The sequence below is a fragment of the Juglans microcarpa x Juglans regia genome, chromosome 7S (assembly GCF_004785595.1).
Source record: "Juglans microcarpa x Juglans regia isolate MS1-56 chromosome 7S, Jm3101_v1.0, whole genome shotgun sequence".
Taxonomy (NCBI): domain Eukaryota; kingdom Viridiplantae; phylum Streptophyta; class Magnoliopsida; order Fagales; family Juglandaceae; genus Juglans; species Juglans microcarpa x Juglans regia.
Window position 1 is genome coordinate 13,784,508 of NC_054607.1, and position 54,907 is coordinate 13,839,414.

Genomic DNA, 54,907 nt, shown 5'->3' on the forward strand with positions numbered 1-54,907 from the left:
AATGCTAAGTGTTCAAAGGTATACGTATGTACGGCCCTCCTCGGCAGCCCCTTTTTACGCAACGAAATTATTAATTGCACACATGTGAATTGATGACTATACGCTGTATCTATTGTATGTATTTTCTAAGAAAATTCACAAACTGAACGAAAGACATGGAAACGAATGCTTTTATGGATCTCACGAACCGAGGCTTTCCTGTGCGCCATGAGGTGATGCTCATGGATGCCGTGAAAGAGGACGTTTAAGGTGACGCTTATGGATGCCATGAAAGCCGACGTTTAAGCTCATGTATGTTTTCAAACGACGTTTTCCATGAACGAACTGTTAAACGAAAGATAGAACTAAAATGAACTGAAAAATGAAAGACGATTTTCGAGCTTCCGCCCCAAATGATGTTTTCTCATGAAAAGATGTTTTCCCATGAAAAGGATTGTTAAATGAAAGAAAAAAACTGAATGAAAGCTCCAGGTCTTTAGAACTGGCATGAATGAATGAAAAGTAAAGAAATGACATGAAAGCATGAAATGTATGAAGACACGTAACGGCCACATGATTGAATGAAAGGGTATCAATGAATGGGTAGATTGCAATGCCAGGTAAGTAGTACTGGAAGTGCACCCAGTGCTACCCCTATGAAAGGGATTCCTAACCCGTGGCCACGGGCGGAGTCCGGGTCCAAAGGAAGACTGCTAACCCCAACACACGGGGTGTAACAGTGTGTACTGGCCTATGAAAGTGATAAGAAAGAATGTATGAGCGCATGTATGCATGAACGCACGAACGCACAAACGCACAAACTTTTAAGAAATGAAGGCACTGACGGGGGAAACGTTTTACGAAAAGAAAGCCCTTTTCAAAAGAAAACCCCGTCCAGTGATGTTTTCGAATGAACGTACATATGTATGAATGCACCGCATTCTTGCATAAATGAAGGCACTGACGGGAGACACGTTTTATGAAAAGAAAGTCCCTTTTCAAAAGAAAACCCCGTCCAATGAAGTTTTCAAACGAACGCACCTATGGTATGAATGATGAATGCATGAATGAAAACCTATGTTGTTATATTTTAACTGTATGAAGTAATGCTTACGAATCATTGACTCATTTTAGTTTTTATACATGTCCCTCCCCTCACAGGAACTGAATGATCAGGACGGACAAGGCCTATGGGGAAGAGCACGGAAGTCTAGGCACAAGTTTTAATCGTACGAGGGACCCTTTTATTGTAAGATTAATATTTTCCACTGTAAACCTCTTTTATTCTAAAAACACATTTTATGATATAAACGTAGAGTCTTGCACCCTATGTATGCAAGTAAAAAGTTTTAAATTGAACGGTAATTCCCGTCGTCCTTTCTAAAAATATTTTATAAAAAGCCTCACCACAAGGACAGACGTTACAAAGGACACACTCTATGGACAAAAATCTAAGAGATTATGTGGTTTATTTTTAACCTAAAATAAAAGAAATGACAGAAAATGTAAAGGATACATGGGAAAATAGTGAATTACAGCTTGAAAAGTTGTAAATCCGCATTTTCAACCTTAGAGGAAATAAAAAATAGAAACATCAAGACTATGGTGGTGCGTGAGGGACACGCGACACCCTAGAAGTATGGTGGAATGTCAAGTCTGAAGAAATCGATGACCTTGGTTCTAGAAAAGTCGCATGTGGCGACAATAGACCTCCCCTTGCAGTAGTGCATGGATGCCAAGCGTGCACTTTAGGCTACACTTGTGGCTCACGCACCGCTCTGTTCAACGAGTTTCTTCGTTCGTCTGAATGATCGGCGCCTTGGGAATCTTTCGGTGGGGCGTGTGGTGGTCATTTGGCTCCAGAGAACAATATATCTGCATTTCACCCTACTATGAATGAAAGAAATAAAGAAACCAGAAAAATTAAAAAAAAAAACTAGAGAGAAGAAGGAGGAGGGAGGGGGGTACGAGTTTTTCGAGGGGAAGGGGGGCTGTTGTGAACTTGTGTAGAGAGAAAAGGGAGAGAGTGAGAGGTATGGTTTTACACAATCTAGTTTTCATCTAATACCTCAAGTAGGAGTGATGCTTGGTTGTGGAATTCCATTGATTAAGAGTGAATATGAAACTGTGGTTACACACTTAAGAATGAGATCAATCCATCTTCTATGAAAATCCATCATTTCCATCACAACTTCAGTAAAACTGCATTCCAATCTGTCATAAGTTTTGCTCATATCCAACTTAAGAGCCACACACCCATTAATCCCTTTCATTTTACACTGCATAGTGTGCAAAGCTTCAAATGCAACTTTAACATTGTCTACTATAAGTCTCCCTAGAACAAATGCACTTTGAGTTGGGGATATGATGTGAGGCAAAAAAAAATTCAATCTGTTGGCCAGCACCTTAGCCATTACTTTGTGTAAAACATTACACAAATTAATGGGTCGAAATTCTGTGACAGTTTTTGGATCTTTTGTTTTTGGTATTAAGACTATGAAAGTCTCATTAATGACATTGTCCTAACTTTTTGTATTTAATGCCATTGTAATAGCTTCACAAAGATCCTTACCTACTATATCCCAATGCTGTTGAAAGAAACCAGCTGAGAATCCATCTAGTTCTAGAGAACTCATGGGGTTCATTTGTAGAGTAGCTTCTTGTACTTATGAAAAAACAAATTCTTTATAAGGTTGTTGTTGATCTCTTCTGAAATCATTGATGGCATTGATTCCACACATTGTTGTTGACCCAAGGGATTAGAAGTAGCATACAAATGAGTGAAAAAATTCTGAAATGTCTGATTTATACATTGTGAAGAAGTATGGATATGACCCTCTCCATCACTTATCCTGTTGATAAAATTATTTTTTCTCCTTTGAGAAGCACTAGTGTGAAAGTATTTAGTATTCCTATCCCCCCTCTTTAAGCCATCTTTGTTTTTATCTTTGTTTCCATTTTAATTCCTCTTGCTCCAATATGAAATTAACTTGTTTATGAATTTGTTTTATTTCATCTTGAGCTATCCCGCGTTCATTTCTTGAAGTTGTTTGACATTGCCTAACTGATTCTCAATGTCTTCTCTAGTATCCTTCTCTTGGCTATTGTTCCAATTGATTAAACAGGTTTTACAGTTGTTAACATTGTGTGAGAGTGCTGCCATAGTCCTGTCAGCTCTGTCATTGCCATTCCATGCTTCATTTATCATAGCTTTGCAGTCATTATTTAGACCCCAACTAAGCTCATATCTAAAAAGTCTTGGTCTCCTTCTAGCAGGTTGTAGCTGAGTACCCAGATTTATTAAAAGAAGGTTGTGATCTAATGAACATCCTACTAAATTGGAGACTGAAATGACTTGAAACAAACTTGTTCATTGAGTATTTGCAAATATCCTATCTAACCTTTCCTTAGTAAAGTCAGGTCCTCTGTTGTTTGACCAAGTGTATTTAGTGCCAACATAGCCCATATCACTTAAATCACTATCTTGCAAAGCTTGTCTAAAACCCTCCATCTGACAAAAGGTTGATGTGGTCCCCCATATTTCTCATTTCGATTGATTATTTCATTAAAATCTCTCATGCATAGCCATGGTCTATTGTCTAGAGGTTGTAAAACCCTTAGAAGCGGCCAACTTCCTTCTCTTTTTGCAGTCACTGGATTTCCATAAAACCCTGTTAGTGTCCAAGGCTTCCCAAGTTGTGGATCAGAAACTTTGATAGAAATGTACGTGAGAGTAAGTATAGGTTTCAACTTCTATACCAAAATTAAAGCTCCACATCATTGCCAACCCCCCACTACTTCCTCTACTATTTATAGTCTTCTATCAAAACCTATTTTGTTCTTAATTCTCTCAATCCTCTCCCTTGAGCTTTCGGTTTCAATGAGGAAGAGGATTTGTGGGCACTTTTGCTTCACCATAACTGTTCGAGGGTTCCCAAGCCCTCGACAATTCCAGCTAATACATCTCATTGTTGCTGGTGGGGCCGCACGACAGTCTCCACCTCATTTTCCTGAGTTATGTTCCTTCCAGGATTAAGCCCCCCTTTTGATTTTTTAAGTAACCTTTGTTGGTCACCATTGCCTTCCATATTAATCTCTCTTTCTTCCACATGTGTAACCTCTGCTAGTGTCCCCACAATCCATCTCAACTGATCTTGACAAGTCAACTGCTCTTGCCCTTCTTTTCCATCCCATTGGCACCTTCTCTAGAGGATTATAGTTTGAGAATTCTATGTTGCTTGCTAAAGAGGTGCTAAGTAATTGATTTGCTTGAATACTCTTAGTTTTGTGCCCCTCCTCTTGTGAATTCTTCCTCTGAACTTTAACATAATTTGCTTTTGATGTAGACTCCATCTCTAGACTTTGTTTCCCCTTCTCAGCTACATCAGTAGATAGAATAAGTGTCTCAATTTGTAGCTTAATAAACGAATCAAGAGGAACCTCATCATGAGGTATTTGGTCAAGTTGTTGAGAGATTAAGCCCCTATTAAGTTGGCTCTCATCATAGCCTTGCTGAGCAATCTGTTGTCTGTTTCCCCTCCCCCTACTCTTTTATCACCATTTCCCATTAAATTAAAAGTAGTAGCCCTTAACCATTGACCATATTGGATGTTGCAGCACCCTTAGTAATTAATCTACCTTTTTTCCACAGTACACACCCTATCTACATGCTGAACTACCCCACACTGAAAACAAAAGAGAGGCAGTCTCATATTTGAAGTCAATTCAACTTTGTTTACCATCTATTCGAATCAACTTCCCTCGAGGAAGAGGCTTTGTTATATCCATGTTCACCCTAATTCTGAGGTATTTTCGCCATCCACATCTGTTGTTAGTACTTCCCCTATTGAAGATCCAATTCTTTCCCCACCTTCAATTGTCATGGCTGCCAACGGCATACCATGTAGTTGGATCCAAAAGGGTTCATGAGTAAAAACCACCTCACTAGGAGGAGTACTGCTGTCAAAAGCTTGTATACAGATTAAGTGCTTATCAAAAGACCATGGCCTTCCATTTATCACATGTTCTATATCCACAGATTTTTGAAATTCAACTAAGTATCTATGATGCCCCACCTCCTTGAAAATTATACAACCTTCAGGATTCCAAATTTTGGTCATAGTAGCTTTGGAAGCTTTTTTGTTAAGATTTTTGTCCATCAAGATAAACAACAGAAGGCATCTTTGTGCTCTCACATCAGCACGTTTGGTTTCATCTTCTGTGAAGGCTACCTCTTCTTTCTCTATATTTGTTAGGTTGAAACTTTCGCATGAGCTAGTTAGTTCATCTACCATACCTGCTTGTATTCTGTTTGTTGAACAATTCTATGTTAACTAAGCAAACCCTACTCCATTGCCTCGCCCTTCAAGAGGAAAGGACCCCTAATAGCATATGATTTTAATGGTTGGGCTTAAGCCTTTTAAGGTCAACTATAGGTTATTGTAACGCCCGTCTTTGTGGTGGGTCTTTTTTATAAAATATTTTGAGAAATGACGACGGGAATTATCGTCCGATTTAAAACTTTTTGCTTCTTCCCAGGGTGCAAAACTCTACATTTATAAAATAAAAATGTGCTTTTACAATAAAAGAGGTTTACAGCAGAAAACATCATTTTTAATAATAAAAAAGCCTCTCTTACATTTAAATGCTCGTGCCTAGACTTTCGTGCTCTTCCCCATGGGCCGTGTCTGTCCCGGTGCGTACTTCATTTCCTTCCCTGTGGGGGGAGGGACATGCATAAAAACTAAAATGAGTCGAAGAGTAGTAAGCATTACTTCATGCAGTTAAAATATAACAACGTAGGTTTTTATTCATGCATTCATCATTCGTACATATTATACATACATGCATGCGTGCATACGTGCGTTCATTTGAAAACGTCACTGGACGGGGTTTTCCTTTCTTTTCGTAAAACGTTTCACCCGTCAGTGCCTTCATTTCTACAAGAGTGCAATGCCTTCATTTCTTAAAGTGCGTTCGTGCATGCGTACATACGTACATACATATATTCTTTCTTTTCACTTTCATAGGCTGGTACACACTGTTAAGCCCCGTGTGTTAGGGTTAGCAGCCCTTTGACCTAGATTCCGCCCGTGGTCACAGGTTGGGAATCCCTTTTCATAGGGGGTAGCACTGGGTGCACTACCAGTACTACTTACCCGGCATTGCAATCTGCCCATTCATTGGTACCCTTTCATTCATTCATGTGGCCGTTACGTATCTTCATACATTTCATGCTTTCATTCATTCTTTCATTCGTTCATTCATGCCAGCTCTGAAGAGCTGGAGCTTCATTCATTCATGCCAGCTCTAAAGAGCTGGAGCTTTCATTCATTCAGTTCTTTTTTTCATTTAACATGAGAAAACATTTCTTTTCATGAGAAAACGTCGTTTCTTGAGCATGGGCTCGAACGTCCTCTTTCATGACGTCCAAGAGCATCACCTCGCGGCCTTCACAAAAGTGTTAGTTCGCACCGTCCATAAAACATAAAGCACGGGCTCAAACTTCGCCTTTCGCGGCATTCGTAAGCATCACCTTGAACGTCGGCCTTCGCGGCGTCCGTGAGCATCTTTGTTTTCTTTGAAAATATGTACAATAGATACATCTTATAGTCATCCATTCGCATGCGTACAATTAATAACTTTGGGTGCGTAAAAAGGGGCTTTCACTGAGGGGCCGTACGTACATATACGTTTGAAAGCATAGCATCTTCTTTCGTGAACATTTTCTTAAAGAGAGAGCTTTTCGTTTTCTTTTCGTAATTTCTAGAAAACTCTAGAAGGGCATAAACGTAATACTTACCTGGACTCCATGCTACTTTCATACCATGCAGTCCATTCATGCGCGTGTCAGCTGGCAACCTACATGCATACATCACCTTAACGTCATTCTCTATCTAATGCATAAGCAACTGAACTTGAAATAGAACTACACTATACTTGAAACACTCTCCTTCTATCTCGTGCACTTTTGTGCCCTTTACGATGCTAAACCCTTCAGGATCTACTTATGATCACCACATCTTCCAACTCAACATCTTGCCTCGAGTGCTCATTCACTAAAGTGAATCCATGATTCACCTTAGGATTAAGACACTAAGACATTCATCTTATCCTCCTTTATTGAACTCATCTTGATGCATGATTCAGACCAACTAAGTCACGCATCTCAATCCTAGACAATACACCCATCACTACCTCCATACATCCTAGCTCATACTAATCCTCATTCCCATCCATACAAGCCACACGGCTCTAAGCCAACTCTGAGGCTTAATCACCGCGCAACTCTACTGGGGACAGATTACCCATTACATATGGTGAATCCGTTTGGTACACGTGTCTCACCAGACTACACATGTACCTTACTCCTTTTATCACCTAAGATCAACATATAACATGTTGATCACCTGCTCGTAGGGATGAGAGCCATACTCCGATACCAACATTCTCTTAACTCGGCTAGCATGACTCTTCATGCTATCCGTCCCTTCTTACAGTTCATCCCAACACTTAACGCGACAAGACTCCGTTCACAACTACGCCTTGCGTCACGTCACATAGTTCGAGACTACTCTCAAGCTACATCGTGACCTTGTCACGTCACCTGATATCCTGTTAAGTCACTTCTACGCCAACTTCTTACTCATCACGAGTACGGTTCCTCACGTACTCCAGTAACATCGTGACATCTCGTCACGTTACCGTTACGCCATTCCAAAGCTAACTCTTCACCCATCATAAACACGACTGTCAGTAACCACGTCACTTCGTGACGTTGCCCAGTCATGCTTCCGCTGCGTACTCTTATACTTATTCTGCTACTACACCCATACTTCTGGCCGTAAGTCAATTACAGTGACACTTGTCACCTCAGATTACAGGCTACGCCATAACTAATTTGGGACATTGTTCCACAATTCCCGACACTATTCACCACGTTATACACCCATCAACTGCACAACCATCCTTATCTCTACAACACGTCACACGGAGTGTCGCTGCCTCGTGGAGTACACTCCACGTATACTCCATTTCCACACGCTACAACCTATCATCAATATGGCATACCCGCCATACGATGCATCATTCCACCACATGGAGTACACTCCGCGTATACTCCATACACGTTACGCCACATCACCATTACGGCATACCCGCCGTATGGTGCATCGCTCCACCATACGGAGTACATTCTACATGTACTCCCTTCATACACACCACGCCACATCACCATTATGGCGTACCCGCCATATGGTGCGTCACTCCATTAATGGAGTACACTCCACGTGTACTCAAATCACACACCACGCCATACAGAGTACACTCTACGTGTACTCTTCCCATTCCACAATACGCCAGGAGAGTATATTCTACATACACTCTCTTTATGTCACACTACGCCACACACAAAATACACTCAGCGTGTACTGTTCCCACTCCACATGCCACGACATCCATACAACACATGCCCCACAACTACACTGCACAGCACAACCACACCATCATTACAACACAAACTGTGGCGCCCACAACCCCCATGTAAGGAGACACGGGAATCGAGACGCCGGGATGACGACAACAGGGTCACACATCCCAACGTTAATGCCAAGTGTGTGTACATGCAACAGTGTACAAAAACAACGCAGCGGATAATTAATACAACTAAGTACCATAATTGTTAATACAATTTAAAAAATCAGTAAAAAGGTTTAAATATTATACAGTCATCCGAAATAAATATTTTACAAGTCTCAAACCAGAATGCGAGTGATCCAATCACTCCTCGGGCGGAGCCGACTCCTCAGGCTCACCCTCATCCTCCTCTGCATCAAAATCTGTGTTACCATAAGACAGTACCGCAGGTAAGTATAACCCAAATAACCATGAGATAAAAATACATTAATGCGACCAACATGCATGTATATGATGAAATATGCATTAAATCCAAAAATACTATTTTTCCCGAAAATATATATTTTCCAACACACGCCAAAATCCCATTTTGGCCCAAAAAGAATACTCCATCATTTTCCCAGAAAATGAATCACATAAATTCTTTTAATCAACACACGCTATTTTTCCAGAAAACAGCCCATTATTCCATTAACCAATGCACCATGATCTCCCCTAGGGATCATCCGCAAGGCCTGGTTTCGTAGCGATGCTCAGTTCCGCGCCCAGCGCGTTTGTGGCCAAGCACCCACTACGCAACGAGCGATGCGCAGTTCCACGCCCAGTGCGTTCATGGCCAAGCATCCTCTAGCCCCCACCAGCAGAGGAGCCACGGAGTTGGCACGGGACCATCTCGTCCGACCCCGTTGTCGCCCAGCGACAACCCAGGGGACGTCACTCAGTATATTCCGCTCCCGAGTGACCAGAGGAGCTCCACCGAGATAATGCCCCATCTCGGCTTGGGGTCGTGATACACACGCACCCAAAATTCTTTAACACATGAAAACCCAGTTTTCATGAAACACATGAACATGAATGCATGTACACGAAAACCCAGTTTCCTTTACAAACATGATCATGCGTGCAATATGCCATGTACATGAACAGCACCATACCAACAACCAACATTTCACAATACCAACCAAATACACAACTCCATCCACAATCAATCCGACCCCCAAACTCCTCGGACTCAGTCCGGCATGCCAACCAGATCACAATAATATGGGTTAGTACAAAAATATATTTAAATCACAATAGTTATTTGGAAAAATACTTACAGTGCTATATAATAATTTTTGAAGGATCATGGAGCTGCAAAAGGTGGCGACACAACAATTTAACAGTGTAAAATACACTATGACCGTGGGTCTCAAATACCCACTTTTGAATGGGGACAAACTAAGACCCGAAATTGATAGGGTAGGGCTTAGAGAGGTCGGTGAAGCCAATGGTGGTGATGGTTTGCCGTGGGTGGTGGCGCAAATGGTGGTTTTAGGCCAAAGATGTCCAAATCGGAAATGGAGATAGATAGGCTTCACCGGTGAAAGATCGGAGCTGGGGTTGGGTCCATTGGATTGTTAGGAGGTCGAGAATGAAGTAGTGAAGAAATAGTGGCCGGAGGTGGCGCGACGGCGGCACTGGAACGAAGAGAGTGCCGCGGCTTGGTGTTGGGCGTGAGGGCTATCGGCGGCGAGATAGAGGCTGGGATTTATGGGGAAGGGTCGCCGGCCGGTGGGGGAGCGAACAGGAGGGGCGGTGTCGTGCACGGCGGCGCGACGGTAGTGGGTTGGGTGAGGGAGACGCGGACGCACGGGAAGAGAGGGAGAGAAGGCTGTCGCGCAAGGGGGGAATGCAGCGGAAAAGGAAAGAAAAAAAGAAAGAAAAGTGGGAAAAAGAAATGAGGTCCAATCCTCACCTCTTGGGTCACAAAAATGATCCAACGAAGATGATTTCAAAATAGCAAATCAATTAAAATAAATTAAACGTATTGATACAATGAAAATAAAATAATTAAATCCCACAATCAATTAATTTAAAAAAGAAGAATAATTTAAATGTACAACAATAAATAAATATTAAGAAAACATAACAATTTAATTTTCACAATTTAAAGATCATAAAATAACCTATTTAAAATATCCGATAATTATAAAATAAGAGAATAAATTTTTGAATTATTAAAAATAATCATTCAGTGAAAAAACACTAAAATACGGGGTGTTACACAAACTCCACAATCATACTTCACCGCACACTTCACAACACAAAATGCCCAACACTTCACAGTGCACTACACAATAAGCCCAACACTTCACATACACGACACATCACATCACCACACTACACAGATATGCCCAACATTTCATAGCGCACTACATAGCGCATCTCAATACAACCCAGTCATTCTCCTAATACTAACAGCACAGTCCACAACCTAATCAATTAATCAATATCTAACATGATTAAAAGGGATAGAGAGTTATACCATCGACGGGATAACCCATACGTTGCTCGCTGATTGTCACAGCCGATGACGTCGGAGAGGTCGTACGTGGCGGCTAACCCACGTACATTGACTGTTTGGGCGTTTGGATAGCTAAGTGTGGTCTTGGAAGGGCTCGTGAAGGCCTTATGATGGTGGTGAGGGGCATAACATGGCGGCTCTAGCCGTGTACAGTGGCGGTCAGTCACGCGTAGTGACTGTCCATTACGTGCAGTGATTACCCACCACATAAAGTGGTGGTTTGGACCTTGGGCTTGGCCAAGGGAAATGCGATGGATCTCGTGGTGGCATCGGGGTGGCGCCACAGTGGCTCACGGCGGCGGATCTGGCCGTACAGTGGGTGAGAGGCCGTGGGAGAGTTAGAGAGAGTGTGCGTGCATGGGTGATAGATCGGGGCTATGGGTGGTTGATATAGCTTGGTGGTGGACTGAGGAGGCTGATGACGGTGGTTACCCACCATGGGTGGCGGTGCACGGCAGTGCACGGTGTGCAACCTGTGAGTTAAAGAGAGAGGGATGCCGTGCGATGGAGGAGGGCTACTGGCCTCAGGTCACATGGAGGAGGAAGGGGGAGGTAAGGGGAGGTCCATGGTGGTGCCTGGCGGCCGTGGGAGCTGCGCACGGCGGCGCAAGGTGAGGAAATGGGTTAGAGACCCATTTCAGGTTCTTGCCGTGGAAGGAGAGGGAGGGCTGTGCAACAGGGGCTGGCTTCGGTGGAGGATGATGGCTGGTGGGAGGGGAGGTCGCCGTGGGAGCGGTGGCGTCGGAGGACGGCGCACGGCGGCGCTACGTGCATCAAGCCCATTCGGGCTTTGCACTTCCAAGGGAGAGGAAGAGAGAGCGTGAGGGAGAGATACCGGGATGGGGGAGCTCGCCGGAGGGAGAGGAGTGCGATGGTGCCAGCGGTGAGAGCTGCCGACGCACGGCGGCGCCGGGCTAAGGCATGGAGGCTTCGGCGTGGGAGGAGCTGCTTACAATGTACGCTTAAGGGAGAGGGAGGAGAGAGAGAGAGAGAGGGCTGAGGAAAAGTGAAGGGAAAGAGAGGGGTCTGGGTATTTAACCCAGTCCTTTCGTCTTGAGGGTCCAAGTAATGATCTAACGTTAAGATATTAAAATACCGTTTTGAAAATGCGTAAACGTTAACTTAATTAAAAGCACTTAGAGGAATTAAGATAAATATTATTTTAAACTAACTTTAGTTTATAAAATAATATTTTTTCATCATTAATAAAATGATGAAGTCTTATTTAATATCTTTAAGAGAATAAAACCATTAAATTAATTAAAGCTTTCAACATAATTTAAATCTCTTAATATTTCAAATAACTAGAATTATTTTAATAATTAATATTAAAATGATCTCCGACAATTATAATATTTTAGAGCTCTTCAAAATATTATAATTGTCTCATTTAAAAACAAGTTTAACTCAACGATACTGGAAATACCTCATATAAATATTTCCAGTACATTTAAACACTGGGCGTACTTTAGAAGTCACCTAATATCTCGAGAGGCACGTCGTCATGGTTCGGCGCACATAACGATGCTCACAGTCGCCAGAAAGAATGACAGACTGTTGTATAATTCCGTCATCGGAATTTGCTTACGTCAGAAAGGATGAATCTTACGTAAGAAAGAAAGAAGCTTACGTAAGAAGAAAGAAGCGGGAGTTACAGTTATAAATTAGAGGGCCTATGCATTGCCTCTAGTGTATAGATTCTTTTATTTAGGTGGTGAAGAATATGAGTGTTCCTCTTCTCTTTATGACGTAATACACTTTACTATTGATAACGACATAATTGGAGTAACAAAATGCTTTTGAAACAATCGCATCCAATCTAAAATTTACTACTAGAGATAACATCGCAAGTTCGCTACCACTATTGCTCTAATTTAAAATTTCTAACGTTGGTGAATCTCATTTTTATGAAATTTCTGTCAACCAAACGGTTTAGCTTATGATGTATTTTTTTTCTCGGGAGCTTGGGCCACTAAGAGGTGGTCCCGAGACAATTTCCCGATTAATTTTTTTCTTTTCTTAATTAGTGATTAAATAAATATTTTTTAATAATTTTATGAATTTTTTTATAAATTTTTAAGAATATAAAAAAAAATGTATGAAAAGAAAATAATAATAATAAAAAAAATAAAAGAAAAAAAAGAAGAAGAAGTTAGAAATGCCTTAACGGGAGGATTCGGGTAGCTGGTAGTGCTAGCACTCCTATTTTCCTGGAGTTCGCAGCAGGAAGAAAAGTGTGCCTTTCCTTTCCAAGGAACAATAAGTTGTTAAAATGGGGCCCAATCGAATACAACAATGCATTACATAGGCAATAAGAAAGAAATAGTGGGAATTATTAGAATTCCCATGTTTACTAAGAAAAACTGTACAAATTCTATTACTTTGCGAGCAACCCTGTGTGTAGCCACCGGCCCTCGTAATCACAGCTTTCACCAAGAATTACAACACCATTTATTACATCTCCATGTTAAATTCTTTTGACCAGTTCCTTTATTTTCAGTTGAAACAAAAACCCTTTTATTCTTCTCACATATACAAATGCCATGTCCGATTGAACTACCAGGACTTCTTCAGGTTTCTTACATCTAAAAACCCCAGTTTATTGGACCTCCGAGGGGTGTTGGGATTCTTCTGTCGTCTCTGTAACCTTGCTCTCCAAAACTTGAGATCGTGACATCAATCTATCATAGCCACTCTTAGCATCTTCGATCTCCTGTTGAAGTTCGACATACATCTCCATCGAACGCTTTGCAAAGTTATTTAACTGGCCAATAAATGCCTCCAAGCTTGACCAGAATCTATCAAAACCTGAAATCCAGTCACGCACACCTTCTTCACCTCCCAGCAGATTTTCTGAAGCCCTTTCTTTTTCAGCCTCCCAGGATGGTAAATATGAACGGTTCATGTCCTTCCCCTGATTCTTTTCTTGATGCGGTACAAAGTGAGCAGTCGCACCCCCTAAATCCTTTATAGCATCGACAACTTGCTTGATAGACGAGGATTCTCGCTTTTCTAGGTCTTCTAGCTTTCCCAACCAAGCACCACAGGTCGCATATATAGGAGGGCCAATGTTTCTCAAGGATCTGGGTTCTGGCTTTCTTTTTCTTTTGGAAGATTTTTGTGGAACAGGTGCACATTTGGAAAGCCATCCATTTATAGCCTGCAGATAGAACTTCTGAGCAGCAAACCACTTCAGAAAACTTTGTGACAGCGAACTCAGTTCATCCTCGAGATGGATAGTGACCTGCCGGTGTGATTCTGACTGTATTGATAGCTTTGTGTTGCCATTTCTCTGTGCTGCTTTGATGATGTCAGACTGAAGCTTGTGGCACTCAGACATAACTTTCCACATCCTACGTAACCTGAAAATGGTGAAAATGGTGCAGACGAAGCACAATGCTGAAGCACTTAGAATAATCCAAACCAAGAGGAGACGTGAAAGTAAATGGGAGAAATATAAGCTTCAACACGAAGACATTTTGACTGTTTAACCAATAAATGAGAAGATGAATACTGTCTTATGATTTGTTTGAGGGCTAGACACAAATATATTTGTAAAATCCCAGAAAAAAGAATAGAACATGTCAGCATATGATGGTCAAAAGTTGGTGTTAGGGTATTCAACATAACAATGCTTAAATAAGACACCATTATAACATTGGCTGTAAAACTTCAATCTTCTCTTGGAAGCTTATAAACTCATAGCATGACATTATGTTTTCTTAACAAAGAATATAAGTTGTGCAAAAAATATGCACAAAGATTATAAAATTTAGGTTTTAACGTAACAAAATATACATAAATACATGAATTTAGGGATTTGATAGTATATTATACCATATAATTTTTTTTATAAGTAAATATGAAACTATAGAATGGGGTGAGATTCGGTTGTGTTATTAAGTGGAGTCAATTTTCATAATATATGTAGTTACAAAAAAAAAAAAAAATCATAATAAATGTTCCCTAATGCACTCAAACTATACCCTGACTTCTGAAGATCCACCTAATTTCTTAAATCTCATTGTAAATGCTTCTTTTTAGAAACTTTAATATATTCTTAAAAATCCAGAAAAATGAAAAGCACATTGTTAATATGAAAATTAAGTATCTAACATTTGAATTGAATTTAGATCAGTGCATCAATTTATTATTTCAGCATTTTGAGTATATATTCCCTTGCGTTGTTATTATATTTGAATCATTGATATTAGGAAAATGTGATACAAGATTTTTTTATATAAATACTTCACAAAAACAGAATTGCACAAAAAGAAGGCCAACGATGGTACATGGGAAGTGTACAAGATAAATGCTCAAAAAGGAAATGCACAAAACATCAGGCCAGTACATGCAAATACCACATATTGCCAAACATAAATATTCTATTCATGAAATATTTTATGTATAGTGAGTTGATAAACATTCAAAAAGGAAATGCACAAAACATCAGGCAAGTACATGAACACCACATATCTATTCGTGAAATATTTTATAGTGAGTGACTTCCCACCACAAACAAAATAATAGTTTGATACAGGCAGGCTTATGGAAATCAGGGGCATGGTATGGCGGAGTCATAAGTACAGAAGAAAAGACGAACTGAGGAAATCTCCCCATCCGTTCCTTAGTGGTAAAGGTTGAGGGCATGGATTCAATTCCATATGGTTGCATGAGTTGTGCAATAAACTACAGAAGAATAAAACAAAACCAACAAGCAGATGAAACTTGGGTGATCACACCTAGGGATTCCATTCAGGAAAAATTTGACCACTGTAGTGAACCTGCAATGAACTAGTGAGTCCTTGCCAACTGAAGTCAAAGATCCAACCTATCTCATATTGATTTTCATAAATGTCATGGAATAAAGTATAATGGTAAAAGAGTATCTACACAAATGAAGAAAGAGAAAAGGTAAAAAGTAAAAAATGAGGTGAAGTATAATATGAACAGAACTTAAGTGAAAACCATCCTATAGGCAACTAAGGACATGGGCATAAAGAAGGCCATGTCAAAAGAGATCTATGCAGCCAACCCATTTTCCTAAATAAAGGCTCAGTTGATTTGAGTTTAATCATGAATTATGGTTGAATTAATAAACATTTCATAGCTGCATTTTCCACATGCCCAATGATATACGGTTCCCTAGTTGACACATAAATCAAGTATGACGAGAGAACAAGGCGTACCCTTCTATCAACTCCTCAAGTTGTGGCTGGAGCTCTTTGTCCCTTAATTCCTCAATCCTCTTTGATATAGAATCAATTCTGTGAATTGCAACTCTGATTCTTGAATGTAGATCCTTGACAACTGCACGAGTTTTATCAATTTTATTGGTACTTTCCCCATTTGTTTCCAGTTGTCTTAGAGTTTTACACTTCAAGTCATACTCCCTTCTGACCATTCCACTAGCCTGAAATTAAGAGAACCTGTCAAAGTGCTGAAAAAATTGCCAGGGAAAACCCATATCCTACAACATTTTGAAAGATAGCAACATGACATGTGGCACCTAAGCTTAGAAATCATAAATTAAGGATCTTACAAGATAATTACACAAAGATTTATGAATGATTTTCAGATAAGACAAGCTGATGAAATCAATTGTAAGAGTTCTACACTTATGTATTTCTGTAATTTCTTATGTTTTATAATACTTTTTGACTAGAAGTCCACTAGATTTTAAAATGGTCCTAGCAATATTCGGGATATCTTTGCCCCATGTCCTTAATAGGGTATTTGGATCCACACTATTATTAGTACCAGTACATCAGTAGGTGCAGCCTTGCAGGGTTAACAGGCCTGAGCAATTCCCAACTCCGACTCCATTCTGCTTTCCACTCTGATTCCGCTCTGATCGGATTTCAATTTGGAAAAGTCAGTCTCGGAGTTCAATAAAACACCGCAACACAGACTCCGAATTTTATTTCATGTGCATATTCTAAAGAATGCCATAATAATAAACGATTCCTTAAACCATCCAGTTTGCTATTGTGTAAATATTATTATACCCAATCTTGGTCACCACAGAAATTAGCCTTCAACATTGTTTTTCCATTTAAACGGCTCCATTTAGTAACCCTGAACCTGATTTCTACATAACCTATCTCGGCCTCTCTCATTTGGCACCTACCATAGTTCCCAAAGTTCCATATCACCAAGGTGAACTGGCGAAGAGTGCAAATATGTCTTTGTCATTGTTGGACAATGGAATAGGGTTCTTGTGCTTGGGTCTTTTTCATACACAACGGTAATTCCATGAATCCCTATTATCTCTTTCTGGAATTAACTGATTTAGATTTGATTTGTTGTTTGTTACTGAGAAAGTGAGAGGAAAGACCAAACCCTATCATCTATATCAATATTTTTTAAGATTTTAACCTATAATAAAACCAATATTACAAACCCAACAATAACAAATATAAGCATAGGTCCAAAATTACAATCCCAACAATAAAACATAAGCATATTGAGAAATACCAAGCTTGCAGCCCAACAATCATAAAATTGTAATTTTGAAATAAAATTTAAATGGGTTGTTGCAGGTTGATTTCGGGTCGACCTGTTACTGACGCATTTATTAATCGTGTCTAAACGGGTAAACCTTTTTTTACCCAAACCCATTTATATCAAACCCAAACCCGCTAATCTCATGTCATGTTTATGTTCATGTTGGGTTCACAGGTCATGTCACATATTGTCAACCCTATTGACAACATATGCCAATTGAAGTGTAATATATAGAAATTAAGAAAAATATTGATGAGAAAAGGGGATAATTAAATTTTTTAAAAATAACTGTCTTTTATTGTTATACTTTTGGAAAAAATAACTTTTCACCCCTTAACTGTCACTTGTTTTTCAATGTGGTACCCAAATTTGCCACTTTTAAGGCACTCTCAAGCAAGATTTTCAATGTTGATGGGGTTTCTGTTGCTAGTTCCCAGGAAGTTGAGATTGCAGAATGGGCTTGCTTCTCCAGCATCCTGTCAGGGGGGTCAGGCTTTGACAGAAAATGGATGCGAAGCGTATCATTAAAACCAGTGTGGTGGTGTTATTGGTAGTGTTGAGGGACCCCAAACTCGGGAGTTAATGTCATACATGGGAGGATTCGAGCCTTGGTGAACAAGTTGTAGTCCCCCCACAATTATTTAAAGAAAGCAAAACAGATTCTCGCTCTCCAGATCTGAATCAGATCTTGTTCTATAAAAAAGAAGTGACTGTCATTATTTTCATAAAGAGCTGGTGGTTTTGCTGACTCATCAAAAGACCTCAGTGGTTTCTCCCAGTTCAATTTTTTTTAACCTGTTCTGCCAATCATGATCATAAGGGAGGACAATCTTTTACTTACCCAAAAAGAAGAGGAGGACAATGCAGTAGAAGAAGAGATGACGGGAGGGGGTCAACTTTTTCTCCATAAAGCAGAAGATACCCTATGGAACATGACGGGGGAGGGAGAAACAATTGAGGATTTGGAACCTAATTAGTGAATGAAAGGAAGATGTGTGTGTGAAAAAGGACAAGCTATGTCAAATTCTCTGAATTTATTTTTGAACAGAACCTTTGAAGTTTGGATATTCCTCTTGTAAGAGGAAACTTTACTTGGTCTAACAACCAAGATACCCCAATGTGACCAAGAATTGATAGATTCCTCCTCTCTCCTGATTGGCCAAGCCAGATTTCCAGTAGTTATCCATAAAAGACTGCATAGACTTTTATCAGACCACTTCGCATTATTGCTTGATTGTTGTGGCATCCTTGCACTAACGGTACTTTAAGTTTGAGAACAAGTGGTTCAATCTGGAGGGCTTTGTGGAAAAATGTAACACTTCAACGGAAGGCCCAAACCACATGGCCTATACTCTAAAAAGACTAATCAATGATACAATTGGAGTCCCATTGGAACCTTATAAAGAGCAAGAACTTTTCCTTCCCAAGTAATGTGGGATCCCATTCACTACCAACCCTTATCCATATCATATGGGGTATCACAATCTACCCCCTTTAAATTCCCGACGTCCCGTCGGGCCTGTCCATTGTAGGTGGCACGGCTCAAGTCCCACATTTCTGGTTGGGATAGTCTCAAATACCATTTGTAACGCCCCAATGGAAGGTCCAAACCACATGGTCTATACTCCAAAAGAACTAGTTAATGATACAATTGGAGTCTCATTGGAACCTTATAAAGAGCAATAACTTTTCCTTCCCCAGCAATGTGAGATCCCATACACCACCAACCCTTATCCATATCATATGGGATATCACAAAAAGGTAAAATGATACAACTATCAAGGATATCCTTGCAAGCTGAAAGCTCTAAAGCTAGATCTGAAAGCTCATATAGCAATTTAAGTTGAAAGATATATATATATATATATATATATATATTAAATGATAATTTAAGTTAACAAATAATGAAATGGAAGACACGAAAAAAAAAATTAACAATTAAATTCTTTAACACCTAAAAACGAGATAGGCCAGAATACATTTTGATCTCTTCAAGTTTAGGTTTCAATTTGATCCCTAGGGTACCCATTTTGGCAGCTTTATTCCTAAAATTTTAGACTGTTGTCAACTTAGTCCTTCCTCAATTTCCACTGACCAATCAGTAAATGTCAACAAGCTGCAAGTGGCATGGCATTGTTTTGGTAAACACTTAATGATGAAAAATTAATTTTTTGAGAAATGATAAATGAAAAAGAAAAAGAGAAGATACAGAGCAAATAGTGAAGGAGAAACAAAATTACAGAATGCGAGAATTTTAAATGAAAGAAAATGGTTTTGAAAAAATTCATAAAAGAAATGCTACAGCATGTTTCTTCTGGTTAATTTATTTCTCAACAAAGAAGGAAAACAACAAAATAAATTGATATTGAGTCCAAAAAAAAAATTATATTTCATTTTCTCCATTTTTATCGGATTGAAATTTATTTGGAATGGCAAAATTGCCTTCTCCAACATCTCCATACAATTACAGCCTCTGCAGCCACTGAATATAATCACCATTTAGTGTCCTATCTCTTTCTCACTCTATCTCTCATCCAAAATGATTTGCGTTTTGACAAAATATTGTACTCCATGACAAAGGAAAAAAAATTACAGGACAAAATGTGGCAGAATGTAAGACTCCCTGATGGGTAGCCCACCATTTTTAGAACCAAGATTAGCTGAAAACTCCTAAAAGCCCCCAACACATTTAAGCTTCCAGCCTCTTTTGATGGAAAGGCAATGCCTAGAACCCTATACTAATCATAATACAAGATTTAAGAATATTTAGGGGAACTCGGTAGACCTTGATGATTGTGAACAGTACATGAGGCTCAGGCTGTTTAGAATGTTTGTCGAGTGCTAGTAAAGAGCCACATTCTAGGTACACAAGTCTGTAAAGGCATTGCCCATAGTTCTTTCTTCATTCCTTTTCCTTAAAAGTTTTAACATCAGAAGCAGCCCGTGAAATTTTTTATTTTATTTTTATTTGCACCGAGTGTCCAGAACAGCGTCCCGACTAAACCACAAGCCCTTGGCAAGGAGTTTCCCGCAAGTGCAACCCCGATAATTCAAGGGGAAAATCCCCTAGTCCGATGGCCCCCTAGAGATTGTTTGCACCAAAGGGGATTTGAACCTTAAACCTAGGGGGAACATACCCCCAAGCTAGAGGTGGCAATATGTGACACGACCCGTTAACCCAATACAAACACGACACGATAAAAGCGAGTTAGGGTTTAGCCTTAACGGGTTCGGGTCAAAACGGGTTGACCCGTTAAGACACGATTGCTTAACGGGTCACTAACGGGTCAACCCGTTTTAACCCGTTAAGAAAATTAAATTTACCTTTATACCCTTAGACCTAAAGGGCAAGGAGGACGCTCCACTTCCTTCTTCAAGTTCTAAATTTGTTTAGATCTGTGTTTTTTATTTTTTTATTATATTTGAGATTGTAACATTAATATATTTACATTGTATGTTTTGTTTATTATATTTGGGATGTAATTTAAAAAATGAATATTATTACAAATTGTGTGGATCATATTTGTTTGGATTGTAATTTTAGACTTGTAGTTAGTTTTTTATTTTTTATAGATATTATTTATATTTAAATATTTATATAAAACCAATTAAGTCAAACGGGTCGTGTTGTATCGTATCGTGTCTATTCAACCCATTAATGTAAACGGGTTGAAACGGAACGGGTCGTGTCGTGTCAATTTATTTCTTATTCATTAACGGGTCATAACGGGTCGTGTCGTGTCAACCCGTTATCTTACCGTATCGTGTTCGGGTTTAAAATTTTGACACGAAATCCTTAACGGGTCGTGTTTGTGTTGACCCGTTAAGTGTAATGTACATACCTTGACATGACACGAACACGACCCGTTAACACGATTTGACACCCCTACCCCAAGCCCAAGGCCTTTACCACTTGAGCCAACCCCTAGGGGTTCCACTCGTGAAATTTACAGCGCTTGGTTAACCGAGTTGGACATATGTACTACATTGATAATAATTTGAAACTTTACGGATCTAAGTGCTAAAATTATAAATATTGGGATCAAATGTCAAGCAAGCCTAAATTTATTTTCCTTTTCTGATTGGCACCGAGTGTCCAAAAACAAAGTCTCGACTAATCCCGGGGGTGCACATGCCCTCGGTAAGGAGTTCAAAGAAGCCTAAATTTTGATGAGCCATAATGTTTTTTAGCCAAACTAAAATATTTAAAGAAATGACTGATTCAAAAATAAAAGAGATAATCACAGTTAATCACAGTTCTGCTCATATGGCAAATAGACACTATCAAAAAACAATTCACAAAAAGTGACAGTATAAATAACTGTAATGATCAGATGAAGATGATAATGATTATATCACTTAAAAGGACTGAGATCAACAGTACCTTAACTTCATCATAAAGTTTCCTCTCCCAAGCATATAGCCTATCCAAGGTAGAGGCATGACTGCCGGAGTTCATGCAGAAATTTTCAAAAGAGTTACCAATAAAGTCCTCTATATCATCTTTTGAGTTTGCTCCCAATGGATTCCTGGTTGGAGAGGATCGAGATGATGTCGTCCTATGCCATGTTAAGTACTTTGTGGAATTTTCAGCAGGCTCTAAATAAACAAAACAAAATAATTAGCTGAGTAATGAAGTAAGAATCTCAAGTAGACATTAACTGATGAGAAAGCTAATATCATACCTCGTCTATATAAATAAATATATATATATATACACAGGTTGCAAAGAAGAAGATTTTACCCTATTTGCAGAAAATTTGAACCATCCCCGATACAGGCATCCAAATCAAACTCTAGTAATATTACTTTTTGATAAGTAAAACTCTAGTGATATTACTTTTTGATAAGTAAACCCTAGTGATATTATAATATAACCATCATAACTTTTAAAGGCAGATTGGAGAACTGTTGTCCACATGACTATGTGAAGGTCAATTTCAAATGCCCAATCAAGGCTTTTTCTTAATATCATAGAAGATAGTTTAGTTACTGCTTTCTACCTTTACATTTTGAGGTTTTGGAGTGGCAAACAAAACAAAAATAGGGTCATTGATCATCTGTCAACATGCTATTTAAAAAAAAAAAACAATTAGCTGTAGTATTATGCAATAGTTATCAAATGCATAAAATTGGTAGCTGAGATCAATGGAGATTCTCCATTCGGACCTTCGGTGGGAAGAAAGAAGAATAAAAGAAAATGCAATAGCTGATAGGGAGGCATATCCTTGGGAATTTTCTTTGGGAGAGAACAGCTTAATAAAGTACCCAACTATTTATAGCTCTATTTGCTCTGAATCCTTTTCTGATTAGAATAATACTCCCTGCACCATGTATTTCTTTATTCCCTACATTAACTTACATGAAAGAAGCAAACTTTGTTTCTTCCCATCTCATAAAAACTTCCTTTTTTTTTTATAAGTAAACAATAGTATTACTAAAGGATAGGCAAAGCCCAAGTACACAAGATGACATACAAAGGAGAAGGCCTATCTAAGTCGTAATAGTGGAAACAAGAAAATCATGAAAATTTAGGCCATTAAAATCTACAGCTAGAGCCCAAAGAAATAAGGTACGGAAAAATAAAGATCTAAGCTCCTCTAGTGTCCGCTCCTTATCTTCGAAAGTCCGCTCATTACGTTCACTCCATATGCACCACATAATGCATATAGGTACCATCTTCCATACAGCTTTGATTTGTGGAGCACCACCTAGAATTGTCCAGCTGGCCAATAACTCCGCCACTGTAGCGCGCATCACCCAGCTTAACTCTAATCAACTGAACACTACACTCCACACAGCTCTAGCTGTCTCACAGTGTAACAAGATGATCCATTTTCTCACCAGCTTTCTTGCACATACAACACCAATCTGAAATAATTACCCGGCGCTTTCGCAGATTATCGGTTGTTAAGATCTTACCCAAAGCCGTTATCCAAGTGAAGAAAAGAGCTTTGGAGGGCGCCTTATTCCTCTCAAAAAAACAACGATTAATTGGAGTTTATTTGGAATTTCCAAATGAATTAGGACCTGCTTGAATTAAAGCTACTAAGTTTCCTGTTTTCTCCTCTCTATCACTTTCTCATTCTCTTGGCAGGTTCAAGATAAACTAGTAATCTACCGGAATGTGAGTACTCAGGTATTCCTTGAATATGAGTATTTCTGTGACTCTTCCAAAATTGCTGCTGGAATTTTTTGTCCTCCTGTTTTAGCCTCTTCTCTACCTAGATTGCATTTGCCTTTTCCTTTGTTTGGTCTTCTCTGCTCCAAGATTCTCATATTTTCCTTTAATTAATGTGACAGTTTTTTAACGTTTGGATCACATTTAATCAGATGTCATCTTCCAGTTTAAAAGCAGAAGAATGCAAGAGGCTACGCTACCGAAGGGGAGCCACTCCCAAAAGAGAAAAATAATCTAAAGGCAAAAAGGCTAGTAGACCTACCTTCTTGGACTTGGCTTGGGTCCTCCCCACAAGAGAAACAGGTCTTCAAGAATTTAGATGTCATTGACCCACCTCCTACAACAGAGAAGTCTAGTGAAAACTTTTGCCAACACAAATCAGGATAAGAAATCTCAAATGTTTGGCTTTGTTCTTCTGGTAAATAAGCATAAAATATAAAGTTTCATGGCACTTCCTAGACAACACCAAAATCTTACTTAAACATTAGGTATAAGCATAAAATAGAAAGTTTCACGTATCTGCTGATTCAGAGATTTGGCATACAAATTAGGACCGCATAAAAAACGAAAGAGTATGGTCCTGGAATCACATTATGGCATATGACTTTCCAACTAAATTTAGTTGCCAATATTCACTAGAGATCAAATAACAGGGAAAAAACCTGAAAACACTGGTTTAAGAGATATACAGAGAGAGAGAAATCTTACTGTCAAACCCTGGAAATATTGGACGGAAATTCAACTTATTTGCTTCAAGCATCCTTGGAACTTCTTTACCAGACTCAGAAGCTTTCATAAAGAGAAATTCAATATCTCTTATGCTTGAAAAGACGTCCTTAGGAGGAACCTTACTCTCAATACAATCTTCTTTTGATGGTGCTTTATCTTGGTCAGTGGGAAGCGCAACAACCTTAGATGTGGCTCTCATTGGTGACAAATAAGGGGAGTTTTCCTTCTCCCTATTTAATAACTCGGTCTCTAAAGCTACATTTTGTGCAGAAGGCATACTGTGCAGAGAATTATCTGCAGCATGATCATGAACCCTATTAAGATTTTCAAAACTTCGTACCAGAGTATCTGCAGAAGGCTCATCAAATTCACCTTCTGAATCCAGAGATTCTTCCCTCTCATGAGAAGAACTCTTCTCCTCTTCATCTTCCAGCTCAGGAATTCCCTCCTCTTCTCTAAATTGTCTTATATCATCAGCATTCTCCAACCCTTGGTACATTCCCTTCCCATCTTGAAAAGAAAACTCATGATCAGTTGGATGAAAGAGACCAAAATAATCCCATGGTGGAGTTCCAGGTGGGAGGGAAGAACCTTGGAAAGGGGATGTTTCAGGTCTTTCAGTGGAACGAGGTGTCATATTCTGTGGGGTACTAGATGAGGTCACTGTTCCTGTAACAGGAAAAGATAGCTTTTCTTCAATCTTCTGAGAAGAAGAACTCCTGAATGTCATATGATTTGCCTGAAACTGACTAGAGTTTGGAGAAGGAGATGGAGAAATGGTTTCGGTAGCATATACATGTTGGGATATAGATGGGGGAGAAAAGGAGAACTGGGAAAGAGACTTCTCAGTTAAAGCAAGTGGCTCTGGTGTTGCGCTAGTAGAAGTATACAAAGAAGATTCTATGGGAGCTTCAGGTTCCACAAATTTCCTAAGAGCAATTCCTGTACTTTTAAGGGATTGAATATATGTAACATGAGCAGCTGCTAGTGAGCACCTTCCATCAAGTGATTGTCTTACAAACTTCTTTCTTTCACGACATAGCTGCAGAGCCTTATCTTCCTCAATTTTAGAGGTTGAAATCCCCATTGCTATATATCACTCTTACTCTGTAATCAGAACATAGGCTCTTCCCTGAAAAAAAATATCAGTGCTAATTATATTAGGAAACATCAAAAGTCCTGAAAGAATAGATCAGAACCCAACTTCTCCAAACTCAACAATGCCCAATAACATACAATAGCGCATGAAGTAGATTTATCAATTGGAAGTTCCAGCTAAGGAGATTAGATTTTGGGCAACAATGGCAATCTTGGATGCTGTATTTCTGTGGACACTTCACTATTTTTGGTAAATGGAACTCCTGGTTTCTTCGGTTGCTCTCATGGCTTGCAACAGGGAGATCCCCTTTGCAAGTGTCATGGAAGCACTCAGCAAAATGTCATATGTTTCTGTTGGAGGCTTTCTTTCAGGGTTTTTCTTTTTTTTGGTAGGGATTAGGAACTATGGTGCTCTTAACTTACTACATCTTATATACAGACGGCAATTTTGGTGTTATATGTTTCTGCGCACTTTATTCTTATGCTTTGAAGCAGTTTTCAGGTTGAAGGTTTAATTTGCCTAAACTGCAATTGGTGCCAGTGGGTCACTTTACTTCCAAAATACTCTAGGGTGCAAGGTGCCCTCTTTACCTCTGAAGTATCGGTGACTTCTTTTGGGGGGCCACTTTCAGGGCCAAGGCAATTTTGGATGAAATTATCGAGAAGATTTACTAAAAGAGGATGCATTTGTCCAGAAGCAATAAAATTACTTTAAACAAGAGAACTCTTTTTTGATAGGTAATTAAGAAGTATTCATAGAAATAGGCAAAGCCCAAGCACACATGGAGTATACATGAAAAGCACCTAGTTAGAGTTTACAATTGAAAGGAGAAAATCATGAACATTTAGCCCATTACAAACAAACAAGAGAACTCTTTTTAATCTTACTACATATTTCATGTCTCCTATTTCGCTTCCTTCTAGTGTGAATAATAATATAGAAAAGCTAAAATGAGAGTTCCTTTGAGTGAGTGAGGTGAAGAGGTCAAATTTCACCTGGTAAGTTGGGCAAGAAATTCTCTACGATCTTTGAGGAGTGGGTTGGGAGTTCAGAATCTCTTCTTGTCCAATATCATACACTATGGGGGAAATGGCTTTGGCACCAACAAAATGAGAGTGAGACCTTGTGGAGATCAATAGTAGATTCTATATATGGATGTTAGTGGGGTGGGAGGTGTTCTGATGAGGTCCAAGGACATCTAGAAGAACACGAGGAAAGGTTGGGGGAAGTTATATATCCATACTAGATTTGAGGTGGGAGATAGAACCAATATCAAATTCTAGCATGATCCGTGGCATGAAGACAGTGTGCCTAAGGAAACTTTCACAGAAATGTATAATTTTGGTTGTGCTAAGGATGCATCTGTGACGGGTATTTGGAGATATCAAGTGATTTCCCTCGGTCAAATGTAAGCTTTACCAGAGCAACTCATGACTGAGAAGTGGATGCCTATATTGCATTCTTTAATATATTCTTCTAGGTTGAGATGAGGAAGTGAAAGCAAGATTCTTTGGGCCCCTTCCAACATAGGGATGCTCAATTTTTGTTTAATAACATCCCTATTTAACACGAAACCAATCCCTTTCCTTCGAAGAGTATTTGGCAGACTAAGGTCCACTCAAGAGTTGTGTTTTTTTGCTTTGACAACCTCTCTATGAAAAAATGTCAACATGGATAATTTAAGGAGAAGACACGCCAGTGTAATTGATTGGTACTGCAAGTGTAAGAGGAGTGGGAAGTCCATTGGTATCTTTTACCCCATTGTGATACTGCTAGAACTTTGTGTAGTGACTCTTAAGTCATTTGGTTCAGCTTCGGTCATGCCAAGAAGACTTGCAGATCTTTTTATTCTTAGAGAGGATTGGGTGGCAGCCTACAAATTGCAGCAGTGTAGAAGTGGTTCATACTTGTGTATGGTGTATTTGGAGGGAAATTAATGATTAAATCTTTTAGAACCATGAATAAATTTTGGGCTCTAAACTTTCTTTTTCACTACACCCTTTCTTTCGAAAGCTTCTATAGACTATAAAATGACTCAACTTTCACGACTTTCTTGAATCTTTTTCTCCTTCTAGACAGGTATTTCTCTTTAACGCAACAGAAATGAAAGATAGGTAACAAGAAACTAGGACCCATCTTGTCCTAATAGTTTTCGGCCAATCAAGAGCCAAGATGACAGACATTCCTTAATAAACATTGATACATCATAGAAAACCACCACAAGTAAAAAGGCACAAAATAAGACTCATGCTCCAAGAAACCATTTTTTGAATTCATCATTTTGGGAAGTAAATGAAAGACAAACCAACCATTATTGGAAACCATAGCAAACAGTAATGAATCCAAAAGATTTGATAAAGACATGCATTATAATTAACTGACCTAACCACCTCAAACAACAACAACAACAGTTCACGGTTCAAATGAATGAAGAAAGAATGAAAACGCTACCAGAAACAAATTGTATTTCCCATATTCTTTCCAGAAACCGTTTATATGGTGAATGTAAGCCATAAGAATCAATTTCAAATTAGAAAATCAACCCAAGTCCCTTAAGCAAAAGCTGCTCGAGAAAAGGATTGAAAAGAACTTTAAAAAATGTTTAGCTCCAATTTTATGCGAAAACAAAATAGAAACCAACACAGAAGAGGGAACAAACCCAAAAAACTCACCTAAAGAGAAGAAAACCCAACATAATATTTCTATGTAGTTCTCTTCTTTTTTTGTTTCTAGGACTCACCAAGGCAGGACCGGACAAAACCCCACCACAAAAATTGTGAATCAGGTAATCCAGGGAATTCCTTTTGCGGAATCGATTACAAATCTCTGACATCATCAAACCCGCCCTGTAACCACTAACCTTCACCTGACCTGACGGTCATATTCGTATATAGTTATAGCTTGAGAACTGAATCGACATAATTTATTAAACATGAAATCTCCAGAAAATTCAGAAAACACAGTAATTTCTCTTTTAATTACAAAAAACTAGGTGGAAAAAAAAAATAAAAACCCGGTGAGAGAGAGACAGAAAGTATTAACTGGTAGATAATATTAACAGCTCGGTTAATCCAAATTGTAATACAACAGATCAAAATGCAAATCCTAACACAGAGAATACCAATCAGTTCCAATTGAACAGAAAAGAAATAACAACCAAACAGAGATTAGAAATTAAAAAAAAAAAAAATGGGGAACCATAGCAATCGAAAGCGAAATCCAATATAAAAACAACTGCATGAAGAAGACAAATTTCGTAAAACCAAAAATAGAAACACGGTTCTTTTATTCAAAATAAATTAAGTAAATTATAGGACCTCTTGTTTTTGTAGGGAACTATTTTGTACCTGAGAACTGAATAAAGTTCAATTCGACCAACGTTGTAAGGAAAGAGCTTGGATTTCAGAGAAGACCCATAAGATAAGAGTATATCACGGAATCGCAGAGAGAAGCTAGATGAGTTTCAGTGGGAAAGAGATGTCCGGAAAATATGAGAAGACCGGAGAAGCGAATCTCATAGACCCATCATCGCCACGGCTGCTTCCATGCAAAAGACGGATTAAAACAAGAAAGAAACGCCAAGACACAGATCACATCAGAATGTGCGCGAGTGTGTGGGCAATGGAGCCCACTTTGCTAAAGTCCCACTTTCTGATCTACGCGCTTTGCATCTGGGGATAGAAATCAGAACACAGTATTACTACTACTACTACAGTACTACATACAAATTCTCTGGGGGCAGGCAGGGAAAGTCCTCCCCCAGAGGATAAGCCGAAAGGGTGACGACCAATGACCAGGCTATGCGAAAAGAAGACGGCGCATTCACTTTCTACGTGGTTCGGAGTTTTACGCTTTTTTAAGCTACTTTTAGGCAAATCCTTTTTTATCAAACCACACCAAAGCAATCTTTTTCTCTTTAATTATTAATTGGCTTAAAGCAACAGTTGATTGGGAAAATAAATCTGGGAACATTCTGGTTCAATGTCTAAACAGATTTTTTTTTATTTTTTGAACAAATACTTTAGTTACATACTGATCTTATAAAATAAAATTTACAAATTAAAATCAGTACATTAAATTATAAAGAAAAATATTTAGGAACTCGAGAGTGAGTCCCGACAGTTTTTTTTTACTTAATAATTAAGTAAATATTTTTTAATAATATTGTGAATTTAAAAAAAATGTTTATGAAAATTAAAAACAAACATGAAAAAAATATAAATGAAATGGCCTTCTCGGTTACTTTTTTTGTACTACACGCTCGATAGATGTAGCAGCATCTAATTATAAAATTATTTTTATGATAAAATAGATCTAATATATATTGTATAATATAGAATAATATCAATTTATAAATTTAATTTTATAAAGAGATAGTTGTATTTTATTTTCTTTTTTCTGTTTCTTTTTTCTTATTCTCGTTGTTGAGTTTATTTAATATTTTTTGGGATAATGATGAATCGGGGAATCACAACTTTTGACTTGGCATCCTCGTATTTAACTATGATTTACAAATATTGGATCTAAAAAAATGTATTACTTTTAAAAAACTTTTACTTTTAATTTAATGAATTTAAATATAATAAAAAATATTATTTTATTTAAAATTATATATAAGTTATAAATAAATAGTAAGGCTATCATGTTAGCAGAGCAGATCCCTTCAAACGGACGCAAAATAGTTGTTGTATTGGACTGTTTATGCACTTGATTGCATTTCTTGAAATTTTGACACTGAAAAAGTAGAGAAAATAATAGGTGTAAAGTTTTTTTTTTTTTTATTTAAGCGAATAGGTGTAAAGTTTAATAGTTCCTGTTAATGTCTAATCGTGAAATCATACATCAATCATTAAAAAATAATAATTTTGTATGCTTATAAATAGTAAGTTATTTTATCAGCCCTCAAATTTATATATTAGTTTGACAAAAGAAAAATAATACACATCTAATTTTTTTTTTTTACAAATTGTTATATAATTATATTTTAAATTAAATTATTTTTATAAAATAATTTATAATAGTAATATTGTTTTACAGAAATATGCTCAATTTAAAATATGATTATTTAAAAAGTCAATAAAAAAATTATACTTAAATCGTTATTTAAAATGAGTGGTTTAGATGACTTGGACAAACATCCCATGTGTTTAGATCTTGTCTATTACCCAAAGATTTCAACTCAGCATTTGTCAGTTTTTTTAATAAGAAAAAGTACAATAAATTGGAGAAAAATAAATTGTGCCTCACGGAAAAAAATTCAATCATTTATTGATGAAAGATAAATGATATTTATAGTTTGTGTCTAAATTTCGTGTATTTCTTTTAAAAGAGTAAATAAATTTAAATTTTACATAAAAAAAATTATTTATTTTAATAATAAGTATCCAAAACTTACAACTGCACCTAACTCATTACTCATGACTAAGTAGCCTGCACAATCTTGGTTCCTAGGGTTCTGTCTAGTAAGATTTTAGTTGGCAATGATTTTTGTGAGTACGAGGCTACTATGAGCTTTGATAATTTGTCGACTATTTGTATTCCAAAGCTAACCCTTTTGTTCTAAATGACTATTCTAATGCCTTGGTTTTGGATCCTTCAATTAAAATTTGGTATAAGGATTAAGATGTTTTAGGTATTAAATCGCTTAGAGTTCTTGAATCTCAATTATTATTTCTAAATTAAACCTTTAAAACTTTTCACATTAGTATATATTGAGTAGCCTTAAATGAATTCTTCGCCTGCGGATGAGAGAACGAAATCTAGAAATGTCATCCTACCCATAAGAAATGATGTCAAGAGAATAGATGACATCATCGCTTTAGTATTTATACTCGATTGGAGGAAAAAGATAGTACATTTAATGCTAGATACAGAGTATAAAATATATAGAAGTCTATTTACGGATTTAAGGTTTGTAAATTTTGAACAATAATTTTAATAGCAAATATTATTTTTTTAAAAGAAGTACTCGTGATTGATTTCTATATCTTAAAATTATATCTAACATTACTCACATAACAAGATAGAATAAAGAGAAACATGTATTATAAATATATGTATAAATAAACAAATTTAAGGAGACAAGATTGCGTGGAGAAAGTGAGCTATTCTAGGTTTCGAGCATAGTTTTGTAGTGGATAGTAAATGACTAAGTGGTGGCTTGGCATTCCTATGGAAAGATTATTTGTCTGCTTCTCTAAAATCATACACTCAATTCCATATTTTCATAAGAATCACTAACCCGATAATTGGAAAATGATCGGCTTGTAACAGGGTTTTATGGTAATCCCCTAAATTATAAAAGAAAACACAACTAAGAACTCCTTAAAGCCTTAAAGCCTTAAAGGATCGACTCTGAGAGATGACTGTTATTTATTAATCAAGGAAACATGGAAAAAACCAGGAGTGGCAGTAAATAAGTTGCTGATTACAATTGGAGGATTGTAGAGAAATAAAGAAAGGTTGATAGCTTGGAGTAAAGAGACTTTTGGGAAGTCTATCATCAATGCCAAACTCAACCAAATATCAAATATTCAAAAGTTGAACAAAGGTGAGCAGACTAGCATGATTAAAAGCTTGCAAAGGGGAAGCTAATAAGCATATTGAAGAGGACAATCTCAAATGGAAGTAAAGAGCCAAACAGAAATAGTAAAGGATGGGGACAGAAACACAGTTTTTCCACAAGTGTTTAAGTCAGAGAAGAAAATCCAACTCCATTCACAGAATCACATATGGTGCAGGTGAAGTGGTAACAAATCCAGAGGAAATTAGTGCTCAATTTTTAAAATTTTTTTTAGGACCTATTCACATCATCTCAACCTAAAGGTATTGAAGATTGTTTACTATCCATGGACACTAAAGTTACTGAAGACATGAACAGCGGCCTAATCAGGGAATTTATTCATCATGAAGTTGAAGGTGCAATTTTTCAAATGAATCCCATTAGCTCCCCAAGACCAAATGGATTTCCAGCAACTTTTTATCATAATCATTGGGGTACTATTGGAAAAGTAGTCAGTGAAGCAGTTTTGTATATCCTCAATTCGGATGGGTTGGTAGACAAGATCAATGAGACTTATATTGCACTTATTCCTAAAACAAAGTCTCCCACTAAAACTTGTGAATTTAGTCCAATAAGCCCCTGCAATGTTATTTACAAAATCATTTATTCTAAGTTGTTGGCCAACAGACTGAAGCAAATTTTACCTAAGATTATCTCTCCAATTCAGTCTACCTTTATTCATGGAAGGTTGATTTTAGACAACATTATTGTGGCTTATAAAACCATGCACACTATGAATAGCAGGTTAGCAGGAAAATAAGGTTATATGGCCTTGAAACTTGACATGAGCAAGGCATATGATAATGTTGAATGGAAATTTCTAAGAGCAGTCATGAGAAAATTGGGCGTTAATCAAAGATGGATTCAGTTAATCATGAAGTGTGTCGAATCTGTTAATAACTCTATCCTCATCAATGGAAGTCCTCAAGATTCTTTCAAACTCGCTAGAGGAATTAGGCAAGGTGACCCATTATCACTTTATCTGTTCATATTATGTGTTGAAGCATTGAGCTTTATATTGTGTGCTGTAAACAATTCAAGATCTATCACAAGAATCCCTATAGCCAGAAGAAAAACATACATTAACCATCTCTTTTTTACATGACAACTTAGTCTTGTGTAAAGCCAATTCTTTGGAATGGAGCAGGTTGATAAGCATTCGAGAATGTTATGAGAAGGCCTCTAGACAAAAGTTGAATAAGGAAAAAACTTCAATCCAATTTAGCCGAAATACCTCGAGAGCAACACAAGAAATCATTCTGAGCATTTCAGGTGTTAAATCAACATTGTCTTATGAGAAATACCTTAGATTGACTGCCTTTGTTGGAAGATCTCGATCATGTTCCGTTAGAAGCATTCTGGACAAGGTTAGACAAAGGATAAGTAACTACTGATATGAACTCCACCAACAATTGTGATGAAACCTGATAACAATGATGGCTTGGAACCCCAAGATCGTATAGACAAGATTTGTTGAGCCTTGACCAGTCACCCAACTAGATGAAAACCAAGACTACGAAGGATTGAAACGCCACACCAAGAAATCCTAAGAGTCTCTCCAGAATCAAGGTGATAAGTTTGGAGCTTGAACGCCACAAGATTAACTTGATAAGTTCAAAGAGTTCTTTGAAGAACCAAGAGGAGCACAAGATCTCACAAAAACAATAAGTTTCTGAAATCCAAATCTGATATTAAAACTCGAAATATCCCTCTATATACTTGGAACAATCCTCCAAGAATAGGAAAAGTCATAACTACAGCTTTAAAAGCAACACAAATATTAACATAAACAAGCCCCCACGTTTTTTAGGCCTCTTGGACTTCTAGAGGCAGCCAAAAATAACTAAATAACTAGATTCAATATATTTAACATATCCAGCCAATACCTTGTTCATTCTCCTATTTAATATCCTTGAAACTCAATAAATTCAGATTCTTTAATGGTCAGACCATGCATAACATTTTTGCTTGCTAATTAGCCTCTTCAATTGCTTTGATGACATAGACTAAGCCTTGATTATTATTTGAGCCCATCTTGGTCTTTGTAGAATCAGCTCAATTCTCTTAGATTAGCCCATTTAGTGCTTCCTTGAAACGTTTGGCTCTAAGTCTTGTAATTGGGCCACTAGGAAGTGACAAAGAGTCTTGTGCAAGTTCAGCTTCATTTCCACTTGTATGATCAGCATGTCTGGCTCCTTCATTTGCATCAACTACAAAATGAAATTCCTCTCTCAGGCAGGGAAAGAAATCCTACTTAAGTCAGTAGTGCAAGGATTACCCACTTATAGTATGGGAGTTTTCAAGCTTCCAAATTACCTTCTTAGAGATATAAATAGAGTAATGCAAAACTAATGGTGGGGACAATAAGGGAATGAAAGGAAGATATATTAGATTTCTTGGAGCAAAATGGGGAAATCCAAGTCAACTAGTGGACTTGGGTTTAGGGACTTGGAGAATTTTAATATGGATATGTTAGCCAAGCAAGGGTGGAGATTGACCCAGAGTCCCAAATCCTTAGCTTCTCAAGTGTTATAGCAGAAATATATTCTTGAGAAATCCTTGTTTTTCAAGTTAAGCTTGGCAGCATACCATCTTTCGTTTGGAGAAGCATCATGGCTACAAGACACTTACTTGAAAAAAAGAACATTTTGGAGAATAGGGAATGGAGACCATACTCATATTGGAAAGACAGGTTGATCCCCAAACTCACTTCATTCAGAATTCAGAGTAAAATCAAGATTCTTGATAAAGATGCAAAAGTGTAAGAACTCAATTGACTATGATGCTAAGTCTTGGAAGAGCTCCCTGATTGAAGCTATTTTTTCAAATAATGAAGTTGAGCTCCTAAAGCAGATCCATATTAACCACTACAATAGACCGTACAAAATTATTTGGAAAGGTACTGCAAATGGCCTATTTACAGTGAGGGGTGCTTATCATATGCATAAAGAACTGCAGGATAAAAGCAAGGGTACCACATGTAGTAGTAATTAGAAGAAGTTCTAGTCAACTATATGGAAGTTGAAAATAGCACAGGCAGACAAAAATTCCTTGTGGAAAGCTTGTCTTGAGGCTATTCCAACGAATTTAATTCTTTTTAAAAAGAAAGTTTCGAAAAGCTAGAATTGTCCAATCTATTTAGAGGAGGAAGAATCAGTTGCTCATGCCCTGTAGAGATATACTACAACACAAGACATATGGAGTCATTGTTCCACGAAAATTCAGAAGAGCCATTTTTGTAAGGATACATTTAAGGGAATCATGGAGTTTATGTGTGAAGAATATGCGAAAGAAGATTTGGAGGAAATAGCAGTGGTTGCAAGAAAGGTTTGGCAGAGAATAAATATATTTGTATTCCAAGCTGAATTCACTCACCCAAGCTTGGTTGTGAAACAATCTAAAGAAATTCTGCAAGATATTAAAGATCTTCATTCCCACGGTACAAATTAAAATGCAGCTAACATTACACCATAAAGATGGGAGCCTCCTTCACAAGATTCTATTAAGTTAAATTAGGATGCTGCTGTTGACAAAGCTCATTGTCAAATTGGTATTGGAACCATTGCCCATGACTGGAAAGGCAAAGTTATAGGCACAATGAGGGTGAACCAAAGTTTACTCCCTGACCCTCTATTTGCACAAGCCTCTTATGCCTCCAAGCCATTCTATTTGGACTTGACTTGGGGCTAACACGAATAATTCTTGAAGGGGACTCACATGATGGGAGCCAAGATAGGTCTAGTCTTAAAGATCATTTGTAAGTTCTAAATGGGTCAATTAGAAGATCAAGAACCAAGAAGATCAAGGAAACAATGCAAGGATTAGTGAAATCCACTTGGGATGAAGCTAGCAAGCGTCCAACACTCAAGATGAGCTTGAAAGAAGGAGAACCAGTTTTGATCCACTTGATACAAGCTGTGGAAGACATGACTTAGAGTTATTGTTTGAGCCTATTGTTATTGAAGGCTTTCAATTTGTTAAATGATTTATTTTATTAGTTTAGAATAAGTGGGCTTGAGGATGCTTGGCCCACATATGTCTTATTTCTTATGAACTAGAATTTTGGAAAGGCCTTGTATTGTGGCCAAGGGCTTATTTGGAAAGTTACTTTTTAGGAACTAGGGTTTCAAGAAGTTATTGTAGCCGAATTACTATAACCGAATTAATGTAGCGCAACACTATTCGTTCAAGGGTATTTTTGGAAGAAATGGCTTTATTTTGGCTAGGGTTTTTAATTAGGTTTTAGTTTAAATACTCTTTGTAGCCTCATTTTAAGAGTTAGACAATATTGAATTTTCATTGTGAGTTGAGTTTACCCCTCTTGTTCTTGATTGAACTTTTGAACTTATCAAAGGTAAATCACAACTTTTGTAGCGTTCCTCATTGTAATCTGGGTTCTTGAGACAGGTTCTTTAACGGGTCTAGATTTTAATATGATCTAAGTTCTTGAAACAAGTTCTCAACGGGTCTAGATTCTCTATCCATTGACTTGATTTAGGCTTTCTTGGGTTGAATTTTTCAATATTGTTGTTGGGTCTCAAAGCGAGTCGATTGGGGTTCAAATCATTTGGTATTCAGAGCAAGGTTTCCAATCAGGTCTGATTCTATCCTTTAATTCTTGCATCTTTAAATTTAATTCTAGGGCTTCATTATTCTAGGGTTGTAAAAAAAAAAGTAGGCTACCGAAATTCTTAGGCTTTTTGGTTTGGTTGAAATTTGCATCACCTAGGGTTCCAAAATTCTAGGGTTTTAAAATTCTAGAGTTTCTTGCATTTCTAAATTTTTCAATTGATTGGAGTGTCGTTTTATTATTTCTCTTCTACTTCATTGTCAATCCTTGTGTGCTTGAATTCAATTGTTTGATTTTCACAATTGAATATTACTGTTTGTAATTGAATTAGAGAAAAGAAAAAAAATCATCCAAAAAAAAAAAAAAATTCTTGAGCCTTATCATTAAAGGGGCTGCATATATCATTAAAGTTGGTATCTTGTCTTATAGTTACTCTTTCATTCGTATAACTTCATTGATTCTCGTGTCATTTTTATTCCTTTCATGTTTCTCTTGTTCTTGTTTTTTGGACCTAATTACTAGTTGGGATAAAACAAGGTTGCATTGTCATAATTGAGTTCAATTAGTTCTTAAAGAAATTGAGTGGGAAAACTCTTGAGGTAAAAGGCAAGAGAGTGTGAGACTATTATCGGGAAAAAAAAAATCAATTAAGAGTGAAAAACGAGTAGAGTGCCATTATTCGAGTATAAACATATAAGGGAGTGTGTGAGGTTTTCCACTAACATTCTTTTTGTGCAGCACATTACGATATCTCGTAGGAGTGACTCATCACCAAAAGGGATGACAAATAACTCATCATTTGTATTGCAAGCCATGCAACAACAGTTTGAGCGGTTGAACTTTGTGTTGGATGAAGTGATGGATAGGATAGATCATCAAGAAGCAATGATTAGAAATCTGCAAGGTGGGAAAGATAGGAGGCGACGTGAGCCTAGGGTTGAAAATGAGTATGAGAATGAAGGATATGGTGAGAATGAGGAAAACTTAACATCTGAAGTTGGGTCGGATAGACATAGAAGAGTTAGGCGTGAAAGAGAACTTGAGGAGAACCTAGGGGGTTGGGATGGTGTAGATAAAAACCTTGGGAGCATCAAAATTAAAATATCATATTTTCAAGGTAGAACTAACCCTGAGGTGTTTATCTAGAGTGGGAGGAAAAAATAGAGTTGGTGTTTGATTGTCATAATTACTCTGAGAAGAAGAAAGTGAAGTTGTCGGTAATTGAGTTCACTGATTATTTTATTATTTGGTGGGATCAATTAGTGACCAATAGAAGGAGGAATTATGAGAGGCCTATAGAGACGTGGGGAAAGTTGAAAGCTCTCATGAGAAGGAGATTTGTACCTAGTCACTACTATAGAAACCTTTACCAAAAGCTCCAAAATCTTACACAGAGGTCTAGGAGTGTGGAGGATTACCATAAGGAGATGGAGGTGGCGATGATTCGGGCTAATGTAGAGGAGGACCGAGAGGTCACCATGGCTAGATTTTTGAGTGGTTTGATAGGAACATAGCCAATGTAATTGAATTGCAGCATTATGTGGAGATAAAGGATGTGGTGCACATGGCTATGAAGGTGAAGAGGCAGTTAAAGAGAAAATTGACATCAAGATACACTTCAGTTTCTAGCACTACTTAGAAATCAAAGTGGGATAAGAATAATACAGCTGAAGCAAAGAGAAAGACCGAACCACCTAAGGGAAAAGATGAGAGAATTAGCAACAAATCCAAGGTAGAATCTCAACCTTCACGGAATAAAGATATTAAATGGTTTAAGTGTTTGGGTTCAGGGCACATCACTTCTCAATGTCCAAACAGACGGGTGATGATTATGCGTGACAATGAGAAGGTGATGACTGAGAGTGAGGATGATAGTGTTGAGGTGCGCGAGTTGGTTGATGCTAGTGATGATAATGGAGTGGTATACCCCGTGACAGGTGAGTCTCTTGTTGCCAGGCTTGCTCTCAATACACACATTAAGGTGGATGCAGCAGAGCAACAGAGAAAGAACATTTTTTATACTAGATGCAACGTCAACAATAAAGTATGTAGTATGATCATTGATGGAGAGAGTTGTACTAATGTAGCAACACTACTTTGGTTGAGAAATTGAATTTACCAACCTTAAAACACTCTAGACCATACAAATTGCAGTGGTTGAATGATTGTGGAGATGTTAAGGTGGATAGACAAGGGTTAGTTATTTTTTCAATTGGGAAGTATCAGGATGAGATGCTTTGTGATATTGTATCTATGCATGCTGACCATATTTTGTTGGGGAGGCCGTGGTAATATGATAAGAATGTGACACATTATGGGTTCAAGAACATATACAGCTTTGTAAAGAAGGGCAAAACAATCAAGTTTGTTCCTTTAACTCCAAGTAAGGTCTATGAGGACCAACTGAAACTGAAAAGTCAGGTTGCTCACAAAAGAAAAAATGAAAATGAGAGTGATCAAAAAAGAAATAGTGAAAATGAGAGTGATAAAAAAAGAATGACTAAAAAAAAGATTGAGTAAAAAAGAAAGAGTGAGAGTGAAAATGAGCAAAAAAGAAAGAGTGAAAAAGAAATTAGAGAGGTAGCGGAGAGTAAAGAAAAAATAGTGGAACCATGAGAGAAAAAAGAAAGAGAGTCCGCAGAGAGAAAATGAAAGACAAAAATGAGTTTCTATGCAAGAGAGAGTGAAGTTAAGATGGCTTTCTTCGCAGATCACCCTATGATTTTTCTTGTCTATAAAGAGTCTTATCTTAATCTTGATGAAATTAATCAGTCTCTTCCTAATTTGGCTGTTTTTTTGTTGCAGGAGTTTGATGATGTATTCCCAAAGGAGATGCCTAATGAGTTGCCACCCATTAGAGACAAATGGACCAGCCTATAGGAGTAATCCAAAGGAGACAAAAGAGCTTCAAAGGCAAGTTAAGGATTTGATGAGCAAGGGGTATGTGAGGAGAGCATGAGCCCATGTGCAGTACCAATACTATTAGTGCCAAAGAAAGATGAGACGTGGAGGATGTGCGTTGATTGCAGGGCAGTCAACAATATTACGGTAAAGTATCGTCATCTCATTCCTAGATTAGATGATATGCTTGATGAATTGCATGTCTCATGTATTTTCTATAAAATTGATCTTAAAAGTGGGTACCATCAAATTAGAATGAAAGAGGGTGATGAATGAAAAATTACTTTAAAGACTGAGTATGTACTTTATGAATGGTTGGTTATGCCATTTGAACTTACAAATGCGCCCAGTACTTTCATGAGATTGATGAACCATGTCCTACGTGCCTTCATAGGCAAGTTCGTGGTTGTGTACTTTGATGATATCCTAGTGTATAACAAGGACTTAAATGAACATATTGAGCATTTGAGATATGTGTTTGATGTGTTGAAATGTGAAAAGTTGTATGCTAATTTCAAGAAATGTACCTTTTGCATGGAAAAAGTTATTTTTCTTGGTTATGTTGTTAGTACAAAAGGTATTGAGGTAGATGAAGAGAAAGTCAAAGCCATCAAGGAGTGCCCAACGCCAAAAAGCAATATTGAGGTAAAAAGCTTTTATAGCTTAGCTAGTTTTTATCGGCGTTTTGTTAAAGACTTTAGCATTATTGTTGCACCACTCACTGGGGTAATTAAAAAGAATGTTGGATTTCATTGGGGGCTGATCAAGAGAATGCTTTCGCCACTATTAAAGAAAGGTTGTGCTGATCAAGAGAATGTTTTAACCTGTATTAGCATTACTTGGTTTTAACAAAATTTTTGAAATTGAATGTGATACCTTTGGAATAGGGATTGGAGCTGTTTTGATGCAAGATAGGCGGCCCATAGCCTTCTTCAGTGAGAAGCTAAGTGGGGCGTCTTTGAAGTACTCTACTTATGACAAAGAGTTTTATGCTTTTTTTCGTGCATTAGAGACTTGGCAGCACTACCTGTGGCCTAGGAAATTTTTTATTCACACCAATCATGAATCATTTAAGCATCTCAATGGTCAAGATAAGTTGAATAAAATGCATGCTAGATGGATGGAATACATTGAGACCTTTCCATATGTCATTCGTTACAAGCAAGGTAATGAGAACATTGTTGCTGATGCTTTAACCCGGAGGTATGTACTTCTTATTTCGATGAGTGCTAAAATGCTTGGGTAAAGACATGTATGTTGATGACGCTGACTTTTTTTTATGTGTATAAGGCATGTGATAAGGCGGCATTTGGTAAGTTTTACAAGCATGATGGTTATTTGTTTAAAGAAAGCAAATTTTGTGTGCCAAGTTGTTCTATGCGTGAATTATTGGTGCGTGAGGCACATGGTGGGGGATTAATGGGACACTTTGGTGTCAAGAAAACTTTAGACATTTTACATGAACATTTCTTTTAGCCTAAGATGAAGAGAGATTTCAATCGCATTTGTGGCAGGTGCATTACATGTAGAAAAGCCAAATCTAAGGTTTTGTCACATGGGTTGTATACACCCTTACTCGTTCCTAGTGAGCCATTGGTAGATATATCTATAGACTTTGTTTTGGGACTGCCTAGGACAAGAAGTGGTAGAGATTCTATTTTTGTGGTTGTGGATAGATTTAATAAGATGGTACATTTCATTCCATGACATAAAACAGATGATGTTACAAATATAGCTGACTTGTTTTTCAGGGAGATAATGTGACTCCATAGTGTACCTAGGAGTATTGTTTCTGATAGGGATGTTAAATTCCTTAGCTACTTTTAAAATGTGTTGTGGGGGGAAATTGGTTACTAAGCTCTTATTTCTCACTACTGGTCATCCGCAGACTGATGGTCAGACTGAAGTAGTTAATAAGACTTTAACTCAACTTTTACGCACTGTTGTTCATAAGAATTTAAAAACTTGGGAGGATTGTTTGCCATTTATAGAGTTTGCATATAATATGACCATGCATACTATTACTTCATATTCTCATTTTGAAATTGTTTATGGTTTTAATCCACTTAATCCTTTAAATTTGATGTCTTTACCAGTTGATGGTAGGTGTAGCTTGGATGGACAAAAGAAAGCGGAGTTGGTGAAGTCACTTCATGAGAGGGTACGGCTTCAAATTGCCCAAAAGGATGAAATGATTGCTTCCCAAGTCAATAAAGGGCGAAGACGTGTCATCTTTGAACTAGGAGATTGGGTTTGGGTTCACATGGGCAAAAAAATATTCCCAGCCCATAGAAGGACTAAGTTGCATCCTCGAAGAAATGGACATTTCCAAACTCTTGAGAGAATTAATGACAATGCATATAAAGTGGATCTTCTAGGTGAGTATAATGTTTCTACTACTTTCAATGTTTCTGATCTTTCTCCTTTTGATGTAGGTGAAGATTCGAGGTCGAATCCTTTTGAAGTGAGGGGGAATGATGAGAACCAAGATGGGTCTAATCTTAAAGATCCTTTGCAAGTTCTAGATAGGCCAATTAGAAGATCAAGATCTAAGAAGATCAAGGAAGTAATGCAAGGATTGGTGCAATCCACTTGGAATGAAAAAGAGCCCAACACTCAAGACATGACTTTAGAGTTATTGTTTGGACCTATTGTTATTGAATGCTTTCAATTTGTTAAATGATTTATTTTATTAGTTTATAATAAGTGGGCTTAAGGATGCTTGACCTATATATGTCTTATTTCTTATGAATTAGGGTTTTAAGAAGGCCTTGTATTGTAGCCAATGGCTTATTTGGAAAGTTACTTTTTAGGAACTAGGGTTTCAAGAAGTTATTTTAGCGGAATTACTTTAGCCAAATTATTGTAATGCATCACTATTCATTCAGGGGTATTTTTGGAAAAAATGACTTTATTTTGGCTAGAATTTTTAATTAGTTTTGGTTTAAATACTCTTTGTAACCTCATTTTAAGAGTTAGACAATATTAAATTTTCATTGTAAGTTGAGTTTACTCATCTTGTTCTTGATTAAACTTTTAAACTTATCAAAGGTAAATCACAACCTTTATAGCGTTCTTCCTTGTAATCTAGGTTCGTGAGACAGGTTATTCAATAGATCTAGATTTTAATATAATTTAAGTTCTTGAAAAAAGTTTTCAACTGATCTAGATTCTCCATCCATTGACTTGATTTAAGTTTTTTTGGATTAATTTTTCAAATATTATTGTTGAGTTTCAAAGCGAGTCGATTGAGGTTCATATCATCGAACCAGGTGAGTCAAGCCATAACTAAAGATGAGGACTCTTGGACTATTGCAGGGATGATGATCAGTGACATTAAGCATAAGATTCCAAATTTCTCAAAGTGATCTGTGCACTATATCAAAAGAGAGACTAATGTCCCATGTTTTGGTAAATTTTGAGAGTCTAATGTCCCATGTTTTGGTAAAAAATTCATTATAAACTTTTGATGTTACTGTTGATGCTGAGGATTAATCTTAGTGTATTATTTCCTTGTTGTAATCGATTTGATCAATAAAATAGTCTTGATTAAAAATAAATAAATAAACAAAAGGGAGACAAGATCGGGATACAAAACCTCACATGCAAAAAAGTCTCATCTATAAGGTGAGATCATTAAGTAGCATTTAATGCAATTAGGAAACATACAAGCACATCCCGATGCACAATAATCAGAGACATAAAATAGCCTAAGCCCCCGTTTGCTTGTTAGATTCAATTATCAATTCAGTTCAATTCCATTTTAAATTAAATCTAATATTTAAATATGTAACTTTTAAATTATTAAGCTCTTAAAATTTTGTTATATGTGGTATCTATAATCTTTTTCAATTCAATATTTCTTTACACGTGAGATCTATAATATTTTTCAACTTCTCATAAATATATCTAAATTTATTTTAATATCTAAATATATTTAAACTCATCTTAGGTGGACTCTACATAACTTACTTCATTATCTCAACTCATTATTATTTATAAAGAACTTAACTCAACTCAACTCAGATCAATATCTAAACGCAACCTAAAGCACCATAATAATATTATAGTACCCTAAGGCCCTCATACTAACCTAAAATCAAACGCATTAAACTATTAAAATATTTAATTACTAGAATAGGCAAAGCCTCTATTACATATAATGAAACATTTTTTTTTTTACCATGCATCATTATTTACCACAACTATCAAACCATGGCTTCATTACCACTCGAACCACTTGCTCTCAATACCAGCCCACAGCCACCACAAGTCAATCACACAATTTATTGACATTATTTTCACCGCTTTTTCATATTTGTATTGCTTAATATTTCTCATATAAGAAATTTTTTTAATTATTCAATAATTTAGAAAAAAAAAAAAAAAAACGTAATTGACGCGTATGGTTGGTGTATCATAGTTTTCGTTTTCAATTTCATGTATATAACATCTTGGAAATAATAAGTAGCCTCTTAATAATTAAAAGTATATTTATTTGAAATGGGAGGGCTTCCAATAAAGCCACCAATTTTAGTCCAAACATGCATTAGTAAATAAATAAATCATTTTGATGAAGGAAAAAGTTAGTTTACCTCTTTGTTTTGTCCACTCAATTTGACCGCTGGTCAAATTTTTTTTTTTTTTTTTACTTAGTGATTAAAGAAATGATTTTAAATATGTTGGTATTTTTTTATTTTTTAAAAATATTTAAATATATTAAAAATATATAAAAATAAAAAAAATAAAAAAAATTTACACTAAATAATACGCGCAGCTGTCATCGTGAGCGGCATAATAGCCACCCTTTGATGAAATATGTAATACCTAGTTTCTGACCAATAAGCTACTTTAACACTAATATCTGAAGTCATTAATATTCTATCATTTTGATGAATCCCAATAAATATTCTAGCATTTTGCTATTTTTAAATAGTCCTAAGCAGAAGGAAATGACTTTAAAACAATTCCCGAGGGATTCGCAATCCTTAAAATTGAAGTATTCCGAGTAAAAGGGCTGAATTAGATATTCCATTGATTCCCTACAGTAAAAAGTAAAACCAATTTTATATTTATGAAATTGGTACTTTATAAAATAAAAAAATTATCATTATTAATCAACTTAAAAAATAACTTATCATGATTTTTCAACTTAAAAAATTATAACCCCATTAAAAAATATAAGAAATTCGTACTTCATAAAATATTATTTTCGATATAATTGAATTAAAAATGAAGAACATATATAAATATTTCATGATGAGTCTTAAATATTTTCTAGCTATCATAAGGACTTGAAATATATTTTGGATATCAAGAACTTAATATAAAATATTAATACAAAAAAATAATCAATTTAATAAGCAAGGGACATGTAAATGGGATTATAAACTTATATTAATTATTTGACATTTTAAATTATCGCCTTGGTGCACACATTAACCAATTAAATGTTTAATTTTTTTTTTATTTTATATTTTGAATTGGACTTCACTTGTGGCCATAGGCTGTATAGTTCTATAGCGTTAAAACTATAAAAGTAAAACTATATAAAGTAAATAAATATTGAGGAATATTTTAGCCATAAAAGAATTTTATAAAAGTAAACTTATAAATTGATGTGACTGAATATAGTACGTCAAATTATAAAATTAATTTTACTGTAAAATAGATATAATGTATCACATGAAATCATGTTAATTAATAAATTTATTTATGTAAAGGACAATGCTAAGAGGATGCCTAGCATGTATCGCTCGGCGTGCCTTAGTACATTTCCAATTTTTTCTTTTAAATAGTTTTTAAACATTTAAAAAAATACACATATTTATTTAGAGTTACTTTCTTAACTATTAAGAGAAAAAAATTAAAACACACAAATGGTCAAATCGAGAGGACAAAATTAGAAGACTACTTAATATTTTTTCTTTTACAAAATTTATTTGTAGCTATAGAACTGCTCATAATTCTCTAATGTACTGGCCAATGAATCGGTACAAAATATTCAAGCCATGCTGACCGAATTCTAATTTCTAAAACAGTGGTCTCAACTCAACTTATTATTCAAGAAAGATAGAACAGTATGCCTGAGTCCAATGATCAAATTGAATCATCCAAACAGCACTCAGGATCTCGAAAGCGCTTGATGACGACCAAGTCCTATAGTCATGATTGGTTTGATATAGGTTTTAATTTTTTTTTTATAAAATTATCCAATTTTGATTGAAAAACATCTCAAAAAATTCTTATTTTTCTTAAATAGCTTTATCTATACAGTTGCCTTGTATCATGTTTTCTATTATTTCTCTTATTTTAGGTTTATAATAAATAAAAAAAGTCTCTTGAATATTTTGTCTATAGAATGAAAGTCATCTCCTCTCCTGGAGGGTGAGATTTGAAATATTTACTTTAGATAGAATGTAGTCTCTCAGACGGTTTGTTTGTAGAGAGTTCTAGAAGTCATCTCCTCTGCAGTCTTTTGCATCCCGTTTTTTGCTTTATGCTCCTCTTTCCGGCAATGTGAATTTGGTGTTATGCAAACATATATTGCGACTCAACTTTTACAAAGCATTCTTCAAAGCAATCCAATATTGGATTGTGTAAAAAATCACCCCAAGTTGTGACACTTTAATGGCTTTATGCCTAGAAATATAAGACTGGCTAATAATAGCCATTTCTTGTTTATTCCACTTTTCTTTTTATCTCTTACTTTACATTAATGGTTGGTTTGGATAATGAGATGAGATTAGATGAGATGATTTTAGATGAAAGTTGAAAGTTGAATAAAATATTATTCTAATATTATTTTTTAATATTATTATTATTTTAAAATTTAAAAAAGTTGAATTGAGATTTAAAAAATTGAATTGTTTATTATATTTTGTGTAAAAATTTAGAAAAATTATAATGATGAGACGAGATAAGATGAATACTCTCTGAATTCAAATCAACCCTAAATTATTTGAGGCAATTTGTTGGAATTTTCCACCTCCACTATCATATGATAATCTCTTTAGATCACACATGGCAAGAGGTGAAATAATGAAAAATAGAAAAATATTTGATAAAAAAAGTTAGTAATTAAGAGTGAGTACCAAAGAGAAAATCACGTGAATTTAATATATAGGATGCATGTGAACAAGATCCAAAGTGTGAAAGGCAGATTCTTTCTTCCAGTAGTTTACCTTTTCTTTTGTCAGAAGTATCTTTTTATTTGTACGGACCAAGAGATGTCAACGTGGCATGAGTTTTTAATACACTTTAAAGCACGTGGTTCGGCTGGTTTGGGATTTGCGCAGGTGCCCTTTTAAGAGACTGGTAGAAAGTTTTGAATGATGAAAATGTCTTACGTTTGGCTCCGGTTTTAGATGGAACTGAATAATGAATATGCTAAATCAGAATATAATGTATAAAAAAAAAAATGTAAAAAATTAATCTAAAATTAATCAAAATATACGTAATAAAAAAGAGATGGCGTCGTGGATTCTATTCCCTACCGAGATGTCATTTCTTTGTAGAAATTAAAAGAAATGAAGAAAATCATAGATTTAATCATCACGAATCACACGCATTTGCTGTAGAATCAGTAGAATGTGGATCTTACCTTCAACTCTTGCCTGTTCATATATATATATATATATATATATAAATATATGTATGATTCTTCTCTATGTTCTCAGGAGGGAGTATGAGTGAATTGTTTTGTTATCTCTTCATTTATTTAAAAAGAAGTTCCATTTACAGGATCTCATAATCAATCATTCATAATTGGCCCGCCCATTGATGCAAATAATATCCAAATACTAAATTCGCCCTCTATATAACCTCCGCAAACTAAAAGAAGTTCTTGGGAAGATTAAAGAAAGAAACTCTTCTTCTTTGGTGAAGAATTCTTCGAATAATTCCGAACCTAATCTTTTTAAAAAAGCGCGTACAATACTTTTGTGTTTACGAGCCAAAGTTTTAACACACGAAAGTCGAAGTATATATTTTATTCGATACATACTCTTTTTTTTTTGAGGATCCGCTGTAATAATGAGAAAGATTTCTGCATATACGCAGAAATCGATTGAGAATATCAAAATCCAATAAATCGGCCCGAGTCAGCTTACTAATGGGATGCCCTAATGCATTACAAAATTTCGCTTTAGCCAATGATCCAATCAGAGGAATAATTGAAACTATCGTATCGAGCTTCTTGGGAGCATTATTTATTATAAATGAATTTTCTAGCATTTGACTCCGCACCATTGAAGTATTTAGTCGCACACTTGAAAAATAACCCAAAAAGTCGAGGGAATGCTTGGATAATTTATTTATATAGATTCTTTCCAAGTGAAACCACACATAAAAATGACATTCCCATAAATTGACAAGGTAGTATTTCCATTTATTCATTAGAAGAGGCGTATCTTTTGAAGCCAGAATTGATTTTCCTTGATATCTAACATAATGAATGAAAGGATCCTTCAGGAAACATAGCATGCCCGGAAAATCATTAGCAAAGACTTTGACAAGATGTTTTATTATTTTTCTATGTAAATAAATTCGCTCAAAAAGGACTCCAGAAGATGTTAATCGTAAATGAGAAGATTGTTTACGGAGAAAAAGTAAGATAGATTCGTATTCACATATATGAGAATTATATAAGAATAACAATAATCTTGAATTACTTTTTGAAAAAAAAGAAATAGCTTTATTTGGAATAATAACAATATTCCAATTCGAATACTCATGAAGAAAGAACCGCAATAAATGCAAAGATGAGGCATCTTTCACCCGGTAGCGAAGGGTTTGAATCAAGATTTCCAGATGGATGGGGTAAGGTATTAGTACATCTGCCACATAATTTAAATGTGGGAATTTGTCCTCTAAAAAAGGAAATAAATGAATGGATCGAAAATTGTAAGATCTTACGATTTGTGCCCTTCTAAGGAAGATATTAATTGTAAAGAAAATGGAATTTCCGCAATGACTGCAAATTATTCTGATATAATTTGAGAATACAAATTCTTGTTGTATCCTAAAAATGGATTTTGGTTAGAATCATTAGTGGAAATCAGCAAATGATTCTGTTGATACATTCGCGTAATTAAACGTTTTACAATCAGTAAACTAAATTTATTATCATAAGCTACATTTTCCAACAAAATAGATCTATTTAAACCATGATCATGAACAAGTGCATAAATATACTCCCGAAAGATAAGTGGGTATAGGAAGTCATGTTGCCTAAATCTATCTAGTTCTAAATATCCTTTTAATTCCTCCATTTATTTAAAATTAGATTGAAACCAGGGATAGGGGATTTGATTTCTTGGGTTATTAAATGACACATAGTACGATACAGTCAAAACAGGATATTTAAGAAAAGACTAGATAGATACCCCGGAAACAGATAAGACTTATCAACGGACTCTTTATCCTTTCTTTTTCCATCTAATGAAAATCTAATTAAATCGGTTTATGTTTATTATAGGATAACAAGATGGTTAGAAATCCTTTATTTTTTCAACCCAATCGCTCTTTTGATTTTGGAAAAAAAAAAGATTTTTATCACTGCTTTTCTACACATTCATCCCCACACTCTAATGGAGAATATCTAATAATAATTAGGATTAAAAAAAATCGATGAAGCTCGGGGGACCACTTAGACTTCCTAACGGATTTGTAGTGGGAGGCTGGTGGTACGTAGCTGGGGTGAGGAGGAAGGTACGGTGCTCACGATGGTTGTAGCAGGAGGAAAGGTACGGGGACACTACTGGTACCTAGAAACGTGGTGGCGGAACGGAAAAGCTTCAAGGAATTCTGGTAGAAACGTATTGAAGGAGTGGAGGGTGGCAGAAAATGAATGAGGTAGAGGAGAAATAAGAGAGATTCTGTTTGATGGAGGAGGAAGGGGTAGAAATAGACATTGATGAATCGGTTACAGAGGAAATTCAATATAAAGGGGAGTGTAGTTTGGTTGGTAAAATATGTGTGGAGCAAAGTATTAGGAAGGAAGTTTTAGAATCAACAATGATGAAAGTTTGAAGAATTAGTACGCCAGCAAAGTTTACTGAGGTGGGGAATAACTTGTTCACTCTAACTTTTGCAAACCATGCAGATAAGCAAAGGGTATAGAGTGGGAGACCGTGGTTAATTGATTCGCATCTACTTGCATTGAAGATGTTCAAGGAATTTACACCACCACAAAGTCTGAAGTTTGAGCAAGAGAGCTTCTGGGTCTAAATGAATGAGGACCGGGGAAGAAGACAGGGAATACTATTGGCAAGGTGAAGGAAGTTGACGTGAACTCAGATGGCAATGGATGGGGTAGATTCCTGTGAGTCCAAATCAGGTTAGACATCCACAAACCTTTGGCTCGAGGTAGATTTATTAATGTCAAAGGAGAAAAAATGTCGATTCCTTTAAAGTATGAAAAATTGCCTAGAATCTTCTGGCTTGTGGTTGTATGGTTTATGGTAAATTTGGATGTGGAGGGGAAGGGGAAGGAAATGAGCAATATGGGTCGTGGTTGAGGGTTGAGGCTACATCAGGATTTAGAGGGAAGGATAGAGAAGGTTTTTATGACAGAAGGAAGGGGGATAGTAGTACTTATACAAATGTTGGAGTTGGGGGTATGGGAAGGGAGATAAAAATGACAGAGGGGAGGAAGTCAGAGGGGATTTGTTACTTGGAATGGGAGAAATGATTGGATTGGGGGAGAGGGTAGAAGAAGAAGAGGGTAGTGTAGGGGAAGAAGTGGATGTTGTAAAAGACACTCAGGTGGTGGAGGGGGAGAAGGAGTAGGGGCCTAAAGTCTTGGAGATTGGGGGTGGACCAGAACTGTTAGCTGGGAAACCATTGACAAGAGGAGGGTGGAAGAGGAAAGCTCGAGAGAAGAAGCAGGTAGTGGTTAAGAATGATGATTTGTTGTCTAGAAAAAGATTAAAATATAAGGTAGAAGTAGGAGAAGGGGAGAGAGGGAAGCATAAGAAAGACAGATTTACTAATGAAGGTAGATGGATGGAATTTCACCAAGAGTTGGCAGAGGCTGTTCAATAGCCTTGCCAATCCCAATGAAAATTCTAAGTTGGAACTGCCAAGGGCTTGGGAACCCTCGGACAGTTCAGGACCTTTACCATTTGGTGGAGGATAAGAGACCCGACTTAGTCTTTTTGATGGAGACTAAACTAAGAGCAGAAAGATTTAACTATTTGAAGAAAAAAAATTAAAATGTGAAGGGTATTTTGTTGTGGAGTCAGTAGGGAGAATGGGTGGTTTAGCTTTATTATGGAACAATGTAGTTAAAGTTGAAGTTGTTAACTACACACAAAGGCATATAAATGTGAAAATTGTAGAGGAAGAAGAAAAGGATAGTTGGATTCTTACATGTTATTATGGGCAGCCAGAAACTGTTAAAAGGGCTGCAGCCTATGATTTTTTTGAGTCCTTAAAGCCTAAGGCGAATCAAGGGTGGTGTGTAATTGGTGACTTTAATGAAATTGCAACCAATGATGAGAAGGTGGGGGGAAACCTAAGATAGGAAAAGCTGATGGAGAGATTTAGTGTGGCGCTGGAGAATGGGAATCTTTCAGACCTTGGATGGAGAGGGAACAAGTTCACTTGGAGTAATAAACATGAGGATGACACTTTTACTAAAGAAAGGTTGGGTAGGGCAGTGGCCAATCCAAGTTGGGTATGTTTGCATAAAGATTGCTGGGTGAAGGTTTTAGCAGGAAGATGCTCAGATCATAGGCCTTTGCTACTAACATTGAGCAAGAGAGGTATAAAAATTTGGAGAGGCAAGAAAGTATTTAGATATGAAGCTGGTTGGGCCAAAGATGAAGAATGTGAAGAAGTTATTAGAAAAGAGTGGGAAAGAAGGGAGGAGAGGGTGAGCTGATTATGAACTTTATGAATCTGTTGGATAATTGCAGTAAGGCACCTGGGATGTGGAATAACAAGAACAAAGTGAATAGGGTGAACTGAATACCTTAAGAAGCTACAAGATGATGAGGGAAGGCACAACTCAGTAGAGATTAAAAGGGTGCAAAGGGAGGTTGGGATTTTGCTTGAGCAGGAGGACCTAAAGGGGAAGCAAGGGCCAAAAGGAACCGGTATGCCTCGGGTGACAAGAATACAAAATTTTTTCCTGCTTGTGCAAATTAGAGAAGAAGGAAGAATAACATTAGTCAAGTGAGGGATGATCAAGGTAGAGCTTTCAGGGGTCAAGTGGAAGTTGATGAAGCTTTTAGATCTTACTTTGAGAGGTTGTTCTCTACCTCAAATCCTAGCACAGCTGTTATGGAGGAGTGTCTATAGAATATAACACCTCGGGTGACAAGTGAGATGAATGAAAAATTAAGAAGACCTTTCAGCAAGTTGGAGATAGAAGATGTTATTAAAAGAATGGCTCCCCTGAAGTCACCAGGCCCTAATGGTTTTGGTGCTTGTTTTTACCAAAATCATTGGGCAACAGTGGGGGATAAGGTGTGCTCGACAGTTTTAGATCTGCTAAATGGTAAAATCCCTTTCTCTTCAGTTAATCACACGTTTATCGCATTGATTCCCAAGTCTAAGGAACCTAAGTTGGTTACTGAATATAGGCCTATTAGTCTATGTAATGTAATCTACAAAATGGCTTCCAAAGTGATAGCAAATAGACTCAAAGAAGTGCTGTCAGCAGTTATTTCAGGCAATCAAAGTTCTTTTATCCCTGGTAGGATCATAACTGATAATGTTATGGTGGCTTATGAGATCTTACATTCGATAAATGTGAGGAAGAAGGGTAAAAAAGACAGTATGGCTATCAAGTTAGATATGTCTAAGGCCTACGATAGGAATGAGTGGCCTTATGTGAATGCTGTTTTGAAAAGGCTTGGGTTCTGTGATGAGTGGACATACTTAATTCTGCAATGTATTAGCTCAGTTTCCTTTTTTGTGTTAATAAATGGTATACCAGGAGAAGTTTTATTTCCCTCAAGGGGTTTTAGACAAGGGGATCATCTATCCCCTTATCTATTCATTTTATGTGTAGAGGGTTTGAGTTCCTTATTCAACAATTTAGACCTTAGGGGGAACACAAAAGGAATCTCAGTAGTGAGACACGGATTAAGAGTAAATCATCTGCTCTTTGCAGATGATTGTATTCTGTTTGGAAGAGCCTATGTGGAAGAATGGAGGAAGATGCAGGATTTATTGCTCATTTATGGAAAAGCCTCGGGTCAATTTCTGAATAAGGATAAGACAACAGTGTTCTTCAGTTCTAATACTCCTTTGGAAGATAAAAGGAAGATTCTTTTGGAAGGTGGAGCTATTGTGCAAGGAAACTATGATAAGTACTTGGGACTACCTACTATGGTAGGTCAATCAAAGAATAACACATTTAGAAGCTTAAAAGAAAGAATTTGGCAAAAGATTAGTAGTTGGAAGAATTTTTTCCTCTCGGGGGTAGGAAAGGAAGTAATGATCAAAGCTGTTCTACAAGCAATTCCCTCATACACTATGAGTGTCTTCATGTTGCCTAAAAGACTGTGCAAGGAGATCAATGTAATGCTGTCCAGGTTTTGGTGGAAAAGCCAGAAGAATTCCAGTGGTATATTGTGGAGAAGTTGGGAGAGAATGAGCCAGCCAAAAGGGTGTGGAGGTATGGGTTTTAGAAATCTTGCCAGTTTTAATACAACACTGTTGGCAAAGCAAGCATGGAGAATACTGCAAAACCCTTCTTCGATGGCAGCCACTATCTTTAAAATATGGAAAAGTATATGGAGTTCTCTGGACTTGCTTAATGAAGGACTAAGATGGAGGGTGGGGGATGGCCAAAAGATTGATATATGGGGTCAGAGGTGGTTGCCAACACCATCTTCTTTCAGAGTCCAAACCCCTAATCCTTCTCTGAACACTTGTGTTAAGGTCAAGGACCTAATGATTAAGGACAGGAAGGAATGGAATGAGGGCCTCATAAAATCAATATTTTCTAAGGAAGAGGCTGATCTGATAAGCAGCATCCCTTTAAGTAAGAGGGCCGTGGAGGATAGACTGATTTTTGGGCCTTCAAAGAAAGGTATTTTCAATGTCAAATCTGCCTACTATTTGGAGGAATCAAGATCAAGAGCCTCAATAGGTGAACCCTCAGAGCACAATGGTCTGGGAAAGTTTTGGAAGAGTATACGGGGCCTGAATATTCTTGGCATAACAAAAAATTTCTTATGGAAGGCAGGGATAATCTCTTAGCTACCAGGAAAAATTTGTTGTCTAAAAGGATTGTTGAAAATGCTAGATGCTCTATATGTTTGCAAGAGGAAGAAACAGTCCTTCGTGTACTATGGCAGTGTCCTGCTGCAAACGATGTCTGGTCAGAATCTGTTAAATCGGTTCAGAAATGGAGGGTGGGAGAAGGGGATTTTCTTGGTTTGCTGGAAGTGCTAGCAGAGAAGCTTTCAAATTCTGATATGGAGGAAATTGCAGTAGTGATGAGAGGGCTATGGCTTCGGAGGAACACTTTTGTTTTTGAAAGCAAGCTTCTAAGGCATAAATATGTGATTAGTGCAGCAAGAGACAACCTGGAAGAGTATCAGACAACAAACTCGAAGATAACAGATGACAGACAGCAAGCCAATACAGGAGGTTTGGTTCAAAGTTGGAGCCCACCTAGTGTGAATTGTTTTAAGGCCAAATGTGATGCAGCCTTAGATGTGAAGTTAAGAAAGGTAGGCTTAGGGGTGGTAATCAGGAATGATAGGGGGGAGGTGATGGCAGCTTGTTGTGAGTTGAAAAGTTTTGTGGAACAACCTGCTATAGCTGAGGGCTAGGCACTAAGGAAAGCAATGGAGTTATGTGAGGATCTGAGGTTTAACAAAGTGATAATGGAGGAAGATGCTCAGGTTGTTGTTAATGCAATGAACAACCAGATTGAAGACTTATCTTATTTTGGTAGCATTATTGAAGACTTGAAGGTTCAATTGAAGGAGTGGCCTAACTGGACAATGAAGCTTGCAAATAGAAATACTAATAGAGTAGCACATACTCTTGCTAAAGAAGCATTACATATAGGAATAGAAAAAATATGGATAGAAGATATACCAGTTTGTATCTCAGATTGTTTGCTGAGAGATTCTTATAATGTAAACAATGATATTTGAATGAATGAGGAGGTTCTATTTCATAAAATAATAATAATAAAAAAAGTAGAATGTGACAATTTGTTAGAAATGAGAGAAATGTATAATTTTAGTATATTATCGTGAATTTTGTCAATACCATTTGACAAACTAAAAAATAAATTGTTACAACTACATGCACATATAAAACTCTTAAATTTAATATATAGTTCCAGTAATTACTGCCAATCCTTGTCCACCCACAAAGCGTTAGAATCATTAAATTTAAAATATAGTTTCAGGTTAGATGGTAAA

The 54,907-nt window shown here is 36.8% G+C and overlaps 1 protein-coding gene and 1 pseudogene across 3 annotated transcripts; both read right to left on the reverse strand.

Moving 5' to 3' along the window:
- Nucleotides 1-13,272: 13,272 nt before the first annotated feature.
- On the reverse strand, nucleotides 13,273-29,303 carry LOC121241308 (protein ALTERED PHOSPHATE STARVATION RESPONSE 1). 2 transcript variants are annotated; one of them, XM_041139026.1, is made up of 6 exons: nucleotides 28,824-29,303; nucleotides 24,357-25,502; nucleotides 23,911-23,985; nucleotides 21,852-22,066; nucleotides 16,150-16,373; nucleotides 13,273-14,322 (listed from the first exon to the last, which is right to left on the reverse strand). In XM_041139026.1, the coding sequence occupies exons 2-6, from the start codon at nucleotides 25,462-25,464 to the stop codon at nucleotides 13,560-13,562; spliced, it is 2,385 nt and encodes a 794-aa protein (XP_040994960.1). In that variant the 5' UTR covers nucleotides 25,465-25,502; nucleotides 28,824-29,303; the 3' UTR covers nucleotides 13,273-13,559. The 2 variants fall into 2 exon arrangements, with proteins under 2 accessions (XP_040994960.1, XP_040994961.1); XM_041139027.1 differs by having other exon boundaries at nucleotides 24,357-27,349.
- An 18,126-nt stretch (nucleotides 29,304-47,429) lies between these two features.
- Nucleotides 47,430-49,144, reverse strand: LOC121241469 (annotated as a pseudogene). Its single transcript, XR_005935723.1, has one exon. The product of XR_005935723.1 is annotated as a maturase K-like (transcript).
- Between the last annotated feature and the right edge of the window lie 5,763 nt (nucleotides 49,145-54,907).

Bases quoted from the DNA above. Each gene is read 5' to 3' on its own strand.
- LOC121241308 (XM_041139026.1), bottom strand. From the start codon at position 25,464: ATGGGGATTTCAACCTCTAAAATTGAGGAAGATAAGGCTCTGCAGCTA. The intron at 23,986-24,356 runs GTAAGATTTCTC...TCTCTGTTGTAG, and splicing joins AATATTTCCAGGGTTTGACA to GAGGTGGGTCAATGACATCT. The intron at 14,323-16,149 runs GTACGCCTTGTT...CACCATTTTCAG, and splicing joins CTTGAGGAGTTGATAGAAGG to GTTACGTAGGATGTGGAAAG.